Raw genomic sequence first — 62,249 nt, 5'->3', positions numbered from 1 at the left:
CGGAGCAGGGAGCCCGATGCGGGACTCGATCCCAGGACCCCGGGATCATGACCTGAGCCGAAGGCAGCCGATTAACCAACTGAGCCACTCAGGCGCCCCGTCCATAAAGTTTTATTGGAACACAGTCACGCTCACTAGTTTACATATTGTCTATGGCTGCTTCCACATTGCAGTGGAAGAGTGGAGTGGTTGCAATGGGGATTGCAGGGTCAGAAAAGCCTAAAATGTTTGCTATCAAGCCCTTCACACAAAAACCACGTAGCCCCTGTATTAGAGGGAGACAAAAAGAGGGAGACCATTTAGGAGGTTGCTTCGGTCATCTAGGTACCAGGGATAGGGGCTGGTTCTAGGTGCAGCTGCTCAGTACGGGGACGGAAGAAGTATCCGGGGGAAGGAATCGATAGAACTTTCTGATGGGTTAAATGTGGATGATAAGGGAGAGGTACATTTCAAAATGAATCCCAACATGTGATCTTGGATTGGGTTCTGGACCAGAGAAGGACATGACTGGGGCACTTGGCAAAATTTGAATAAAGTTTGTAGATTGGATAATAGTGTCATTAGTACTAATTTTCTCATCTTTTTTTTTTTTAAGTAAGCTCTATGCCCAACATGGGGCTTGAACTCACGACCCCTGAGATCAAGTGTAGCGTGCTCCAACGACTGAGCCAGCCAGAAAATCCATAATTCACTCCTCTTGATCACTGTATTGTACTTCTATCTGATGTAACATTTAGGAAATTAGGGACGAGTATATGGAAATTCTTTGTAACCTTTTCGCAACTCTTTCCAGGTCTGCAATTCTGTCCAAAGGTTGGACATTGCAGCCTCTGTCTTCACATCGTCTTCTCTGTGTGTCTGTCTCTCTGCCTTTGTCTCATTCCCCTCTGCCTCACTGTTTTTATTTTTGTACTCTTTTTTTTTTTTGAAGTATAGTTGACACACTATGTTACATTAGTTTCAGGTGTACAACACAGCGATTCTACAACTCAACACCTTATGCAATGGTTTGTGGTTGTTGTTGTCTTTAATTGAATTATGATTGACACACAATGTTCTGTCATCTCCACCTCACTCTTACAAAGATACTTACCCCTGGATTTAAGACCTACTCGGATCATCCAGGATGATCTCCTCATCGTAAGACCCTTAACTACATCTACAAAGATCCCTTTTTTTCTAGATAACATTCACAGGTTCTGGAAATTCGGATATGGATTTCTCTTTTCAGGTACCAACCTACCACACCAGCCTGGAGGAGGCCACAGCTGCTAGCCTTGGAAATCCAGTAAAATATGACATGAACTTGAAAAAGCAGGCTGCCTTTCAGAGATGTTCTTCATCCAGTTTCGCTACCGTGCCTCTCTGCAGAATAGGTCAGCAGCCTCCATGCTGCCACCCAAATGTGGCTTGGTAGGCAGCCTAGAATTATGACAAAACTCTCAGACTCCAGGGCCTTAGGACACAGGGAAAGCCAAACACAAAGGGACAGTGTACAGTAAATGTGTCTGCGGAGATGCGCCCTGAAAGTCTGAAGATTTGGGGAGGATGTGAGCGGATCATACCAAGACAGCCTCCTCCAGGCCATTGGTTTCACCAGGAAGAACCACAGCTACCCAAGCAGCCCACTGCCTTCCTCTACAGACAGAAAGTAAGCTGTGGTTCCTTGGGCCAGGTTTTTGTCACATGCTCCGGGAGTGTCAATGTCATAGTAGGGACAGGAGCCAAAGCGGGGCAGTGGAGACTGGAGTGGGAGGATGGGAATGTAAGGGGAATATAAATGCAGTCCCCCAGTCCCACAAGCATGTGATTCATCCACCCATAGGCAACTGGCTTGGCTCTACCACAGAGAGAAGCATTTTTATTTCTGCTACTGGGGAGTTTTAGAGTCTTTGGAAGAGAGTGAGTAGAAGGCACTGCCAGAATTCAAACGCCTGGTTTCTGACTCTCTGGTCCCCGCGCTTCCCACGATGGCTACTTGCCTGGCGCGAGCTCCTGAGGATGGCATAGAGCTTCTTCACCACCTCGTTCAGCTCTTATGGGTAAATAACGTATTGCCAGGAGATTATATAACAACTTCTATTTGTAGAACACTTTACAGTTCACAGAGCACTTTAACGCAGATGGCCTCAGGACTCTGGCAGTTGCCTGGGGAAGTTTCCTGGCATCCCACACCCAGGTTTTGCACGACAGGATATTGATTTAGAGCGTGGATGGTGCCTCATGCCCCACAGCGAAGACGGAAGGTGGGTTTTTTTCGGTATTTACACAGCTGTCTGACACTTCCAAAGCTACCCCAAATTGTGTTTTTGAAAATGGATGCCAGAGGCATCCTAGAGGGTCAGAGCCATGTTTTCATTTAGCACTATTCCAGAATTTATTCATATCTGGGCACTTAACTATGTATCGGAGATGCCAAGGAACAAGGACTCTAGAGGCTGTATTTGGTCCATTTCCGATCCTTGAGGAGGAGTTTAAACGTCATTTCCCTGCAAGCTTGGCAGAACCCTTGAGGCTGTCGTTTGCAAACCACTGGATGCAGTAACTGTGTGTGGGAAGCCTGCACACACCGTCCTCATGGATTATGGATGGTTTTGCAGACTCAGCAGAGCTTTTGGATCCATAGACGGCTTGATCAGAATCAGAGTCATGTACTGGCCTGCACCAGAAAAATGATTCCTACTGGATGGAAACTTCCCATAGGGAGGTCAGAGTGGAAGCAGTCACTGGTTTCTGCAGCAGCTCACAAGATCCCAGGTTTTCAAACTGGGAGGGATCTGAAAGACCAGGAATACCTCCTCTGGACTTCGTGATGATGAAACTTAGACAGAGAAAAGTGAAAGGAGGAATCCAAGAGACATCATCTAAGAACAATGCTCTTCCCACTGTGCCATACTCTTTGTTCCAGAAAACACGTAAGCCACATATTGTTTTGCAGATCAAAGAAACTGGCATTATTTAGGGTCATGCTCGTGGTCTGCCTGGCTTCCAGTGTGAACACGAGACCTTCATTTGCTATCACCAGCAGCTTTTGAATGAATTGCCTTGTGATGCCGTATGTCAAAGGTAATGTCACAGATAAGACCAAAGCATCTATAAACAGGACTTCATAGCATAGCCATTCCTCTGGCAGGAAACCAGAGCCGAGCTGCACCATTACCCTCCTTATCAGATTAGTGGCATCAAAAAAAAATATATATATATATATATATAGGGCGCCTGGGTGGCTCAGTTGGTTAAGCGACTGCCTTCGGCTCAGGTCATGATCCTGGAGTCCCTGGATCGAGTCCCGCATCGGGCTCCCTGCTCGGCGGGGAGTCTGCTTCTCCCTCTGACCCTCCCCCCTCTCATGTGCTCTCTGTCTCTCTCATTCTCTCTGTCTCAAATAAATAAATAAAATCTTTTAAAATATATATATATATATATTAAATACTTTTGTCCACCTGCTCCTGATGGCTCATCAGATGCAAATGGGTGACAGTAAGTCACTAGACAGTTGTTGCGTGGTGAAACACAGCAAAACCCAGGGTAAGAATGCCCCAAAGCACAACGTGAAACAAAACACTTTCCTGGCATGTTCAAGGAGGGTTTCCACTACTCACGTGCGTTTTTGTTTTTTTAATTCACCATGGAAAACCTTCCGTATCCTAAAAACAGAAATCCTGGCATTAAGCAGGACATTTCCTCTGCTCATGAATCCATCATGGCTAATTACTGCCTTCCCATTTCCTACTCTCTCTGCCTGGAATATCCTCCCCCACCCCTCCCATCTCTCAAGATTCAGCTTAAGTGGGCCCCTTCTCTGACACTGTTCCTTTTTAACACCACTCCATGCTGAGTTAGTGTCCTCTTTCTGTGCCCACCCCCAGCCCTGCCCAAACCCAATGCTTCCTCTCTCATTAAACTCATCACACCCAATTGTAGCAGTAGGATTACCTGTCTTTCCCACCATAGAGAGCACACTCCATAGGGGCAGAGAGCATTTTTCTTTTTTTCTTTTTTTAAAGATTTTATTTATTTATTTGACAGAGAGAGACACAGCGAGACAGGGAACACAAACAGGGGGAGTGGGAGAGGAAGAAGCAGGCTTCCCGCCAAGCAGGGAGCCTGATGTGGGGGCTCGATCCCAGGACCCCGGGATCACCACCTGAGCTGAAGGCAGACACTTAACGACTGAGCCACCCAGGTGCCCCAAAAGAGCATTTTTCATTTCAGCATTCTCTTTCACTGGAATGCTGCCAGGAACAGAGTAGGCTTTAATAAATGTCAGTAAAATGAATGAAATTTGAATTCTGCCTGCCTTTCAACCTCCCCCTCAATCTGGCCTCTGGGAACAGATCCTCAATGTGACCAACTTTCTCCTCTTCAAGCTGCCTCCTACTCTACTCATAAATGTCAATGCCTCCAACTCAAACACTATCAAGAACACCCCTGTGTGGCTCAGTTGGTTAAGCGACTGCCTTCATCTCAGGTCATGATCCTGGGGTCCTGGGGTCGAGCCCTGCATTGGGCTCCTTGCTCCGTGGGAAACCTGCTTCTCCCTCTCCCACTCCCCACTGCTTGTGTTCCCTCTCACGCTGTCTCTCTCTCTCTCTGTCAATTAAATAAATAAATAAAATCTAAAAAAAAAAAAAAAAAAAAGAACACCCTGTAGTTGAACTTGGGGTTTATTGCTCAATGCAACAGCGAATGCAGATGGTGGAACATCTCTGTAAGAAGTTGTTAAGAAGGACTTGTAGATTTGATTTGTGTTGGATGATTTGGATAAGGGTTCAGGCAAGTAGGGCATTGCTCTGGATTGGAGGTTGTCAGGAAATGCGAGTGATTCTATGATTGGGTATCAATAAATCTTATCCACAAGGTGGGAGGAATGAAGCAAAAGCAAAGCTAAAGCTGTGATTGGCAAAGAAGCTGCTTCCATATTAGCCAAATTAATAGGGCGATGTTTGGTTATTTTTGTGGTTTGGACAGTGTTCTTTTTTTTTTTTTTTAAGATTTTATTTATTTATTTCACAGAGAGAGACACAGCGCGAGAGGGAACATAAGCAGGGGGAGTGGGAGAGGGAGAAGCAGGCTTCCCGCTGAGCAGGGAGCCCGATGCGGGGCTCGATCCCAGGACTCTGGGACCATGACTTGAGCCGAAGGCAGACGCTTAACGACTGAGCCACCCAGGCGCCCCTGGACAATGTTCTTACTTCTGCCTGTATTCAGACATGAGTGATCATGTTTTTGTCTTGATTGATCATGGTCACAGAGTGGCCTTGTCTGATGTTGTTTTGTGCAATTGTTTATTTCAACAGAACCCCACGGTCTAACTGAAATCCCAGGCCAGCCCCCAGATGCCAGGGGCTGCCCCTGTCTTTCTCATAACTCATACCCATTCTTAACTTTCACCAAGCTCTTCCCCAGGATGCTCTCCTCCCTCCTCCAGCCAAACCCTACTTAAATTCAAATTGAACTCCACAAAATCCCATCTTCCCCTCCAGGCTTTCCTAAATACTTCTTTCTCCATTGCATTATCTTTTCTGAATGCATCTAAAAGTCTTGGCCAGCACACCACAATTTAGTATTCAACTGCCTTCTCTCTGGAATGGTTTGACTTGTTTCGCATGTATTTTTCTTCTCTGCTTGGCAGGTTGTAAACCTTTCTAGGGGCAGGGTCATTTCTTACATTTTGGCATCCCCCTAGAACTGAGAACCTTGCTGAGGTAAAACGAATGGCTGGTCTGAGGAAAGGGGGTGAGTCTGCTTCTGTGACACAGCTTGGAAAACACAGCTACAAGCCAGCAGGGGAGAAGCCAACGGCTTGCCTTTCACCCTTCTAACACTCTGACCTTATCTTTCCATCTTCCCATCAGGAAACCATGCTTTGAATTTTTCTTTTGGAGCATTCATTTCTTCTCAAGGGTTATTTTTGTACATGTCTTCTGTCCCTACCTGTCCGTGAGTTTAGGACCTACGGTTAATGTATTGTTGTCTCCTCTCACGCTTCCATATCGCCTGGGACAGAGTTTAGCAGATAGAAGGAAAGGCTCAGCAGTCCTCCATTAACCGCAGCTCCTGTCTGGCCCATCGCAGAAAGGAGGATACACCCGAACTGTCTCCTCCGGGGCCGAGCAGAGAGTCACCTATGAGAGTCGATGCCTTGGCCTCTGGCTTAAGTCAGGGCACAAGACCTCTTAGCCCAGTTGGCCTGCATGTCCTCCAGCTCATCAATTTTTTTTTTTTAAGATTTTATTTATTTATTTGACAGAGAGACAGGGAGTGAGGGAACACAAGCAGGGGGAGTGGGAGAGGGAGAAGCAGGCTTCCCGCCGAGCAGGGAGCCCGATGCGGGGCTCGATCCCAGGACCCTGGGATCATGACCTGAGCCGAAGGCAGACGCTTAACCACTGAGCCACCCAGGCGCCCCCCTCCAGCTCATCATTACGCCCTAGGCGGACACTCAGCAGGTTTGGGGAAACCTAGCTAAAAGCTGCAAGTTTCACCCACGCTGCGCAGAGAAGCTGAGATTCGGGGATGCTGGGGAAACAGAAGTACTCCACACCTATGGCAGAGCGGGCTGGCCGGAAGAGTTTGATTTCCACCGCAGGGAGGTGGCTAGCTTTCTACAAAGGGGCCTATCTCCAGAACCAGCCAATCCTAAAGCCCGAGATTAAAAGCCAGAGGAGGCGGAGCCGAAGCCTTGATTGGCACCGGGTCTCCTGGGGACCCGCGGAGGCCGGGCAGCGCGGACTCTGAAGAGGCTTCAAGTTGGGTGACCTAGCAGTGGCGGCCATCTTTATTTCTGGCAGATCAGCTAACGGGCACAATCTGGCCCAGCATGTAGGCGCTATCCCGTTTCCCTAGGGAGCCCATGAGCTCCTCCCCTCCCGTGCACCAGTCTTCGCGGGAGGGGCGGGGCCTCTCCGCGAGGGGTGGGGCCGGAGCCAGAAGCCAGATTGAAAGCGGTGTGGCTGTTTGGCGGGAAGTTGGCTTAGTTCCTCGGTCCCCGCCTTGTTTCTCCCCGGAGGCTTCACAATCTTCCCTCCACGATCTCGGCATAGGGCATAGTACCCCTTCGCACGGAGGACGCGATGGCTCCTAGGAAACGCCCAGAAACCCAGAAGACCCTCGAGGTGGCAGTGCGCCCCAAGAGCAAGAGGAGCAGAAGCCCCCGGGAGCTGGAGCCCGAGGCCAAGAAGCTCTGTGTGAAGGGCCCCGGTACTGCCTGCGCCTGCTGCTTTAATAATTCCGCCTTTTGGGGTTCTCACGCAGGAGGCTGGAGTGGGGGATGGGTGCTACTGGTTTCTCGAGGCTGCCCCAAGTTTCGGATGCCTCGGGCTGTGCATTTTTCTGCAGGTCCTTTGACATCACAGAGTTTGGGCTTAACCCCCCTCAGGTGACGGGAAGAGGCAGATGAGCTCCATTACATAAGACAACGGACCTTCCAATTCCTTGTTTGTACCAGGATTTTTACACACGAAGGACTGCTTAAAATAATCCTACCTTGCCTGGTGGTGTGTGTGCTGAATTTCGATAGCCATGGTTGCTAGCTGTGTGTCCTTGGTTTCCGCTGTAAGAACCCTCAATTTCCTTCCTTAGAAAACTCACTCTCTCAGGTTTATTGGGGCTTGAACCTGGGGCGATAAGGAGTGTGGGGGAACACAAAGACTGGAGCAGGGCGTTGTTGATGAAGTGCTTTTTGTCCATAAGAAGGGATGGGTTGTCAAGAGGCCAGATTCATAGAGACCAGGTCCTCAGATACATCTGTATTCCTATTCTAAGTGGATCTACCTCTCCAAAAGCAGCTTAATTTAGAGCCGTGCCAGACCCTCTGGATCCTGCTGGTTTCCAAAAGAACATATTGGACTTGGGGCCAATAACTGGTCACCTCTACATTATTTTAATACAGGATTTAAAGATAGGTCTTTCCCCAGTCACTTCTGTGCTATCCTAAAATCCTTTTATTGTGCATCGTATGTGATTTTAAAATTGCCACCCAACCCTAGTATGAGTTTTCCAACCCACTGGGAAGAGTTCTGCGTAAACTTTATTCCTCTGTGTCTCTTTGGCTCCCTGCTCAGAAACCCTGCAAGGGTCTGGTTTCATATGATTTCATATTTAGTTTCACCTCAGAATTACTATTTTGGGGAGTGTTTGGGGTAAGGGGCTGAATCCCTTCTCACTCTATTTCTTGTGCTGGGTGAGAGTGAGCAGACCACGGAAAGGCCTTAGGAGGTGATGGGAGAGACTGGCTATGCGGCATGAAAAAACAAGGCTTTCTTTCTGAGATTTCAGCAGGAAACTCTTCCGTGCGTGAGAAGAGAGAGGAAAACATGTGTCTGTTCTGCTTGGCAGGTTCTAGCAGAAGATTTGACTCAGGCTGCCTTTGGGCGGGGTTGGCTAGCCTGCAGGTCCGGCCATCATGCAGCATCGTCAGGGCCCTGCACCACCATAAGCTGGGCAATGCTGTCCGGCCATCACTACAGCAGGTGAGGCGTTTCCTGGCTGAAGTGCTCAAGGGGTTGCCCAGTACCTTTTCACTACTGGGATGTTCTCAAGTTAGATGCTGGGTTGGTTCAGTGGGTTGTCAGTGGTCAGATCACCTCTACCTTGGGCACTGACCTACTGGGCATTCAGCCAGGTGGAAGTCTTATGCTGTAAAGGTCTCATCTGGAATGCACTCTGCCCTCTTGCTTTCCAGGATGAGTTCATGCACACTGCAAATATTTTCAAGCACAGAGCCAGGCAGTTAGTTTTCCTTTGGTGGGAGGACTTGGCCCTAGAGCTCGTCTATGGAGGAGGCAGAGATTGGCAATTTACCCAGGACTTTGGGTGTTAATGCAACTTAATTCTTTTTTTTTCTCTGTGTCAGGGTCTCCAGCAGGCCTTTCTGCACTCTCTGGCTTCTTACCGGATATTCCAAAAGGCTGCCCCCTTTGACAGGAGGGCCACATCCTTGGCATGGCACCCAACTCACCCCAGCACCCTGGCTGTGGGTTCCAAAGGGGGAGATATCATGCTCTGGAACTTTGGCATAAAGGACAAACCTACCTTCATTAAAGGGGTGAGCAGTTCCCTGTGCCAGTCAATAGTGCTGAAGAAGTGTTTGTTGAAGGAATGAAAAGTTATCCAGGAACGAGGAGATGATTGGGATCAGAAGGAACTGGGTATTTTCAAACAAGTCAATGGTAATGCTACTCAAATCTTCCTTGAGTGCCAGCCCTTAAAACATGAGAAGGTATAAAATATTGATCACCCTCTTGTAAGTTATCACAAAGGACAGAATCTGAGCCCCTTCTTAACTCTTGGCCTCGTCTTCTCCTACTGTCTTTCCTCGGTTCCTAGGCTTTAGCCACACTAGCTATTTCTATTCCTAAAACGGGGTCTTTGCACTTGCTGTTCTCTTTGACTGGGGTACTCTTTCCCATGGTTTTCTCATGGCTGACTCCCTCTTACCATTCAGGTCTTGGCTTAATATACTTCTTCAAACAGCTTTCACTGACCACTCTGTCTAAAGTAGCCTCTACTTCACTCATTCACTCCCTCTCTTCTTACCCTGCTTCCCCCCCCCCCCCCCCGAACAAGGTTTATCAGTACCTGAAATGTTTTACTTATTTGTATGTCTCTGCCCATACAAATGTCTTTGGAAAGTAAGCTCCATGATAAGAGGGACCTTGTCTTTCTGGTTCACCACCATATCCCCAGTGCCTAGAACAATGTTTGGCCTAGAGTAGCTGCTTTATGTTTGTTGAACGAATGAGGGCCTTGAAGTGTAACTGGGTAGATGGGATGTATACATACAAGATAATTGGCAGTACCGATGGTAAATGCTACAGAACGTGAGAGAAGGAAGAACCTCCTGTGAGTTAGAGTCAACAGAGAAGGCTCATGGGTGAGTGGGGAATGAGGAAGAACAATAATTAGGTAAATGGAGAGAAAAAGGAAAGGCAGAGTATGTTCAGGGCAAAGATTGGCATAGTGTTTTTTAGGGATGGTTAGTATTTATCATTAATTGCTGAGGGGTGAAGGTGCTGGCCTCTCCACCAAAGAGAAGACCCTTAGTTTGCCCAGTGGGGGGCTGACAGTGGAGGGCTGTACTGTAATAAGTGACGCTCTGGGTTTAGAACAGAAGCCACAAACTCACATGCTTAAGGAAGCCAAACAGGAAAAAGAATGATAGGGGATGGGGTCAGTGGTAAACTGGAGATGGCTGACATGTAGGAATCTAGGTCCCATGATGGTATCAGATCTGATTTGTTCAAATGAAGCCTGAAGCCCTAAGTTTTTTTACATGAAATGTTCTGATTTTTAAAGATGTTGATGAAATACACCTAAAATGTACCCTCTTAACGATTTTTAAGTGTGCAGTTCAGCGGCCTTAAGTACATTGGAGTTCTTGTATAGCCAGTCTCCAGAATTCTATCTTGCAAAAGTAAAACTCTGCACCCACTAAACACTAACTCCCCATTCTTCCATCTCCCTATCCTTGGCGACCACCATTTTACTTTCTGTTTTGATGATTTTGACGCTCTCATGAGTATCTTGCATAAGTGGAATCACAATATTTATCCTTTGGCTTATTTCACTTTGCATAACATCCTCTAGGTTCATCCGTGTTGTAGCAGGTGTCAGAATTTCCTTTTTAAGGCTGAATAATACTCCACTTGATGCATTTACCACATTTTGCTTCTCCATTCATCTGCTGATGAACACTTGGGTTGCTTCCACCTCTTGGCTATTGTGAACAATGCTGCTGTGGATGTTGGTATGCAAATTATCTCTTCAAATCCCCGCTTTCAGTTCTTTGGGGCGTATACCCAGAAATGGAACAGAAGAGATAGATGAGGCCAAGGGCGAACCCAGGATGGGTTTTCTTAAGTGTTTCCTCAAAGCAGCCCATCATAAAAGGCCAGGTTAGACAGGCTTGGGATGAGATGGGTGTTCAAGAAAACAGGTGCTTTGAAGCCAGAAGAAGGGCAGCCAGAGGAATGCTGTGGACAGAGCTCAGCTTCCTGCCCAGCTGGTGAGACAGGTGACCACCAGAAGGGGCAGTTTTTATTGAAGTCAAAACCCAGAGCTCAGACAGGAAGAGATTTGTTTTTTTGTTTTTTTGGGTTTTTTCCCCCCTCAGAATCTAGGACAGGGGAATAGAGAAATTTAAGAAGTAGCCTAAGGGTGTCCTAGGGGAAGAGCCTCCTGACCAAAAGGGAAATGACATCTGCTTTAAGCTTGTGCCAGGCTGAGGCTGCTTTGGTTTATACCACTCTTCAGTATAATGTGCCTTTAAGTGACATTTCTTCACACCGTCTCGGAGATTGGTCTGAGCATCTGCACGTTGAGACTAGCAAGAGGCTAGATTGGAGCAGAAGAAGGGTGTAGTGGTCTGGAGAGCTCTCTGTTTTTACTTCCAGATACTGACAGAAAGTTGATTTGAGAACAGGGACTGAAGGCGCAACAATGCCTCATTTTGCTACTACATTTTTTTTTTAATTAAAAAAAATTTTTTTGGGTGCCTGGGTGGCTCAGTTGGTTAAGCGACTGCCTTCGGCTCGGGTCATGATCCTGGAGTCCCGGGATCGAGTCCCGCATTGGGCTCCCTGCTCAGTAGGGAGTCTCCTTCTCCCTCTGACCCTCCCCCCTCTCATGTGCTCTCTCTCTGTCTCTCATTCTCTCTCTCAAATAAATAAATAAAATCTTTAAAAAAAAATTTTTTTTTATTTTTTAAGTAGGCTTCACACCCAACGTGGGGCCTGAACTCACGACCTCGAAATCAAGAGTCACATGCTCCTCTGACTGAGCTAGCCAGGCGCCCCTCATTTTGTTACTTCTTTAGTCCTCTGACCTTGGCTCTGATCTTTACAAGGAAACATGTATGACATTTTCATAATGAAGATAACTTGGTTTTACTCTTATTGTAAAATGATCCATGCTTATGAGAATTTCAAATAATACAGAGAAAAGCATAAAGAATAAAAAGTACTTGAAATCTCCATTTGAGGCATCTTTCTCTGTGTGTATACACTATGATACACACCCAAACTTCTGCCTAGATTATTACATAAGTATTCTACCCTACAATCTGTTGTATTTTACTTATTATATCAGATATTCTGGTTTAAAATCATATACCAGATGACCACTAAAAATATCCTGTAATTCGCTTTTGTTTTTTGTAATGCCTTTGGTATCAGTGTAATGCAGGCCTCATAAAAAGAGTTAGGAGGTATTCCTACCTCTTGTATTTTCTGGAATTATTTGTGTAGAATTGATACTATCTCTTCCTTAAAAAAAATTTTTTTTTAAAGATTTTATTTATTTGACACAGAGAGAGAGATAGAGAGCACAAGCAGGGGGAGTGGCAGGCAGAGGGAGAGGGAGAAGCAGGCTCTCCGCTGAGCAGGGAGCCCGATGCGGGGCTCGATCCAGGACTCTGGGATCGTGACCTGAGCCAAAGGCAGCCGTTTAACTGACTGAGCCACCCAGGCGCCCCTCTTCCTTAAAATCTTTGTAGTATTTTTAGGATTGGAGTTTTCTTTGTTGGGGAGTTAACTATATATTCAATATCTTTCATAGCTGTGGGGCAGTTTAGGTTCTCTGTTTCTTGTGAATGAGCTTGGTAGTTTGTTTTTCAAGAAACTTGTCCATTTTACCTAAATTGTTGAATTTAGTGACATGAATTTGTTCATGGCATTTCCTTACTATCCTGTTAATGTCTACATGATCTTAGTGATACCTCCCCTCACATTCTTTTTTTTTTTTTAAGATTTTATTTCTTTATTCATAAGAGACAGAGAGAGAGAGAGGCAGAGGGAGAAGCAGGCTGATGTGGGACTTGATCCCAGGACCCTGGGTTCATGACCTGAGCCAAAGGCAGACGCTTAACCATCTGAGCCACCCAGGCGCCCCCTCACATTCTTGATATGAGTTATTTGTGTCTTTTTTTTCAGCCCCAAAGTTTCCTCATACCCCTTTGTAATCCACTTCTCCCTACCTCTGAAAATCGTTGATCTGCTTTCTAACCCTATTGGTTAATATGCATTTTTATATAAATGACATAGTATAATATATACTTTGTTTTTCTGGCTTTCACTCAGTATAATTATTTGAAATTCATCTACATTTATACATGTATCAGTAGGGTGTTTTGTTTTTTTTTAAGATGTTATTTATTCATTTGACAGAGAGAGACAGAGAGAGACAGTGAGACAGGAAACATGAGCAGGGGGAGTGGGAGAGGGAGAAGCAGGCTTCCCACAGAGCAGGGAGCCCGATGCGGGGCTCGATCCCAAGACCCTGGGATCATGACCTGGGCCGAAGGCAGACGCTTAACAACTGAGGCACCCAGGCGCCCCTATCAGTAGTGTTTTTTTTTTTTCTTTCTCAGTAGTGTTCCATTATATCAATGCACCACAATTTATCCATTCACCTGCAGAAGGATATTTGGATTTTTTCCAAATAAAAATAAAGCTATTATGAACATTTATGTACAAGCTTTGTGTAGGTATATGTTTTCATTTTTCTTGAATAAGTACCTAGTTGTGGAGCCAAAGGCAGACGCTTAACTGACTGAGCCACCCAGGCACCCCTAGAGTTCCTTTTGGTAACATTTTCCTTCTGCCTGAAGAATTTCCTTTAACATTTCTTATAATGTAGGTTGGCTGCTGATACATTTTTTTTTCTTTTGTTTGTCTTTTTTAGGGGAAAAGATACTTTTGCTAGGTATAGAATTCTAGGTTCACAGGCTTCTGTTTTTGTTTTCTTGCTTTTACTACTTTAGAGATGATTTCTTTCTTTTTTTTAAGATTTTATTTATTTATTTGACAGGGAGAGAGAGAGAGAGATCACAAGTAGGCAGACAGGCAGGCAGAGGGAGAGGGAGAAGCAGGCTCCCTGCTGAGCATGGAGCCGGACACGGGGCTCGATCTCAGGGTGCTGGGATCATGGCCCGAGCCAAAGGCAGACGCTTAACCGACTGAGCCACTCAGGTGCCCTTAGAGATGATTTCTGATGCAGTCTTCTCTCATTCTTATGTTCCTCTTTACATGATTTTTCTTTTCTTTTTTTCTTCTGGCTACTTTAAAAATGATTGTGATTTGTCTACTCTATTTCTCTATATGTTTCTGCTCTTTGGGGTTCATTTTACCTCTTGGATTGATGGGTTTGTCATCAAATTTGGAAAATTTTAGGCCATAAATATTCAATAGTTTCTCCCCCCCCCCTTTATTTTCTGGGACTCCAATTATATATATGTTAGGCTACTAGGTGTTTTCCTACAGGTCATTGATAAAGTTCATTTTTTAATCCCCCCCCATTTTATTTTGCATAGCTTCTATTGCTGTCTCTCTTTCACTGATCTTCTGCATTATCTAATCTGTATTAGATGTATTTTTTTTCAGATACTGTATATCATCTCAGAAGTTTGACTTGGGCCTTTTTAAGTAGCTTCCATTTCTTTTTTCATGTTCACTGCTTCCTCTACTTTCTTGACCATATAGAGTGTGTTCATAATAGTTGTTTTAATGTTTTGCTAATTCTATCATCTGTGTCACTTCTGGGGGTGTTTCTATTCATTTAGTTTTCTTTGGTTATGAGTTCTATTTTCCTCCTTCTTTGCATGCCTGGTAATTTCTCATTGGATGCCAGACATTGTGAATTTTACATTGTTGGATGTTGGATTGTGTTTTATTCTTTTAAATATTGTTGGGCTTTGTTCTGAGATGCAGTTACTTATAATCAGTTTGATACTTTGAAGCCTTGTTTTTAAGCTTTGTTAATATAGTTACTATATTAGTTTCCTATTGCCTCTATAACAAATTACCACAGACTTGGTATCTTAAAACAACACAATTTTATTCTCTTACAGTTCTGGAGATCTGGAGATCAGAACTCTGAAATCATTTTTTTCTGGATTAAGGTCAAGGTGTGGGCAGGGCTGGTTCTTTCTCAAGGTTCTGAGGGGAGAATCTGTTTCCTTGTTTTTTTTCAGCTTCTTGTAACCATCTGAATTCCTGGGCAATGGCTGCTTCTTCTATCTTCAAAGTGCATCACCCCGATTTTCTACTTCTTTTTTTTTTTTTTTTAAGATTTTATTTATTTATTTGACAGAGAGAGACACAGGAGAGAGGGAACACAAGCAGGGGGATTGGGAGAGGGAGAAGCCAAGCAGGCTTCCTGCTGAGCAGGGAGCCCGATGCGGGGCTCGATCCCAGGACCCTGGGATCATGACCTGAGCCGAAGGCAGACGCTTAACGACTGAGCCACCCAGGCGCCCCTCCTGTGTTCCTCTTATAAAGACCATTTTGATTTTGATTGTATCTATCCCACCCAGATAATCCAGGATAATCTTCCCATCTCAAGATCCTTAACCACATATGCAAAGTCCCTTTGGTCATCTAGCGTATTATTCACAAGGTCCAAGGATTAGGGCATGGACATCTTGGGGACCATTATTCAGTCTACCCCAGTTAGCATGGGTTTAAGGCAGCCTATAAATATAAGCTGTCCTCACCCTGAGGCAATACCCTTCTGAGGACTCGATGTTTTGTATATTAAGTCTTTCTGAGACTACACACTTTTCTGAGGATTTCTCCCCTGCTTATTTACGGTGTTTCTCCCTGCCCCCTCCCCGAGTCTTGGGTAGTTTCCTCAGACACATTTATACATTAATACTTCCCTCAAAGACTTGAGGGGACCCTTGTGAAACTCTCCAGAATGCTCCTTCTGTGTGTCTCTCTCCTCCCCAGCATTTTGCCCACCAATTCTTGCTATGTTGGCTTTCCTAACACTCTGTCTCCTCAGCTCAGTGAGATTGCTAGGCTGTGTGGTTCCTCCCTGTCTTGCAACCTGAGGACTCTCTCCACGCAGTTAAGCTGGGGCAATGGCAAAGCTATCTCCTTTCTTTCCTTCCTGTCTGGTGCTGCCTGTTGTCCAATGTCTGAGAACCTAGTTCATGTAGCTTGTCCATTTTTTTAGTTGTTTAACGCAGGAGAATATGATACTCCATCACGGTTGGAAGCAGAAATCCACACTTATTAATTTTAATAGTTTGTCTGAGGATTTAAAATTTTTCCCTACACGATCTTGTCATCTACAAATAATGAGAGTTTGATTTCTCTCCTTACTATTCTTATACTTCTTTTTTGCCTTATTCCATTGGCAAGACCTCTAGTACATTGTTGAATATTAAATATAGCAGACATGCTTGTCTTGTTCTTGATCATAGAAGGCTTTTATATTTGATCATTAAGTATGATTTCTTCTACTTTTTATTGTTGTAAAATACACCTAACATAAAATTTACCATTTTAACCATTTTTAAGGGTTTTTTGTTGTTGTTTAGTAATTTCTACACTCAATAAGGGGTTTGAACTCACAACCCCAAGATCAAGAGTTGCATGCTCTTCCAACTAAGCCAGCCAGGCATCCCCCCATATTAGCCATTTTAAGTGTACACAATTAAGTACATTTGCACTGTTGTGCGACTATCACCACCAACCATCTGCAAAACTTTTTCATCTTCCTAAAATAACTCTGTACCCATTAAACAATGACTTTCTATTACCTTCCCCTAGATCTACTGATCTGCCTTCTGTCTCTATGAATTTGACTATTCTAAGTACCTCATATAAATGGAATCACATGATATTTGTCCTTTTGGGTCTGACTTCTTTCATTTAGCCTAATGTTTTCGAGTTTCATCCATGCTGTAGCTTGTATGAGTATTTCATTCCTTTTTATAGCTGAATAATAGTCTAATCATATGGATATGACACATTTTATTTATCCACTCATCTGTTAATGGACATTTGGGTTTTTTCCACCTTTTGCTATTATGAATACAATGGCTGTGAATATTCAAGTACAAGTTTTTGTTTGAACACCTGTTTTCACTTCTCTTGGGTATATATATGGGAGCTTGTTTGTGTTTTAAAACTTGTCTGTTTTTGAATATTCTTTATCAGACTGTGGAAGTTCCCCTTTTATTTCTAAATAAAATAAATTACCAGAAGTTCCTATCATGAATGATAATCGAATTTCATCAAATACTTTTTTGTATCTCTTGAGATCAGCTGATCTTTCCCCTTTATTCTGCTAATGTGATGTTACACTGAGATTTAAAAAAAAAAAAAGATTTTATTTATTTGAGAGTGAGCACGAGCAGTGGGGAGGGGCAGAGGGAGAGGGAGAAGCAGACTCCCCACTGAGCAGGGAGCCCAACATGGGGCTCGATCCCAGGACGCTGGGATCATGACCTGAGCTGAAGGCACACGCTTAATCAACAGCCACCCAGGCGCCCCTACACTGAGTGATTTTTGTATGTTTGTTTTAGTTTATTATATTCGAATTTTTCATTTAAATTTTCTCCCCCCCCCTTTTTAACCTTTCCAATTATATCTCCAGCAAGTAATATTACTTCTTAAAAATCGTGGTAAAACCACATAACATTTATCATTGAACCATTTTTAAGTGTATGGTAGTGTTAACTATATTCATATTACTGTATAGCAGAACTGTAGAACTTTTTCATCATGTAAAACTGAAACTGTGTACCCACTGAATAAGTTCCTCATTTTCCCCTTCCCTCAGCCCTTGGCAACCACAATTATAACTTTCTGTTTCTGTGAGTTTGAACTACTTTAGATACCCCTAAGTTTTGATTGTCTTATTGTGGTTACATAGGAGCATGTTCTTGTAGGAAATACAGTAGAGTATTTGAGAGTGATGAGACATCATGTTGGCAATTTATTATCAAATGGTTCCAGAAAGCAGGGTTTTTTTCAGAAAAGCATTTTTTTTTCCAGAAAACCAGTTCTTTGTGCAATTTTTGCAACTTTGCTAAGAGTTTAAGATAGTTGGAAAACAAAGTTAAGAAAAAGACTGATATTATTTCTTCCTTAAATGTTTAGTATATTCAGCAGTGAAGCTACCAGGATCTGGAATTTACCGTGCAAGAAAGTTTTTAGTTGTGAATACAATGTCTTTAATAGACATCAGACTATTCTGATTTTCTCTTTCATCTTCTGTCAGTTTGGCAAATTTGTATTTTTCTAAGGAATTTACCCATTTTATCTAAGTTTTCAAATTTACTGGCATAAGATTGCTTATTATATCCTCTTATAATTGTTTAAAATGTGTAGGATTTATATTGATGTGTCTTTTTTGATCTATTACATTGATTATTTGTGACTTCCGTTTGGTCAGTCTCACCAGGGATTTATTGATTTTATTAGTCTTTTCATTTAACACCCAACTTTTTTTTTTTTTTTAAAGTAGACTCCATGCCCAATGTGGGGCTTGAACTCACAACCCTGAGATCAAGAGTTATGTGCTCTACTGACTGAGCCAGCCAGGCATCCCCCAACTTTTGTTTGTTAATTCTCTCACAGTATATATTTGTTTTCTGTTTCATTCATTTCTGTTCTTTCTTTCTCCTACTTTTTTTTTTTTTTAAGATTTTATTTATTTATTTTAGAGAGGGAGGGAGAGAGAGAGAGAGCAGGGAGAGGAGCAGAAGGAGAGGGACAAGCAGACTCCATGCTGAGTGCAGAGTCTGATTTGGAGCTCGATCCCATGACCCCGAGATCATGACCCCAGACGAAATCAAGAGTCAGATGCTTAACTGACTGAGCCACCCAGGCACCCCTCTCCTACTTTCTTCTGTTACTTTCACAACTTCTTGAGATGGATGTTTTGAGTCATTGATTTTTAGCCTTCTTTTATTATGGATGCTTTTAGGAATATTTGTGTACAAGTTTTCATATGAACATACATATTCATTTCTTTTGGGTATATGTCTAGGAGTGGAATTGCTGGGACGTATGGTAACTTTATGTTTAAGTTTTTGTGGAACTGCCAAACCATTTTCCAGAGTGACTACTCCATCTCACATTCCCACCAGCAATGTAGGAGGGCTTCAACTTCTCCATATCCTTAACAACACTTGTATTCTTTTCCAGCTTTATTGAGATATAATTGACAAATAAAAATTGCACATATTTAAAGCATACAGTGTGAGTTTTAACATGTGTACATTGCAAATGATTACCACAGTCAAGCTAATTAACGTTCATCACTTCACATATTATCTTGTGTGCTCTGGAACACTTAAGATCAACTCTCTTAGTAAATTTCAAATATACAATATAGTATTAACTATGGTCACCATGCTGTACATTAGCTCTCTGGAACTTATTCATCCTGCATAATTGACACTTTGTACCCTTTCACCCACATCTCCCCATCTCCTCCATCCCCAAGCCCCTGACAACCACCATTCTGCTCTCAGCTTTTATGAATTCCACGTCTGTAGATCCACATATAAGTGAAATCACGCTGTATTTGTCTTTCTGTGTCTGACTTATTTCACTTAGCATAACATCCTCCTGGTTCATCCTGGTTGTCACAAATGGCAGGATTTCCTTCTTTTTAAAGGCTCACTAATATTCCATCATATATACATACTACATTTTCTTTATCCCTTCATCTGTCAACAGACACTGAGATGGTTTTCCTACCTTGGCTATTGTGAATAGCTACAGTGAACCCAGGAGGGAAGATAACACGTGAAAAGCTCATTTCCTTGGGCTATATACCCACAAGTGGGATTAATGGATCATGTGGTATATTTTCCAAAGAACCTCCACACTGTTTTCCACAATGCCTCTACCAATTTACATTCCCATCAACAGAGTACAAGAGTACCTTTTTCTCCACACCCTTGCTAACACCTGTTACCTTTTGTTTTGATAACAGCCATTCCAACAAGTGTAAGGTGATAGCTCATTGTGGTTTTGATTTGCATTTCCATGATGTCAGGATTAATGATGCTGAGCACCTTTTCATATACCTGTTGGCCATTTGTATGTCTTATTTGGAGAAATGTCGATTGAGGTCCTTTGACCAGTTTTAATTAGGTTATTTGGGGGGTTTTTTGTTTGTTTTTTTGCTATTGAGTTCTTCATATACTTTTGATACTAACTTCTTATCAGATCTAGTTTGCAAATATTTTCTCCCATTTCAGGGGTTGTCTTGTCACCACTTGTTATTGTCCATCTTTTTTCTTATCACATCCAAGTGGGTGTGAAGTAGTATCTCATGATGACTAATGATGTTGAGCATCTTCTCATGTGTTTGTTGCCATTTGCATGTCTTCAGAAAAATGTCTGTTCAAATCCTTTGTCCATTTTTAAATTAGGTCTAGTTTTTAAAAAAGACTTTATATATTTGAGAGTTGGGGGGAGGATGATTGGGGGAAGGGCAGAAGGAGAGGGAGAAGCAGACTCCCCAGTGAGCAGGGAACCCAATGCAGGGCTCCATCCCAAGAGCCCAGGATCATGACCTGAGCCAAAGGCAGACGCTTAACCGACTGAGCCACCCAGGCGCCCCAGGTCTTATTTTTTTTTAATGTATATTAATCACAATTATTTTAAAGCCTGTATCTAATAGCTCTAATATCTGGATCTCCTGTGTCTTTCAAATGTTATTTTTTTCCTCTTAGTTTTTGGTTATTTGGCCTTATCTTCTGATATGCTGGGTGATTTTAGATATAATGCCAAATATTGCATATGAAAACTTGTAGAGATAATTTGAAGTTTTGAGTGGTGGTATTTTTCTCCAGAGACAATTCTTTTTCCTTCTGATAGGCAGGTAGGATGGAATCAGATCATCTTACTCCAATGAGATTGAAATGATTTGAATCTGGGGGCAAGGGTTGGGTGGACCATGGGCACTGGTTAGAATGATTTGTACAGGGGACGGAACATGCCGGTGAGCATGTTGAGTGAGCTAAGTGGACGCTAGGTCTGTGAGGCTGGGATAGCGGCAGCATAAGAGGTAGAGAAGGAGCTCTGGAAGCTGTCAAGTTCTTAAAACTGTGCCTGATACATCATAAGCACTTAACGAGGTTATGTTATTGATGTTATCGTGATTGTTTTCATCATCCTTGTCTGGGATGTCTCGAAAAAATAGGAAGGAGCTCAGATCTGACTCCTGCCCTCCTAATCCAGGCCCTGTTCCAAGCTGAAGCTCTTCTAAAGAGCACCAGGCAATAATAAGTAAGCTGTGGTGCATCCATGTAATGGAACACTCAGCAGTAAAATGGAATGAGCGATGGGTACACACAGAAACCTGGCTGCATCTCAGGGGCATTATGCTGAGTGAGATGAAAGAAGCCAGCTGCAAAAGGATGCCTACTGTAGGATTCACTCCTATGACAGTCTGTTAAAGGCAAGGCCATAGCATAATGATGGAGAACAGAGCCACGGTGGCCGGTGGCCCAGGGGGGTTACAAGGTGGGGAGGGGGTGTGACTATGACAGGAGAGCACAAGGGAGTTTTTTGAGGGGACGGACCTGTTCTGCATCCAGATTTGGGTGGTGGTTATTCAAACCTCTACTGTGTGTTCAAATTCATAGAACCGTATTCTAAAAACAACCAAATGTACCGTCTGTTAATTTTTTAACAACTCAATTAAAACTCAAGTCTTAAGTAAGAAAGAGCGTCATGGAGCGCATCGCCGTGTCAGGGCCTCTGGGCTGGCCTGGCCGCACGCGCTGCCTGCCCGGCTCTCTGGTCAGCGGGGCCTGTGCACCCAGGCCTCCTCCTCCACCTGAGCTGGCATCACTCACTGGCTTTTCTCTTCCTTGTGTTAGATCGGAGCTGGAGGGAGCATCACTGGGCTGAAGTTTAACCCTCTTGATACCAACCAGTTTTTCACCTCCTCAATGGAGGGAACAACTAGGCTGCAAGACTTTAAAGGCAACACTCTCCGAGTTTTTACCAGCTCAGGCACCTGCAAGTGAGTAGCCTCACTAGGAGGGAAAGGGCTTCTGGGCTCTCGGTGTAGTTCTGGTGAGAGCGTCCAGATCTCATGTGTGTCCCCCATACCTGGTACAGGGGAGAACTGCAAGGTGGCAGCCATGTCCTACGCTTCCCTCTGAGATTTTCCGTAGCCACTCTTCCTGCGTTCCGGGTTACTGCTTCAGGGAGGGGTTCTAGAACCTCCGCTCTTCTCAGCGAGGGAAGGGCTTCGGCTCTTCTGTAAGGCGTTCCTGGGTTAGACTAGACCTTGTTTCTCACTAGTCAACATGGCATTGGCCTGGAAAGCCACTTAAAGGTTGGAGCAGGAACTAGGAATTTAAGATTTCATTCCCTACGTCACTGGGGTGTGATGACGCGACCAGTTCCTTGATGGAAGCTGAAAGGGATAGAGTCCTGTCCGCAGAGCACATGGGACACCCCAAGAGCAAGTGGCTGGAGAAATGACAAAATGCTCGGCACTTGGATTTCCGGCCAGAGACATGACTCTTACTGTTCTCTGAAGAATCCAGGGTGTGTGTGAGGGGAGTCTAACTAGCACTGGACATTATCCTGGGCGGCCCCACAGAGGTCAGGGCAGGAGACGGGATAGACTCAGTTCCATGTTATTTGTCCACAAGAAACCCTCCCTCTGAAAGACATTTGTAGGGGATTTGTAGGCACTGTAGCAAGGATTTGAGTGTTTGAGAGAAAAAAGTATGAACCTGAGCTCTCCTGGCCGGGTTTTAGGATCCCTGAAGCAATCCCAACCCCATCCCTTCGTCCTCAAGTAGTCTGAGAGACAAAAGAGCAAGACAGAGCTCCCAAAGTTGTGTATGCTTTTTTCCCTAAATGTTCAGAAGGGGGCAGAAGTTCCTTTCTCACCAGCTCTGCGGAACAGAGCTGGGCAGCCCGTTTGGTTTGTCATCTCCTTTGGCCCAAAGGGTAGAGAGGGAAGGGAGAGAGCAATAAACGAGTCCTCCTCAGAACCCAGGGCTCTAGGGGGCAGGCTAGCCTGGGGACTTGCCTTATGGCTCTGAGCTGTGGCTGCTTCAGGGACTCTGACTAGCTGACTAACTGGACACATTTCTGAGCTCCGTCACCTCCATCCTCTCTGTCGGACAGTAGACAAGTCCGTGGGCTCCTCGCTGGGAGTCTGTGGCGAGACAGTTACTCCTTCAGCAAATACTGGTGGGATGTCTAACTGTACACTAGACACTGGAGCTACAACAGTGACTGAATGGACCTTGCCTCTGTCCCCAAGAATCTTACAGCACAGTTTCTCCCTCCAGCTTCTGGTTTTGCAGCCTGGATGTGTCTGCCAGAAGCCGAATGGTGGTCACGGGAGACAATGTGGGGCACGTGATCCTGCTCAACATGGATGGCAGGGAGGTGCGTTCTCTGGAGCCCAGGTCCTCCCTTTCTCTCCCTAACCAACCCCCCACCCATTCCGGCCTCCCTGCGCCCCACCTGAACCGAGCCCTTCTCTGCAGCTTTGGAATCTGAGAATGCACAAAAAGAAAGTGACCCATGTGGCCCTGAACCCATGCTGTGATTGGTTCCTGGCCACAGCCTCTGTAGACCAAACAGTGAAAATCTGGGACCTGCGCCAGGTTAGAGGGAAATCCAGCTTCCTCCATTCGCTGCCGCATAGCCATCCTGTCAACGCAGGTGTGATATACCAGACCTCATCCTTCCTGCAGACCCTGCCTGTCCAACCACTTCCAGAGTTTTCCCTCAATCTTTAGAAGCTGCTAGGTTAAATCTCTACCCTGAGAGCATCAGCCAAGTGGATGTCTTGGAACCTTTCTGATTTTAGCTGCCTCCAACAGCTGCTAAGTTTCTAGAATTTTTTTTTTAAAGATTTAATTTTTTTTAGAGAAAGCACAAGCAGGGGGAGGGCCAAAGGGAGAGGGACAAACAGACTTCCCACTGAGCAAGGACGCTGAGATCACAACCTGAGCCGAAATCAAGAGTTGGCAGCTATCCTGACTGAGCCATCCAGGTGCCCCAAGTTTCTAGGATGTTTTTGTTCACAGTCCAGATTCACCTCCTCCCTTCCACCCCTGCCTAGAGAGGAGTGGGAGAGAGGGGTGCCCCTGCAGGAGAAGGCCTATGACAGCCAGGATAACAAGGGCCTGGGGCTCCTTCAGCTCTGGGGCTTTTCACTTGCCAGCTTGTTTCAGTCCTGATGGAGCCCAGCTCCTGACCACTGACCAGAAGAGTGAGCTCCGGGTTTACTCGGCCTCCCAGTGGGACTGCCCCCCAAGCCTGATCCCACACCCTCACCGCCACTTCCAGCACCTGACGCCCATCAAGGTAAGTGATGGAGGCAGGGAGCTGTGATCACGGGGACGGGCTGGGTCTGCCCGAGGTAGGGAGAGGGCAGATCTGGAAATGCCTAATGCCAGATCTCATCCTGTACCTACACGAAGCCATCTCTTCTCTCCCGGCACTCTCTGCAACTTCTGTCCCCCTTCTGCAGTCCCACTGCACTGCCGTTTCCTTGGTCTCCCGTAAGCTCTTCCTGGTTCGTTGGGCCCAGCCCACTTCCCTGCTGTTCTGCCCTCACCTCCAGTTATCTGCGTGTGCTGCTGGTCCCCCAGCTGACTCAGCCCCCAAGACTAACAGTCTTTAAGTCTTCTGATTCCTTCCTGCACACGCCCCAGGCAGCCTCAACTCTGCCCGTTCCTCTGCTCTCCTGGTTTCTGTTCTTTTTCTAACACCGCAGCCCCTCTCCAGACCTCCGGGTTTCATGCCGGTATTTCTTTCATCAACATAGCATAGTGGTGGGGGCACCAGCTTCGGGTAGACTGACACCCCCGGTTAGAGTTCGTGGGTAAGCTGCTTGAATTTTGGATCTCAGTTTCCTCATCTCTAAAAAGCGAGTAACAGTATCTGACGGACAGGGTTGTGGGAAGAATCTGTATACTTAAAGCACTTGTCTAGTGCCTGGGACGTACAATGTCAGCAGTGATCATTTAATATTAGAGTATCTCCCGCATACCTCAGATCAAATCCAGGCTCTTAAGAACAAGGGTTCTTCACCGGTTGGTTCCCATTGATCTATGTGTCATCTCTCACTTTGTATCCAGCGAGGACAATTTCCAGCTTCCCAGGTGGGACTTGTGACTTATTTCCAAGCCATGGCACATACCACTCTGTCCTTCCTGCTAACCATGTTTTTCCTCCTTCAACACTTCTTGCAATTTCTTAGGAAAACCCCATCTGATTCTGTCATTCTGACTAACTGCCAGATTTGTTTTGGAACATAGGGGAACATAGGTTTCCTTCCTTTTCTTGGTCACTAGCCATTTTCTGCTCAACTCTTCATCATTCATGTTGATGGAGGAGGGACAGTAGTGGGATTACTTCAGAACTTATGTCCTTCTTGGTTTTTGCTTGGTTGTAGGCTTTGGTTAATGTCTGGGTCAAGCTGATGTTAAAACATTTATCAGTTGGTATGATCTCAGGAAATACAAAAGACAGAAAAGGCCTGAAGATGTCCCAAGGTCCAGAGACGCCAATTTGGGGTTAAAAATTTGGGATGGTAGAGGCACATGCAGTTGAAAGCTGTTCTTGTAGTTTCATGTGGGTTTTATCTCCATTATTAAATTGCTGGCAATTGTATTAACATTTGTGAGTGGCAAAGAATACTTTTGATGTCCCTCTTGATAGTACTCCGCATTTACTCTCATGACAACTCTCCATCTCCTAGGCAACCTGGCATCCTCGGTACAACCTCGTTGTCGTGGGCCGATACCCAGATCCTAATTTCAAAAGCTGTACCCCCCATGAATTAAGGACGATCGATGTGTTTGATGGAAACTCAGGGAAGATGATGTATCAGCTCTATGATCCAGAATCTTCTGGTATCATTTCGGTGAGGTTTGGGCCCTCAAATGATGAGGGGAGGAAGCAGGGCTTCAACCTACCTTACCTGACCAGAAATTAATCCTCATGTGCCCTTCTCCCAATACCTCACCTCCTCCTGATGCTTATGCCCTTGTCTCTGCAGCTCAATGAGTTCAATCCCATGGGGGACACGCTGGCCTCTGTGATGGGTGAGTGAAGCAGGTTGTATCTCAGATTGGCCAAGCCCTACCCTACCCCCCAGGTTGAGTGCAGGCTCCCCTCAGCTTAGCCCTGCCAGTCACCCCAGGGTAGGAGTCAGTAAAGATTTACAGGATACAGTGGACTCTTTGGCCTAGGCCCTCCATGCCTCTTGCTTTGTCTTGGTCATGACGATGCCTGGCTGCTGTCTGGTTTCCTGGTATTTCCTGACCAAGTCCTGGGTTCCCTGGGCCAGCCCCAAGTTCTCAGAGACTGATCATGGAAGGTGCAAGTCAGACTGGTCTCACTCCTCCTAGGTTATCACATTCTCATTTGGAGCCAGGAGGAAGCTGGGATGCGGACATGAGAGACATTAATGAAGGTGCGGGCCAAGCCAGAGCTTGGAGCCGCCTGAGAACAAATCCTCTGGGAAGAGGCGGCTGTGTGTTAAAGGGCCAAAGGTATCCAAGTCTTAGGGTCGGAGCAGGGACACTGTGGCATGGGACACTGTGGGACTGGGACACTAGCATGTTACTGCTCTGGACTTAGCTCCAGAAACTTCTCCAGGGTTGGTGCCCCAGGTGCCCCAAGGGTCCCTGCTATATCTAGCCTGGAGCCAAGCTTCTCCTGGAGCCAAGGTACTTTTCTATTCTTTGATGAGCAGTGACAGAGGGATCAGGCCGTGGTTTTTGGTTTGTGCTCACTATTGACTTGGCTAATAAAACCATACCCAACTGAGCTTCTGAGTGGATCTTCCAGCACTGACCTGGTCAAAGGGCTCCTTGGGGCCCCCCAAAGAAGAAAAAGCACAGAAACAGCACTAAGAGTCTAGAACATTCATTCTCTGGAAGCTGCCTTAGCCCTATTCTGGCCACAGTCACAAGCTGTCCAGCTCACACCCTGCAGTGGCCTCTGGTCCGTGGAGACCCCAGCCTAGCTGAGCGGGACAGTAGTGTCATGACTGTACCACAACTCACGCCCCCTCCCCCCTCCCCCGCCCCCTCCCCGGTACAAACCCCCTCCTGACCTGCTCCATCTGCAGCGTGACAGAGAGGCCTGAAGCATTAGGTCTGACTCTAATGGTGGCTTCAGGGGGACAAAGGAAAACTTGGCTGGCTGGCCTCTGGGCGATCCGGTTCCTTAGCAGCCAGTGTCTGTACCTCCAATGTTGGGCAGTTTTTCCCACTAAAATAAGCACTGAGAGGCAAGACCGTGTCCTCTGAACTATTTGCCAAAAACCCCGGGCTGGAAGAGAGAGCAAGGCTTGATCAAGCACTAACTCCTTCAGTTTTTCAGGTCCTGAGTGAAACTTGAATACTTGTCTACACTTCTGGTCCTTAGTAAGCACGGTGGAGGCAAATCTTGTCTGGAGGAAGCCAAAGTCCAACACAGTACTTGGTGAACAGGGAGGCACATGAATGCTGAATGACAGGTGCCATGGGCAAAGCTGAGTCCCACTTGTTCATCTAGGTTGGGGTCATCCGAGGGAGGCCATCCCAGGGTCTCCTGTCCATGGGCTGGGGAGCAGCAACAATCAGGAGCAAGGGCCCAGCCCACCTCCCCTAGGAGGCAGAGGGAAGGGGGCTGAGTGGTTGTCAGGCATGATCTTCCCCGTCTGCGACGTGGCGGTAGCCAGGAGGCTGGGCCTGCATCCGGAAAAGGACGGTGAGGAGCAGCACTATGAGGAGGAAGAGGATGGAGCCACATACAGCCAAGGCCACAATCACCTCTGGGTGGGGGAGAGGGAGAAAAAGGGCCTATCAGTGTTCATCCGACAAATATTTGACTATCTACCGTACACCAGGTGCTCTTACAATGGAGACATACATGGGTTAGTGACAAATGCTATAAAGAGACTCAAAGCAGGGGCGCCTGGGTGGCTCAGCCGGTAAGCGTCTGCCCTCGGCTCAGGTCATGATCCCAGGGTCCTGGGATCGAGTCCCATATCGGGCTCCCTGCTCAGCGGGGAGTCTGCTTCTCCCTCTCCTACTCCCCCTGCTTGTGTTCCCTCTCTTGCTGTCTCTTTCTCTGTCAAAAAATAAATAAAAAATTAAAAAACAAAAACAAAAACAAAAAACAAAGCAAAGCAAAGAGAAAAGGATGGAAAGGTAGGTCAGTCAGGGAAAGGATCACTGAGGAAATGACATTTTGACCAGAGACCTGAGTCACTGAGACACTTGGATCTGAGAGAACAGGGTCTTGGGGCAAGGGCGGAGAGGGTGGGTAGACAGGAAGCAAGTACAAATGGCCCTGATGTGGGAAGAAGTCTGGCATATTCTAGGATCAGCTATGAAATCAGTATCACTATAGCAGAGTAAGTGAGGAGCAAATAGATCAGAGCAGAGGATCAGACAAGAAGCACCTGGAAAGCCATGGAGAAGAACGTGGATTTTGTTCTCACTGTCATGGGAAGCCACTGGAAGATTCTGAGAAGAGTAGTGATGTGAACTGATTTTTATACATATATATACTAAAATTTTTATTTATTTGACAGAGAGAGGAGAGAGGTAGGCAGAGGGAGAAGCAGACTCCCTACTGAGCAGGGAGCCCGATGTGGGGCTCAATCCCAGGACCCCGGGATCATGACCTGAGCCGAAGGCAGACATTTAACCGACTGAGCCACCCAAGCACCCCAAGAGGATGTATTTTAAAGGTCAAGCTGATAGCATCTGCCAGTGGACTGGATATGGGGTCTGCGAAAGATGGTATTCAAGAGGACTCAGGGTCACACTATGCAAGTAGGTGACTAATGTGGCATTCGCTAAGATGGGCAAGCCTGAGGGAAGGGTAGATTTAGGGGTAAGAGTGTTTGGTTTCAGACATATCAACTTGGAGAGATCTCAAGTTAGCAGCTGGATATGTGAGTCTGTAGCTCAGAGAACAGGTCATGAATCTGAGTCATAAAAGGATAGAACTTTGCATAGAGGTAGTATGTGAAGCCACGAGGTTGGCTGGGATCACCTTGGGAGTGGGCACAGATGGGGAAGGGCCAGGATAAGACCTGGGCCATCCACTGTTTAGTGGGGAGAAAAAGCCAGTAAGAAAGCTAAGTATAAGTCAGAAGAAACACCAGAGAAGCCAAGAAAGTGTCTAAAGAAGGAAAGGTCTATTATATCGTGCCCTTAAGAGATGAGAGAAGCTAAGAATTGGTCAGGCTTTGACAAGAGGCAGCCACTGGTCCTTGAGGAAAGTGGCTTCACTGGAGGAGGTGACACAAGGCTGTCTAGCATGAGTGACAGAACAAGCAAAACCAGAGTCTAGGCAAAGGATTCCACTTTCACAGGGATCAGGGACAGAGCGGTGGCTGGAGGAAGATGGGGCCCTGACAGGTCTTCCTTACACTTTCAAGATGGGACTGACCCAGTAGACAGGGAACACTGAGGCCCCACAAGTCCCTGCGGAAGTGAGAAGAGATGGACCCGGAGTGTCCGTGGAGAGCTTGGCCCTCGGTAGTGGCTCACACCAGCAAGCGAGCTGCAAGATCTGCTGGTGGGAGGATGAGCCCCTGCTCTCCTGGACAGCACCGTTTTCTCAGGGATACGAGAAGGGAGGCCATTGCCTGAGAATGAGGAGGGAGGACGTGAGCGGTGGTCTCAGGGTGGGGAAGTGAGCTGTCTGGGGAAATGAGTAAGGGGGTTAGAGGTGCAGCCGCTCTCTGGAGACCTGTGGGTAGGAACTGAAAGTTGTTCTGGGATGCTCCTCACAGAGGCAGGCAGCAGCTCACCTGTGTCCGCGGGGCCGCTCGCCAACTGGCACTCCTGCTGCCAGTCCTTGGGCACGATGCGCTCTGTGAGGTGAAGGAAGTCCTGCAGTGGGCAGCGGTGAGCACAGCCGGGCAGGGCCAGGGGCCAGGGAGCCTTGTTACTCTCATTCCGAAAGTACATCTCCACTGAGAAATTCCTGAGGGTTGACAGGAGATGAGATGGAAGCTGCTCTGCAGACCTGTAACTGAGCCCTTGGGCTGCCCACAGCCACCACACGAGGGCCCCTCCAGAGGGCAGACCCGTGGCTACACTCACCCGTTATCTTCCTGGTACAGTTCAAATATGTGGCAGGAGGCGTAGGGGGCCTGTTCCCCATTGTAGACGTCCAGTGCCATCTGCAGAGCGACCAGGGTGGTATCGTGCTGTAAGAGAGGGGAGCTCCCCGTCAGCACCGCGTACCCACCCCAGCCCCCACACCCAGGCGCTGAAGAGAGGAAATCCAGCTCCCTGCTTGACATCGGCACGCTGGGGACTATGGGAGCTTACCGCAGAGTAAACCAGCAGCTTAGGGAGCTGGGAAGAGGTAGCCATCAGGGTCAGATTCTTCCGTATCTGAGCCAGCAGGACTCCTGAAGGAGAAGAGTCCCCAGGGTCAGTGGCGCCAGCTACCCCCGTCTTCTGACCAGACCTATCTGTGGCCCTTCACCCTCTGCTAGTCCTGGGTCTGATCACCTGCACAGGGAACTCTTCTTAGGGGCATGGGAACCACGCGGGAAACTCTCCAGCACCCCTGTTCTCTAAGATCGTTCACATTTACAGAGGGAAGCAAGATAAAATGAGACATCCATATTTCAACACAGATCTAGAGACCTGCCCATTTATAAATGAGCTGCAAGGCCCTGCCCGTAACTGAACAATTACTCCAGTCTGGAACAAATAAAAACTTCATTTGCTTCAGAACACACAAGACGGCGGCTGCGCATTGGGAGCTCTGCCACATGCAGGCTCGGGAAGGTGTGACAGCCGGCCCTCCCTTGGGTGCTCGGATCAAGAAACTGGCATCTGTATTACTCTCAGCCTTCTTGCAAAGTGGCCCCTGGTGGCTCTCTGGAGGTAGGTATTCATTTAAGGAGACAGAGGATCTTCTGACATGGGTGACGCTTAAGAATATGAATGGTAGGAAAGAAGCACACAAACTTGACAGTGGTCATTCTACAGTGACAGAGGAGCTAAGCATTTGGAGCAATGGGGAGACCTCAGTGGCTAACGGGGGAGGTCTGGTTTTAAGGGGCAGAGAGCACCAGAGCTGGAGAAGTAAGTGTGTGAGAAGATTTTTAATGCTGCAGGGTCCTGAGGAGGGGAGTGACGCACTGCTCTTGTCACTCACCCCCCTGAAGCCGGGCCTTCTCTGTCTGCTCGTAGATCCCGAAGAGGAAGCGGAAGCTGAAGTCCTTTAGCTGGCTCAGACGCTGCATGGTTCGGGGTGAGGCCCAGAGCGGCAGGACCAGCCCGTGTGTTTGCTGTGTATCGCAGTGGGCAGGTTAGCTCCCCAGGCCTAGGCCAGAGCCTCTCCAGGGACAGCTCTCCTCCCCAGCGGGAAGGTGCCTGTGTGTGTGTCAGGGAGGGAGAGGAGAGGAGACGTGAGGCTGAGGGACTGGAACCAGGAGACATGGCGGACAGGACACAGGAAAGGAAGCTCAGGCACGAAAAGCTTGACTCAGCAGAACAGAGTCGGATACCAGGAGAGTTCTGGGTGGAGAGGGGCAAGAACTGCTGACATGTAATAAACCATTTCCCACTCTGAGGTTCTTTTTCACCCATGAGGGAAATTCCTTTGTTTCACAAGAAGCGGCTTGCCTGGACCTCCCCAGGGGGAGTGGTATCCAGGCACTGTATGCTACTTGTCCTGCTCACCTGGGCCTGTGGAGGTGCGAGGGAAGAAAGGCCATACCGGGGACCCTAAGTGGGCTCACCTCACAGAAGAGTGTGTCATAGACATTCCAGACAGTCTCCAGTGTCACGTCTGTAAGCCCTGTCTCGTTGGCCACCATATCCAGAAATTGCTATGAAAAATGGATCAAGGGGATGAGTACTGCCCTGGGAGAAAGGACCAGTGTGCTGACCTCCACCTCAACCCCACTCACTGCATTCTGAATACTCTCATTCTGATACTCTGGTGTCTGTCGGGTCTCGTTCTGCAGCTGCTCGTAACGGGGACATGGGCCCAACGGGAACTTCAGCAGCTGCAGACCAAAGTGGGGAAACAGAGGCAGGGAAGGAGTTGGGGATCGATAGGCTCATGGCCAGAGTCATCCCTCTCACCGCCTCCAGGGAAGGGCTGGCCAGTCTTACCCTATCCTCAGCGATGGGCACCGTGTGGACGGGGATAGGTTGCCAAGAGATATTTGGGTTGAAACGCTGCATCCCGTTGGGAGGGAAGAGTCCAGCCAGGTTGGCCTCAGCACTCATGAGAGTACGGTCAAAGTCTGTGCTTCGCACGTAAACCTGCAGAGGACAATACCAGTCTCACCTGTGGGGGTGGGGTGGGCGAGTTTTGGCCCCTCGGTGGGGCCGTAGCGGAAGCACCTGTTCTTGATGGTTACCCAGCAAACTGTGGCCCTCTCCCCTTCTCTGACCTTCCTTGTCCCTCTACTCAGCAAAGGCCCAAACACTCAGCTAGGGGCTAGCTGTCACCACTCTGTGAAGAACTCCTGTGGGAATGGCTCTAGTTCAAATGCCTTCCCAGTCCCAAGGGCTTAGTCACTAAGGTTGTCAGTTCTGTCTCTCTGTCTGGTTTTCTAACAACGCCTATCTCCCTATCAACATCAGGGTCCTTGAGGGCAGAAACTGTCTCCAACCACACATACCCCTTTATGAAGTGGCTTAGAGATCAGGGAGAGGAAAGAAGGAACAGAGATAATTGCTTGTGCAAAGGGAGGAGGAAGCAGTGGGGCAGGGCAAGACCAGGATAGAGCTGGACCTCAAGGGAACAATAACATCGAGAGACTCTTGAGATGCCTGTGGCCCACAGTGGTAACCAGAGGAACAGCGATCCCCATCCTTGGGTAGAGGGCCTCAAGGAGCTGCAACACTTGCCAATCTTCCCTGACACGCCTTCTCTACATGTGATCCCTGCTCTTTATCTCTTGGCCCTGGGCGGTTTATCATCTGTCACCCCCACTACATTCTAAGCTCCATAAAGACCGAGATCATACCTGTGTGGTGCACCATTACATGCCAAGTGCTAGCACAGCGCTTTGCCCTTAGTAGGTACTCAATAAGCATCTTGGATGGAAAATCCAGGTTATTTCAAAGAATCAGAAAAGACTTTGCCAGGCCCTTAAGTCTGAGCTTGGATGCTTGATCTGTTTTGCCCTTTCAAGTCAAGGAGGGGCAACTTGGTCTCTAGAACTGTTCTACACAGCTCTTGGATGTCTTGTCCTGTAGGTGTAACCAAAAATGCGTGGAAGGAGGCCAGAGTGCCCCAGGCTCCCTGAGGGCAGAGGGTGAGAACAGCAGGTTCCATTTCCCTTGTCTCTTGAGCTCCCAGCCTTACCTCTTGCCGGTGGTAAGAGGTGTTGAGAAAGCCGTGGTAGCGCTGCCGCAGAGCCTGGCCCAGCTCCCAGTGCTGCTGCATCCCCTCCTGTGGGCAAACCCAAGAGTTAACAGGGAAGGGACAGCTCGCAAGTCCCACAGGGCTTAGGCACTGTTGCTTTCCAAATTTACCCTGGCTGGAAGTAGGAGTGGGTTAATCTGATCACAGAAGTCATTTATTAAGTGGCCCATTGTGTATGGCACCTGTCCTGGGCACAGAGGAAAGTAAGGTTAAGAAATCTGGTCAGGGCGCCTGGGTGGCTCAGTTGGTTAAGCGACTGCCTTCGGCTCAGGTCATGATCCTGGAGTCCCGGGATCGAGTCCCGCATCGGGCTCCCTGCTCAGCAGGGAGTCTGCTTCTCCCTCTGACCCTCCTCCCTCTCATGCTCTCTGTCTCTCATTCTCTCTCTCGCAAATAAATAAAATCTTAAAAAAAAAAAAAAAAGAAATCTGGTCAAAGTCAGCACCTACAAGGGAAATGACAGTTTGGTGGGGCCCCCAAGTTCTGTAGCCTGCTCTCGAGGTCACTCATTCTACAGCACCCCCGGAGTGGGGGCTGGCTTCCCACCCACCTTGGTTAGCTGACCAAACCCCTGAGGCCACTCGTCTTCCTGATAGGGGTCCTTGGGATACGTCTTCACTGGCGAACGGTCTCCATGTCGGTACAGCTGAGGAAAGAAAATGGTTTGCCTACAGGTCAGAAGGTTCCTCGATGGGGACACAGAGCCCACCTCTGCCCCCTGTAGGGGAGGGAAGCCCTACTCCTGTGAAGCCTTAACTCTGCCCACTGCAAAAGACCCCCAACTCAGAAGTCAGTAACTTTGAACAGGTGCCAGAGATTCTAATTTGGCCAACCAATGCCACTGGAGACCACAGGCGAAGCCAAAGATACAGGTGGGAAAGAAAAAGAGAAAGGAAAGCAATGCAGGTGATGGGGGAAATAGAGGGAAAATCACCAAAGGCTTAAGGGTGAAGGGTGCGTCTCTTGACCGTTCTGTAACAGCCCTGTCCCAGGACAGACTCACCCGACCTATGCCCTGATATGGAAGTACTTACACCCTGCCTGCTCGCCGAAAATAACTCGGGCTCCACCCCAGTTCCGAACCGGACCCCCACCCTCCAGGCCGGTCGTCTCCTCCTAAACCGGCTTCAGCTCCTTGAAAGACCCCGACCCCAGCACAAGCCCCGCCCCTCCCTCCAACAGCGGGCCTGTGCCCTTCCAGCTCTGGCGAGCCCTTGGGCCACCGCGTCTCTCATTACCAACGTAACGAAGCGCAGACTCCGGGCCTGGGTGGGGGGCATCACTATCAGGTTCACGCCAAGAAGGAGATGGAGAAGAGCCGCCCCGCTCCACGCAAACTGTCTGCCCGCCATCACCGTTAGAGACTATGCTGCAAAAAGGCTGGAACCCGCTGCGTGGCACCTCCAGCTGCCGCCCGGACGCACCGGTAAGGACACACGCCGGAAGTGCCTTCGCCGCCATCTTGCTAAAGGATGGGCCGATGGTGGGAGAAGGAGGAATTTGGGAGGGAATGCGTGTAGGAGGCTCGTGATGCGGCCGGGCGGAGGAGCGTGGGAGTGTAGCGCAACCTCGCGCGGCAGAAGATGCTGAAGACCTCGTCATGGTAAAGAGAACCCCGAGCTCGGGTTGGCCTCTGCCGCGGAGATCCAGTAACAAGGTGGCGCCTGCTGTGGGCCGGACATTGGATGGGAGAGCGAGCGCCCCCTCGGGCCGGGGTGCCGCCGGGCCTGAGCTCAGAGCCAGAGCCGCTGCCGAATTGAGGCGAGGGTTGGGAAGTGTAGGGCGTCCTACTGCCTTCTGGTGGAATTTGAGCCTTGACTCTGGCTCTGTTCCCCGGCAGAGGCTCCGTTTGGTGTAGGGCACAGCGTGTCAACAGTTCTTTGGACTCCCCGAGCTCTTGAGGTTAGTCCCAGTGTAGCCTACAGCTCGAGTCTTTGAGCAAAGCTCCAGGAGACCTCTCACTTTCCCTTCCAGTCCGTTCCCTGCCCTCTCATCCTTCCACTTCCGAGTTTTGGATGTCTTGCAAGGTGTCATGCTTCCTCCGAAACGAGTGGGTTGCACCGTATGTTCAGACTTTGCGAAACCAAAGCAGTGAATCCACAGGGGAGGAATTTCAGACCAGTGGGGAGATCTGTAGGGATAAGGGGAAGGAATATATCATAAAGTGGGAGTAAGTGGAGTTTCCACAGAATCAGAGGCGCTCTAGGCATTGGCCGTAAGGATCCAGGTGCAGCCAATTTAGCTTCATGACTTTGTGGCTGAGCTTGGTGTGACTCAGAGCTCCAGGATCACAGGCCCTTGGGGTGCTTTGAATCAGATCTGCCCACTGGAAGTAAAATCACTTCAGGTGGTTGGAGAAATAAAACCTGATGAGAACTATATGGGATCCAATTAGAACTATTCGGATCCAATTATTTATATATACCTTATTATATATACCTTACAGAGTTGTAATGGAGGAGTGAATAGAAATTGAGAGCTGAAGGATGGGTAGTCAAATAGCTCTTAATCTTCTTACTTAGTCACAAGGGCCTTTATGAATCAGATGAAAATTTACTCCCCTGTCTTCCGGAAAAATGTCCACACACACAAATGGAATTTTGCACATAATCTCAAGAGGTTCATGAAGAACGTCAGTAGTTTTCATAAGTCAGCATCTCTGAATCCCCAATCTAACCTAGTCCCCTTACCTTAAAGGATAAGGAAACAAAGCCAGAGAGGAACTTGTCCAGGGTCACAGAGTTTAGGAGAAGGGATTTAACTCAAATTTTCTGATTCCCAATTAGTCTTTGTAATGTGCCACTTCTTGCAGGCTACTCAAACTGCATTGCTAACCCATATTGGGTGGCCCCCAAATACTTTCAATAGAGATTCTGACAAAGGAAACCTTTTCACATTGGTGGGGTTGAATGGGGCACAGCTAACAGGCAAAATTCTGCATATTAGTGGGAGTTCTTGAGTGTTTCTTTTAATATATCCCTTACTCTTCTTGCACTGTAGCCAGACCTTTGTGATTTCAGAATGTAAATCTTGGGCTCACTAAATTTTGGCGAGTAGAACAAATTCATCTTTTGCTTTTCTTCCCACTTGCTAAAGTATGTCTGTACCCTTTGTGCCTGCAAGTATCCTATGTAGGAGGGATTGATGGAGCAGATATTATTTCATTTCTGTAGGGAAAAACAAATCCAGGAAGAGTGAAGATTGTACCACAAGTACATGGTAGAACCAAGAGCTAAGCCCTGGTTTCTTGACCCCCAGCTTCTACATATTTTTTACCAGATGATTCTGTGGTCTGCATACCTTGGTTCCTAACTACAGATGCAAAAAACTAGGCATGTAAATAGATAGATAGGTAGATACAGGGGCCTACCCCAGACCAAATAAATCAGAATCTCTGAAAATGAGGCCAGGTTTGGAAACCACTGTTCCACCCTGTGTTGTCAGAAGCAAACCTAAATCCAGGTGAGTTAACCACTTTTTCCATCTGTGGAGGCAGTTTTGTGTAATGGAGTGAGGTATTTTTTTGTTTGTTTGATTTTGAGTTTGAGCTTTTGAGTCAGTTATACCTGTATTCAAATTTGATATTTGCCCACTTGCTAGTAACTATCTCCTAGGGTTATATATGAGGATAAATAAAATAACACATGCAAAGATAAATCTGTGTAGTAATAAAAGTTACTTTTCTCCTTTTTGCCTGGTATATCATCTCTGAACTCATAGGCCTGGGAAGCAGAAATTCCTGGGTTCTTCTCTATCTTGTGATTGGAGGTTGGGCAGAAGTTGTTTGAGTGCCCTGCAAGATGACCCCCACACTCTGCATTTTTCCAGAATGGTGAAGGAGGGAGCAAGAACCAATTTCCCCAGTGTGTCCCTCCAGACCGTACCTTGTGGCCTGCTTCATGGGATTTCAAGTGCTTTCAAGGGAATTATCAAGTTGTACATGTGACTGGGAACTGGTGAATGCTCCTCTGTTTTTGCTTCAAGATTCCCCTTGCTTCAAGTAAAAGCCTCTGGAGGTTTAGGGGTCACAAATGTGACCTGGAAGATCCCCAAAGGTTCTAGGATCCCCTAGGAGCCAAAGAAACCTAGGAAAAGCCCTATGGCACTGGGAGGCTTTGCACCTAACACTTGTGGGCTGGTGGGACCATTCTGTGGGGGTGGGTCTGGCAAAGTGAGACATGTGACCCCAGCTGCTGATCATCTGACTACTTGCTCTGGTTTGGGAGAGAAGTCCCAGTGGTTGGCCTGCAGAAACTCTGTGGAGATAGTGCCAACAGGTTTTGGTCTTCTTCCGTTTTCCTCTCCTTTCCCTTTTCATGGTGGGGGAGGTTCCTGAACCCCTGTAACCTGAAGGGGTAGCTCCGGCAGTAAAGCACAGTCAGTGCTTCCTCCTTCTCTACCTGAGATAAAGTGAACTGACTCCCTGGCTTGGAGGGGACGGTGCCCTGACCTGTTTGTTGAGCAACTGGTGCTAGCCTGGGTCAAGGGGCTCCAGATGGGGCTCGTGTGTGCTCGCGAGTCCTGGGCTACAGGGAGACTAGGGTGTCAGGAGAGGGAGCTGAGGATCAGGAGTAGATGAGAGAGGTGTTTTCCAGCTCCCAGATGATAGGTCATCAAGCCCCAGACCATGTTACAGCCCATGTTCCTTGTAACCAGGTGTTGCGGTGACATCTCTGGCTATACTTCTGGGGGTGGGGAAAGGTGGAGGAGGAACTGGATGGATGGTGTAGGTGCTGGGACAGGATGGTTGCAATTTCCCAGGGGTTGGAGTCCCTGGTGTCTACTTTCCCAGAACAGCTGGGGCCTTGTGAAAATCAGGAAAGGAACACATGCAAGAGGAATGGAGAGCCTTGTGCTCGTGACTCAGAGATGCTCAGACAAGGGTGGTGGCCTTATGAGGCGATGATCTTGTGATAAGAGGGAACAAGAGCTAAAACTGGAGGCAGAACTTTGAGATGGGGGGTGTCAGAGGGGCTTTTCTGAAATGTGAAAGTGAATACATGGGCAGATTTTGCAACACCACGCAGCCTGCTGTCTTCTCAAGTCTCTGCTCTCCAACCCCGCCTGTTCCCCCGCCCCACCCTGTGCTTCCTCCCATCTCTCACCAAGCTCCTTCTCTGTTTCTGCTTTCCCTGTCCTTCTCCCATCCTGTTCCTCCACACCCTCTGTCCACTCTTTCCCTTTTCCCTCTTCCCTGGTGCCCTGTTCATCTGGTTCAATCCCTCTGGCTGCCTGCCCTGGCCCTCTGTCCTTCTGTCCTTTAATGTGGGGCCCATGGGAACTGGAGTTCACAGCAAAACAGGAAGAGCCTGGGAGCAGGAAACTGGGAGCAGGGCAGGGGGTGAACAACCAGCAGTAACCTCAGTTCCTCGCCTCCCACATCTGGACCGAAGCATCCCCAGGGTGCTCTGTCTCTCCCACTGCAGCCCACCAGCCCTAGCTTCTCCCATCTTAGTGCTTCACTGGTCTCCCTGACCTGAGAGGCAACCAGACGAGTATTCCTGGACTCGGACACAGGAGAAAGAGCGAGCACAGGGACTAGAGTGAGGACATCTGGATGCTGATCCCAGCTTGGTCACTAACTGTGTATGGTCTTGGAAAGGGCCCTCCCATGAGCTCAGTGCTCTCTGTGAAATGGTGCTCCTCTTATTTACCCTCCCTCCTTCTTGGGGCTGCTTTAAGGACCAAAAGAGATAGTGAGGGGTTTGTATATGGAAACAAGCACTGGAAGGTTAACAGTGTACAGATTCGAGGTGATGGGAAGACCTATAGATGAAAGGATTGAGAGAGGAATGATAACTGCTACCATTTCTTCAACACTTACTATGTGCCACACATTGAGCTATGTAATATGTGGTTTCCTTCTCATGACAACCTTATGTGGCAAAAACCATTATTAATATCATCCCTATTTTAAAGGTAGGGAAACAGGTTCAGAGACATTATGTAACTCATTTAACCAAGATCATAGTTACTAAGAGGCAGAGGCAAAGCCAGGCCCAGAGCTCAGGTGCTAAATCAACATGATGAGATTAAATGAACTAGAGTTAACAGGTGTAGAGGAGGATCATACTATTTTTCTTGTTCACCTATTCATTTAACAAACAGGAACATAGTACCTACTCTGTTGCCTGCTCTGTGCTAGGCCCTGTTCCCTGGGCTACAGGGGAGATAAAATCAATAAAACATGGTATCTCCCTTCAGGGATGGATCTCACGTTCCAGGGAACAGGGCAGGACAGCTATGGCTATAAGTTGTGGTAGATGCTGGATAGAACCTACCATCACATCAGATGGAACGGTTCCCAGATGTGAGAACCTGCATACCTTCCCAGGTCCATCCTGGGCTGGCACCTGGGTCACCTGTCATCTCCGCCCCCACCCCCATCCCAGGCCTGCCATTGCTCACATCTCGGTGGCCCCCTGCAGGGTACTGCCACTCAGAGACTCCCTGGAAGGATAAGCACCTGCCTCTCCATCCCTGGAGTTATACTAGTTTGGCTGAGGCCTGGGGCTAGTGGGGGGAGCTTTTTGGCCCCTTCCCAGAGGCAGGGGAGGAGGAGGGAGGCTGGGAAAGCAGGCTGGGGCTCAGTGTCGCAATTCCGGCCAGTGCCGGGACCTTTGCTCTACGAGGTGTCTATGGAGCGGAGGGAACACCGATTCTGGAGGCTGCCGGGATTGGGGTAGGGGTGCTGGGGAGACAGTCCTGTAAGAGCAGCTAAGAGCCACCGCGGTGAGAGGAAGGGGAGAGACGTGGAACTGGGCTGGTTTACAGGGAAATGCGACTATCATGGTTGGGGGCCAGGCGGGGGGGGGGCGGGGGGGGGGGTAGGGGTGAGGCTGGGCTGAGGGGGCGGGTGGGCGGGCTGGGGAGGAGTCAACATGGTGGGGAAGCTGCCCCGTGGGTGTGGGGGGCGGCGGCCAGGGCTCTGGTCAGTTGTCTCCGCTCTGCCGAGCAGGAAGGAGAAGTGGCCCGACCCCTTGGCAGTCGTTCCCCGCAGCCTTTCCCCACATTACTTCCCTGGGGCTCCGGTCCCTTACTTGCTCAGCTCCGGCTCGGCTCCGCCAGCGTGAGGCCTCCAGACAGGGGATTGCACCGTCCTCCCCTCCCAGCAAGGGGGCTCCAGAGACTGCCCCAGCCAGGCAGTCTGGTGGCCTGGGGGATTCGGTGGGTCTGCTCCTCAGCACTGGCCTGGGGCTCTGTGTGTGAGTCTGGGATGGGGGGGTGGGTACCCTGTAGATCTTAGAAAGGGATCTCTGGGGAGAAGTGAAGGATGATGGTGATGGCAGCCCAGGTAGCAACAGGATTCTGTTTAGGTCCCAGAATAATTCCTGAGGGGTTCTGGGGGGAGGGGGTCCTGGCTGTGAAATGGAGCGACTCCTGGAGGCAGGAGGTTTGTTCTGGGACCCTGGAAAGTGACAGCAGTGAAGTTATCTAACAAAGAGTCTTACTGGGTGAGTGAGCCTCAATCCCCTGCCCTAGTCCTGGCCAACTTTGGCTGTCCCCAGTGCTGGAGGCGGGGATAAGGGGCTCTGACAGAAGCTGGGCATATGTGCCCAAACACTCTGTGATGGCCTGGAGGGATCCCCTGGGGGAGAAAAGGTGGCAAGGTGGCCATCTCAGCCAACAGCTAAGACTTTGGTCTCAGAGAGACCAGAGTTGGAATCTTGGCTCTATCATTGCCTGTGTGGCTATAGGCAATTCACTTAATCTCTTTGAACCTCAGTTTCCTCATCTACAAAATGGGCTTAAGAATAGTCATGATATCATAGGCATATCAAGAGGAAGGCATATAAAGCCTTAGCACAGGCTGATATATACATATACAGCAAGTAAATGTTAGCGGGTGTATTAGTACTTATACGATCAGGAGGAGAAGGTTGCTGAGGCCAGAAAGGAGCCCAGTTCTGAAGACTGTAACATGGGTCATTCCCGCAGGACAGCCTCCTTGGTAATGTCCAGGGCTCCAGGAAGAGATGTCCTTGTGGCTGGAGGCCCCTGTGCCTGATGCTTCTCCCGGTAAGCTTCTTCACTCCAGCCCTCTCCTCTGCGCTCAGGTCCCAGCTCCTCTCCTCCCTCAGGAATCAGCCTCCTTCACTACTTGCCTTCTGCCATGCCCTGGAGAGCAGTCCAGAGTCGTTTTCAGTATTGCCTGCCTCCTTCTGCCCAGACTACCTCCACGCTGGGTCTGGTGCTGGTCCTTCTCAATGTGGGCTTGCTGCTGGGGAGAGTTGGCTTGTCTAGTGCTTACCAGCACTGGCTTTGAAGAGTTCTGTCTGACCTCTGAAGTGGATACACGTCAGCCCCTCAAGGGGACAAAGGTTAACATCCTCATCTAAGGTATTGAGGTGCAGGGGACTGCAAGTGACTAGCCCTAGAGCCCACACAAACTCCAGGGTCCTGCTGCCCTCTAGGGGTAGAGATAAATTTGCAGTTTCCCAGAAGGATGCTGAGGCAGTGGACGGGAGGGACCTGAGACCCCCTTGTGCCTCTCTTTCGGGGCTCAGACTCTGCAGTGGAGCTGTGGGAGCCAAATGCACAAGATGCCGGCAGCCAGGCGCTGGGAGGCAACACTGGCGTCCTCAGGGAGGAAGCCAGCACTCCCCAATCTGCTGGGGGCTCTCTGGGGGCAGGGCTGGAGGCAGCAGAGCCCGCAGTCCTGCTCCCTGGGGTGGATACCCCTCCAGAGTCTACAGGTGAGGAGCTGTTGGATTTGGAGGAGGTAGGGGCCCCCTGGATCTGGGAGGGGTACCTTAGGGCTGTTTACCTTATAAGATCATGGTTAAATCCAAAGGCTTTGGATTCTACTAGATCTGGGTGATCTGAATGTGAAATGTCTCTGCCTTGGGCCTTTCTGAGCCTCAGTTTCCTTATCTGTAAAATGGAAATAATAACGGGACCTATCTGTTACGGTTGTGAGGATCAATGCATATAAAGGGCTCAGGCAGTACCTAGGATGGAATAGCACTTGGCACATGAGAGCTACTTTCTCATAACAGACTAGACAGCATACAGTGAAGGGGATGAAGGTCACTGAGTACTCAGGGCATGCTTTCTCCTTGGAGAAGAACATGAAGGCTCTCCCCTGTATCCAGAGCTGCGTCCACAAAAGCGGAAAAAGGGGCCAGCCCCCAAAATGCTGGGGAACGAGCTGTGCAGTGTGTGTGGGGACAAGGCCTCCGGTTTCCACTACAACGTGCTGAGCTGTGAGGGCTGCAAGGGCTTCTTCCGCCGCAGCGTCATCAAAGGGGCACGCTATGTCTGCCACAGCGGGGGCCACTGCCCCATGGACACCTACATGCGCCGCAAATGTCAGGAGTGTCGTCTTCGGAAGTGCCGCCAGGCCGGCATGCGGGAGGAGTGTGAGTGTCTGGGGACAGGAGTTGGGGGGAGAGGCTGGGGGGAAAGGGGCACCGGGGTGTGAGAGCAGACAGGCAGCTGAGCCTACGGGGTCTTCCTACACAGTCCCCAAGTATGGGTTAAAATCTCTTCCTTGACTTTACCCGATGCTCTCTGCTTTTCTAGAGCCTCAAACTACCCCTCTGCCCCACCCTTGCTTCTTGTCTCCCTCGCTTCTCCCCTCTGCACGTCCAACCCTGTCCTTAGGTGTCTTGTCCGAAGAGCAGATCCGCCTGAAGAAACTGAAGCGGCAAGAGGAGGAACAGGCTCAGGCCACGTCCATGACCCCAAGGGTGTCCTCACCTCCCCAAGTCCTGCCCCAGCTCAGCCCCGAGCAGTGGGGCATGATCGAGAAGCTGGTGGCCGCCCAGCAACAGTGCAACCAACGCTCTTTCTCTGACCGGCTTCGAGTCACGGTAACCGAGGGAACTGGGGTGAGGTGGCTGCGCCCAGAGCGCCCAGCGACTTCTGGATAGCTGACTCAGTGTTGGTTGTTTTTTCCGCCCTTGCCCTGCTGCGTAGCCTTGGCCCATGGCACCCGATCCCCAGAGCCGGGAGGCCCGTCAGCAGCGCTTTGCCCACTTCACCGAGCTAGCCATCGTCTCTGTGCAGGAGATTGTTGATTTTGCCAAACAGCTGCCTGGCTTCCTGCAGCTCAGCCGGGAGGACCAGATCGCCCTGCTGAAAACCTCTGCGATCGAGGTGGCTGGCAAGGCCGAGGGTGAAGGGAGCACCAGGGTGGGACTGTCTCCGGCAGGGGCTTCCAGGCAGCCACGTGGGGAGCCAAGGTGCCCCATGCCAAGACCAGCCTTCTGAGTCCCTGTTTGAGGTCTGCTCCTTATGTGCAGGTGATGCTTCTGGAGACATCTCGGAGGTACAACCCCGGGAGTGAGAGTATCACCTTCCTCAAGGATTTCAGTTATAACCGGGAAGACTTTGCCAAAGCAGGTAAGAACTGAGATCAAAAAAGGATCAGGTTGGATGGAAAGACACTTTTTGTCATCAGGCTCATAGGGACTACAGAGACACAGGCCCAGGGTTTGGGTGGCTGTATGGGGAAGGCTCCACTTGTTTTTCCAAGATAGAAAGCTGGGGTGGTGATAGGCCTCTCTCGCTGTTCCAAAGAGACCCCTGTCCTCTGTTGCATTTGGCCAGTGGTTTTCAGTGTTTCAGGGAACCTGAGGGGCTCCATAGAAGTGTCACCTTAGAGGAGGAACAGAGAGGCACAGGACTGTCTTTCATCCTCTCTAGCCAAACAAGAAACTCCATTTAATATTGTGCTTCTGCATAATGTTTTGCTTGAAGAAATGATTTCACAGCTAGAAAAAGAAAAAGCTTGAAAACCGTTGCACGGAGCCTTTTAGTATTTACTGATGAACTTGACTGTGCTCTTTAAGGATTGTGTGGACTGATTTTGCCCCCTACTCTTTTTCAGTTGCTTTTTCTGAAAAGCTAAAAACATGCTGAAACATGGCAATTTTAGGGCAGTTTTAGGATAAGAGTAAACACTCCCATCCCCATGCTGTACCTGGAGTGTTTTCTCCAAGAATTAGTTCACAGTGCTGCTCTTTGCTACTTGCTTGCGGGCTAAGCAATGTTGGTTTCCTCATATTCAATTGTTGGTAATGTTTGTGTTATGGGAGTGGGGGTGGGAGAGAATGGAAGGCTGAGAGGGTTTTGGAGAGACTAGAACTTCGGCTCAACAGGAGACCGAGTAGTTGAACATCTGAGGGAGTAGGTCTGTGAAATAGGGCTGAGGCTATGACTCCATTCTCGGGGTTGGTAGGTCCTGGTTTCCAGGGCAGAGCTCATAATCTTCTCTGGTTTCTGGTGACACAGAGCAGCTCATGTGCCTCTTGTTCCAACACAGGCCCCCCCAGTGAACTTTCTAGGAAGGCCTCCCTTAAACTCTAGGGCATGGCCGAGCTCTGTGGGCATCTCCTGCCTTCTGTAGGGCCCCGTGAGCTGCTGGAGTGTGTAGGCACCTAATGGGGCAATTTGATGACTTTCTCCAGCTTTCAAAGCCCAGCCCTGCTCCCTTTATCTGCCTGGTCCCCAAATGCTTATTATCCCCGTCCTTCCAAAGCATGGCCGCCGCCTCCTTCCGAACACCCTCCTTTCTGAACCCTTTGCCATTCTCATGTCTACGGTGTTGCTTCAGCACTTGTGGACTCGTGCCATCTGAATCAGCACCTATTTATCGATTTCATTGACGTAAGCAGTTTTGATGCCATCATGATTGCCTTTCTTTTTGTCAGTGAGGTCTTGGGGAGGAGGGGCAGGGCCTCTCTTTTGTTCGGTCTCTGTCCATCTCTGCATCCGCTACCGTGTGCTGCATGCGGCGGACAACTCCGGATGTGGATCAATAGCAGCGGAGGCGCGTGTTCAGCGAGCATGAGCGGCCCTGGTAGGGCGCACGGCCCAACTCCAGAACCTCCCCATCCTCTCTGTACAAAGGGGCCGTTCAGCACATTTTGAGGCTCAACACTCCACCAAGAAAGGCTTTATAAAATGGCACTTATCCATTAAATGTCTCAACTGTCTCAACACACACTTGATAAACATCAGGGTGAAAGTACAGGAAGTGACTAATCAGGAAGCCTCGAATGGAAAAGTTAGCAGATGGCTGCTAAAAGAAATCTGAGAAAGCCTAGGGGACAGGGTGGGGTGGGGAGCCTTTGTAATGGGAGAAGTGTTCTTTAGATGTCATGACTGTAGGTCATGGTTTGTTGAACTTTACCCTCCTCGGCAAGAAAACTGGTTCTATGTTCTACGTTTACTCATTCATTTATTCATTCATTTACTAATTTAACAAATACTTATATAGTAGTTTACCATTCTAAGAACCCATTATGAGGTAGGTACTATTATTATCTCCATTTTACAGATGGAAAAACCAAGGCCCAGAGAGCTTAAATAACTTACCCAAGGTCACACAGCCTAATAAATGGTCGAGCCAGGACTCAAACCCAGGCAGTGTGATGTCACAGTCCATGCCCTCAACCACGTTGCTATGTTCCTGCTGGGACGTGAAACATGAAATGTATCTCTGGTATTCAAATAAGTAAGGCCAATTGCCAGTGAAAAAGTTTTCTTTGTAAACAAAAACAAGCATTGCCTCTATTTCTAGTCGTGTGGGGCCCTGGAGAATTCCAGGAATAGCAGGTATTATCATTGAATCCAGCACCTCCTGTGGGCCAAGCACAGCACTACATGCTTTGCCTGCTTTGTGATTTCACCATCACCACAGTCTTTTAAGTTCAGATAGGACTCCCAGCTCACAGAGGAGGCTTAGAAAAGTTAAGAAACTTGCCTAATGTTGCCCAGCAGAGCCCTGAAGACTTCTTAGCGAGTTCCTAACAGTTCTAAGTTGAGGAGTTGGAGGAGAGAAGGAAGTTCCTGCTGCCCGTGCTACATGTCCCAGCCTCCCTTCTTCCTCCCCAGGGCTGCAGGTGGAGTTCATCAACCCCATCTTCGAGTTCTCCAGAGCCATGAATGAGCTGCAACTCAATGATGCCGAGTTTGCTTTGCTCATTGCCATCAGCATCTTCTCTGCAGGTGCGAGGAGGTGCAGGCGGGAAAAGGGGCAAGAGATTTGCACCAAAGGGGGCTGCAGGCCCCATAGGGCAGGAATTGTGCAAGTGGAAGCCCTTGCTGTGCTACTTTGGGGAGGGGCTGGGTGGGGCATGTCCATATATTTGGGGTTATGATTTGGGGTATGGAACTAAGACCTTGGCCAGACCTGCTCCTCAGCTCTGTTGGTGACCTATAGACCGGCCCAACGTGCAAGACCAGCTCCAGGTAGAGAGGCTGCAACACACATATGTGGAGGCCCTGCATGCCTATGTCTCCATCCACCACCCTCATGTGAGTCTCCCCCTGCGTTTCCCCCCTTTTCCTCCTCCCCACAGACTCATCCCCTGACACCTACTTTCCCTTCAAGAATCCTTCCCTGACTACATCTTGCACAGACAATTCACTACCTTTCCCACAATTCCCCTACCCTTGCCCTCTTCCCTGGGGAGAGACAGAAACTGTACTTGTCTCTCTCCTTCCCCCAGGACCGACTGATGTTCCCACGAATGCTCATGAAACTGGTGAGCCTCCGGACACTGAGCAGTGTCCATTCAGAGCAAGTGTTTGCACTGCGCCTGCAGGACAAAAAGCTTCCCCCGCTGCTCTCTGAGATCTGGGATGTGCACGAATGACGGCTCTTCCACCCACCCCCCATCCCCCATATCTTCTGTTTTCTGGGCTGGAAGGCTGAGGCGCCTGGCTGCTTTCTAGAGGTGAAGCAGACTGAGAAGGGCAAACATTCCTGGGAGCCGGGCAAAGGAGATCCTCATGTGGCATTAAAGGAGAGTCAAAGGGTTGGGAGTTTGTGGCTGCTGGGCAGTGGAGGGTCCTGCTAAAACTGTGCTCCATTTGAAGACTGTACTGCCCCAACCAAATGGATGGGCCTGGGGGCCACTTTGCACAAGGTTCTCCAGCGCCCTGCCCGTCCTGCCTCCACCACTTCCTGTTTTCCCCACAGGGCCCCGAGAGAAATTCTCCACTGTCACTCTGCGGCTTGGCCATAAATGCCTCGGGGCTGCCTCACTGATAGGTCTGGCGCTGTTTGTACAGAAAGACCAAAAGGAAGATAGAATGAGAGAAACCATTTCTCTTAGGGGTGGGGGCACGGCCACGGAGGAGGAAACCGTCCTTTAGGATCTGCCTCCAGACGCAGAAGAGGGAGACAAGTCACAAGTGACAGCCTTGGCAGTGAGAGGGGACCTCCTTTTACTAGTCCTATGAGGGTAAATGAAATGCTGAGGCTTAGATACCCCTTTCCCGTTTAATGATCCAGGTGGGATCAGGTTGTCTTTCTGAAGGGGAGTGTGGGTGAATTTTCAGAACCTAACACCTCAGTCGTGCATCTGTCTTCGTGCGCGCCCCCATAATGCCTCGGGTTTGTGTTGGTACCTAAAAAAAAAAAAAAGGGCACAACAGTCGGTGCTCTAGAGCCCCAGGCCCTGTGGGACGGGAAGACAATTGCCCTGAGGCCGGGGGGAGGCTGCCCCGTTGTGGGTTGGGCCTGTCAGAAGGGCTGGACTCCATTTCCCAGAGGACACCGCGGCGCCGTTCACGCCCCCTTCACTCTGCGCGCTCCCGTGTAGGTGAGACTGCGGCCGGGCCTTCCGGCCTCGGTCCCCCCCGCCGCCCCTGAATTGGTAGGCTCCACCTCCGGGAGAGCCGGCTTTGCAGCCCAGGCTGCTGGGCACTTCCAAGCCGCTAGCGGGGGGAGGGAGGGTGAGGTGTGGGGGCCGCTCAGAAAGTCTCAGGAGCAGTTTTATCTTGAGAAGTCGCTTCCAGATCATTACACATCTCGTCGAAATGGGCTCTATTACCATGTCAAATTAAAATTTCTTTGTGCAACCTAAACAAAAGGTATTCCTTTGGGTCCTCCCCGTGGCACGCTTGGCGCTGGGCTGGCCCAGCGCTCCCCATCGCCTTCCCACTCCCACACGGATAGGTGTGTGCGTAGCCGCCTTTCTCCCGAGGTTGGCTCCACCCTTCAGCGCTCGGCTTGGTGCAGCCCTGTACCACCCCTCCCCACCGTGGTGCGTGGTACAGCCCCCGGCCCCCTCATCCTCCCCCTCCCTCACCGGCTCCGAGTGGTACGCGCCCCCCGGTGCAGACACGGAACTGGCGCGCACTCGCCGCGGCGCTGGCGCCGGCGAGCTTCCGACGCTCAGCTGCTGGGGTCCGTCTGGCTGGGCCTGGCCGGTTCCCCAAGGCTCGGGAGGTAGGAAGGTCAAGCCACTGGGGGTCCTGGAAGGGTTTGGGACGGGGTTCCCCGGGGGGAACGGGCTTCGAGAGGAAACGGGGGCTCTAGGGGGAAGCGGCCTCTGAAGAGGCCCTAAAGGAGTGTGGGGAGGGGGCACGGGGTCTGGAGGGGAAGCGGGGCGGTCCGTAGGGAAGGGGAAGGGGCTAGAAGTGAGGGCGCTCGGAGCCGCCGAAGAGGTGCGGGCTGCCGGACTGGGCTCAGCTCACCGCGGCTAGGCTCGATTCCTGCCGGGCTGGCGGGTGGCGCTGGTTCGGGGCGTGGGCGGGGGAGAACTGTCCAGCAGGTGAGGGGGCGGGCAGAGCTGTCTTGCTGGGGACCGAGCCGGGATAAGCACCTGCCGCGCGCGCGCACCTGAGTGTGCACCTTGTATTTGATCACGGTTTGGAGATCATGTTTGGTTTTTTTTTGAAAAAGAAAAAAATTGTTTTTGGTGTTTCAAAACAGGCTTTTTGGAGAGTCGAGATACCATTTCATCTTTCCTGCAACTGCTTCCCTCCCCATCCTCGTGCATCTCTAAATTGTTCCTCTTCCTGTCCTCCCCTCTTCTCCAACCCTGCCAATTGCTTGCCTCATTGCTCTCGTTCTCCCCCACGCTGACCGGTCTGTGCTGATGCGCTTGCAAGGTCACTGCCTGGGTAGGAGGGGAGAGAGTCTTCTGTTGTGCTCACGTCAGCAAATATGTCATCTCGCTCTCCGGTTCCTGTGGTTTTACTATGACATTCTGCCCCCAAACGAAGGACTAATCCAAATCGTTGCTAAACGTGGCCATTTGTAGGCTGAAAAGACATAGAGAACTTAAAGGTCTGTGGATTCTAAATCTGCGTCTGGATGGAGTGGATGAGGAAGCAGATAGGTATGCGTTTTGAGCTTGATGGCTTTGGAATATAGGAGCTGAGAACCAGGGACTCCCGATTAGTAAACATGGTTGAAGCAAAAGGCAGAGTCTGAGTCTGGGTTGATATGAAGACAGGATATGAGTTATAGGTGATGTTAGTCTTTCTGGGGAGGGGAGAGAATGTGGAGAAAAGCCTATCTCTACAATCTGAATAACCGGAGGTAGTGGCTGTTGATGAGGTATGAAGTGTGGCTAAAAATCTATCCTATCATTAGTTCTGGAACAGTCACAGGATCTCAGGGTCCTTGTGGTTCTGGAGGGAGATGAACATGGTGGAGCATGATAATGACTTGAGTTTTAGCAAATGATTCTCAGTGGCAGGGCTGAGATCCCATCAAGGCTAGAGCTCTGATGCCCTAATAATATATTAATAGAAGATACTTCAGGTGTGATTGTTGAGATTTTGGCAGGAAAGGGCTCTTGGTTTTCAGTATAAACATAGATTTCAAGTCTTAGCCTTGAGCTCTGGCCCTGTAAATTCTGTTTTAGGATACATTGGCTCTCACCCTAAGCATTTTCCATATAATTAAAGAAGTATGCTTTTTTACCCATGTCCCTTTTCATTTCTCTATTTCCCTCCCCTTCTTACTCTGCTTGGGAGGACCAGAGATCAACTTTATAACAGTGCCCCACCTTCTGCAGTTTGCTCATGATTCCATGGCACTGGAGAGAACCAAAGGACTTTTGGGGTGGTAGTAGTACCTAGAAATGAGTATATGGCATGCATGGAAACTTGGTTTTGGTTGCATGGAAAGAAGATATCTCTCAAAATCCAGAACTAGAACAGAGTATAAACTAAAAATAGATGGGGGAGAAGATAACCTAATAATTAGCAGGTGCTGTCAGTGGAAGAGGTGTCTCTAGATTCAAGGAGAATGAATTGTTATGGCCCTGGCCGACTCTGGAGTAGCAGCTGCTGGCACTGTGCGGTCACCAAGCAGGGGAGGGGCCGTGGCTATGCTATAAATAGTCCTGGGCGCCACAGTCGCTATGGAGACAATACCAAATCCTATTACCTGCAGGTCCTCTATTGGGAGCAAGAGAAGGGAGGGAGCAGTATTTTGAGGATTCGAGAGTATTGCAAAGCAGTCTATGTATTATTAAGGAGAGAAGAAGAAAGATAGAACTTCTCATTATCTAAATCAAATAGAACCTTAAGCACACAGGGATTATGCATGTCTGGGTATGGGAGTGCACGCCACAGCAGAGAAGGGAGTGACGTGTGTGTATGTAATGTAATGGGAATATCTGTGTGTATAGCGAAGGAGGTCTTAGTGTGACCATGTGTGGAGTACAGAGGTAGAATCCTCTACGCACTGAAAATAGCCTTGTAGTGGAGTGAAACATTTTACTTAGAGAAGAGTATGGAGACCCAACAGGACTTAAATTATAATTAAGACCACGTAAGCTTTTCCTACTTTTTGGACTATGGTTTAGAAATTCCTCTGAGCGCCTCTCCCTGTCCTTGCAGAAATTGTTATTTCTGCGTCTAATTCTTAATTTGTGTAAGAGGTACAAGGACAAAGTCTCATCTGTGTGTATTGTATCACTGATTCCAGTCCTAGAACAGAGGAGGAAGACTATGATTCAGCACCAAGGGCAGAGCTAGTGGCGGTAGCCAGTGGGCCCCTTTCTTGCTTGAAGAGGGAAGAAAAAAATGGTTTAGACGAAGCAATTGGGGCATAGGTATTCTTCATCTGAGAGTGCACAGGGTAGAGTAGCCCGCCGTTACTGTCTGAGCGCATGAAGTATACAGTTTTTATGGTAGTTTCACATGAAGCTGAATGCAGAATGTTGAAACAGAAAATAATTAGGTTTTCATCTAGGGGTAGGAGTACAGATTAGTGCTGATTAGAGTCTGGTTTGATCCTGATCCACCCTGGAGCTGTCCTTAAAGTGACTTAGTTTTTGTTATTCTAATGACTGAGTCCAGATGAGACTAACTGGGTCTGTTTTTTCAGAAACAGAGCACCCAGAGTGAGGCTGGAAATGGGCTGCTTTGGAGGGATGGGGGAGGTGAGCCATTATGTATCCTACTTCTTGATATTTGGCTCTGTGATTTCATAAGCCTAGACCAAGCTCTGGGCTAGGAAGTGTCATGTTCTCCCATCGTCAGGACTACGACAGAAGCCCAGCCGACCTCTGACCCTGGCTGGAATAAAGCTGAGGGGGATGAGTCCCTTGGGCACAGCAGTGGATTTTATCAGTACTTTTTTCCTATTGGACTTGAATTTTCAGATAACATCAGAATTTCTCCTGGGAACATTGACTCCTTGTGTGGTGCCTTGAAGTTTCTCTGAAATGAACTGATAAATTGGAACCATGGTGCAAAAGAAGAAGCTCTGTCCTCGGTTACTTGATTATCTGGTGATCGTAGGGGCCAGGTAACCAAGAAGAGCCTGGTTTTTGTCTTGTCATTTGCGATAACCACGACGTGTGTCGTTATCCCCTTGCCAACAGCCACATCGTTCTGCATATCTCACTCTTCCCCCGTTATTACCTACATACCCCCTGTTAGTAATTCTTTAGCTAATACACCCTTAAAAGTGCTAATCATCTTAAGGTCTTAGTAATAATTCTGTTGCTGCAATTTTCCTTGCATTTCAAGACAGGTATCTTCATGACAATACAGATCTCATTCAGCCTGCCAGCTAAGTGCTGCAAGCCGCACCCATGTTTTCCAAGGTCATGCAGTTAGGTTACTTTATCCAAAATGGCATTTTGAGCTTTATTTCTGGACTGCGGTTGACATCTGAGACGGCATCCTATCCCTTCAGGTTGCTGAACTTGTCTTTATGTTCTTCAGGCACCCGAGCAGTGATAGTGTGGCCCAGACTCCTGAATTACTGCGGCGATACCCACTGGAGGACCATGCCGAGTTCCCCCTGCCCCCAGACGTAGTGTTCTTCTGCCAGCCCGAGGGCTGTCTGAGTGTGCGGCAGCGGCGCATGAGCTTGCGGGATGACACGTCTTTTGTCTTCACCCTCACTGACAAGGACACTGGAGTCACTCGTTATGGCATCTGTGTTAACTTCTACCGCTCCTTCCAGAAGCGTATGCCTAAGGAAAAGGGGGAAGGTGGGGCAGGGTCCCGTGGGAAGGAAGGACCCCGTGCCACTTGTGCCTCAGAAGAGGTTGGCACTGAGACCTCAGAGAGTGGCTCATCCCTGCAGCCCCCCAATGCTGACGCCGCCCCCGATGTCAGTCAGTCTCCTCGGGGCAAACCCCGGGCTAAGGCAGGGAGCCGTTCCCGCAATAGTACTCTGACATCCCTGTGTGTGCTCAGCCACTATCCCTTCTTCTCCACCTTCCGAGAATGTCTGTACACCCTCAAACGTCTGGTGGACTGCTGCAGTGAGCGGCTGCTGGGCAAGAAACTGGGCATCCCTAGAGGCATACAAAGGTACGGTTTGCTGCTGACACTCAGGAGAGAGGGAAGCAGTTAGAGATGAGATGTAACTGGTCTGTGAGGGGTGGGAAGTTTCCTCTGAAGCCTGAGGGCCTTCGTATATCTAGAAGGAAGTGTTGTCTTAGATCCTGTTGTACATTTAAGAATAAACTTTTGTAAAAAAAAAAAAATCGTTAAAAAAATAGCCTGAGGCCCTTCATCCACCTATTTAAGCATATATTAGTCCTTCCTAAGGGAAAGACTGCTGCAGAGTTAGACTTCCTAACGTAATAATGTTTGGAGTTTGCTGTTTCATGGCAGGCAGGAATCTAAGTCCTGCTATGTACACGTTTTTACGTTTGTTCTCACTCTTGTATATACCCTCTGGTCCCAGCTGAGCCCAAAGAGTGGGCTTTTCCAGTTGTTATCATTTTTACCATATGGTTACCGTATTGTATTGCAGTGGGGTATGAGCTCTTGGTGCTTATGTGTCTGTTTCCCGCTCTCTGCTCCTCAGGGACACTATGTGGCGCATCTTTACTGGATCGTTGCTAGTGGAGGAGAAGTCAAGTGCCCTTCTGCATGACCTTCGAGAAATTGAGGCCTGGATCTATCGATTGCTGCGCTCCCCAGTGCCCGTCTCTGGGCAGAAGCGAGTAGACATTGAGGTCCTACCCCAGGAGCTCCAACAAGCTCTGACCTTTGCTCTTCCAGACCCTTCTCGATTCACCCTAGTGGATTTCCCACTGCACCTTCCCTTGGAACTTCTGGGTGTGGATGCCTGTCTTCAGGTGCTAACCTGCATCCTGTTAGAGCACAAGGTGAGAGAGCCAGCTTTCTAGACCTTTAAGGACAGGGCCTACATCTTTTTCAACTTTTTGTCCCTAGGAGGTAACATGATGCCAGGTATACAGCAGGTACTCCGTAGGTGTGGGTTGAATTGAGGTACTCTCAGTAGCATGTATTCAGAGGGTTTGCTGCTCAGTTGAGTTATCCTTAACTAGACTGACCTAATTCTCTGAAAATATCAGTAGTTCTATTCCAGTGGGTGGTCCTGGAATTGGGAGAACAAGAACCAGGAAGGTAAGGCATGGGGCAGAGATCACTGTGGAAGCTATGCTCGTGGAGCCCTAGGGCGTGGTGAAATGGAAATGAAGTTGCAGCGCTGGAAACTGTTTTCTCATCCACCTTATTTATGCTGTTGAATGACCCTTGTGGTATGACTTGCGGCAGGTGGTGCTACAGTCCCGAGACTACAATGCCCTCTCCATGTCTGTGATGGCATTTGTGGCGATGATCTACCCACTGGAGTATATGTTTCCTGTAATCCCACTGCTGCCCACCTGCATGGCATCAGCAGAACAGGTGAGTTTCAGGTGCTTTCTGGCTTTGTCACCTCTGTCTTCCAGCTCTGTCCAGCTCTGAGGGAGAATGATCGATAGCAAGAAGTTGTAAATCAGTACTCGTCTTCAATCCCTTATTATAACTTATTTGTCTGTAAAACATGACCTAACTTGAACTGATTTGATGGCAAAACCTATGTTATTTATGGTTTTTACTTTCAAAGTAAATGTTGGGGCGCCTGGGTGGCTCAGTCGGTTAAGCGTCTGCCTTCGGCTCGGGTCATGATCCCAGGGTCCTGGGATCGAGCCCTGCATCGGGCTCCCTGCTCAGCGGAGAGCCTGCTTCTCCCTTTCCCTCTGCCTGCCGCTCTGCCTACTTGTGCTGTCTCTCTGTCAAATAAATAAATTAAAAAAAAAATCTTAAAAAGGAAAAAGAAGAATATACATTGTTACCATTCTAAAATCTGAAAAATTGTGAATGCTGAAACACATCTACCCTCAAGAGTTTTGGAAAAGAGATTGTGGACCTGCATTTCCTTATCTGAAAAGATCCTGATTCTTTAAGTGATCAGAATAGGTTTAGTTTTTGTTTCTTACCCTCTTTTCTTTCCACAGCTGCTGTTGGCTCCAACTCCGTACATCATCGGGGTCCCTGCTAGCTTCTTCCTCTACAAACTGGACTTCCGAATGCCCGATGATGCCTGGCTGGTGGATCTGGACAGCAATAGAGTGAGGCTCTTGGCTGAGGGACTGTAGGGTCTAGAATAAGATTTCTTTGTCTAGTGTTTTCTTTTTCTAGATTATTCCCAGGAAGGTCCTCAGTTAGGTGATTTCTCTCGTGTGACTCATTGAAACAATTTTTTTAAATGCTAGGCTTTTACTTTATTGGCTTAATAGTCCCTTGGTTAGGGCTCAAAGGAGGGTAAGATTCAGTTTTGCCAGAATGAAGTGCTGCCCTGCATCTAGGAGCAGTAGGGCAGTCGTGATTGTGGGAACACTACACACAGTATAGCTCACCTGATGGTTTTCCTGGGGTGTGGTTTCTAGTAAGAAAGTGTCTTTCAGTGCAGACTTAAAATGTATATTAATATTCTGTGGCGTGAATACATTCAAACTTCAGCAGGAACCCTTATATGTGTTCATTGTAAAACTTTAAAAATACAAATAAGTGTAAAGAAATAAAAACCACAGTCCTATCACGTAGAGATAGTCACCAGTAACATTGAGGTGTATTTCTTTTTAGGTGTGTATGTGCATATTTTATACATACGTGTATATACGTAATGTATGTGCTCACATATAGGTGAAAATGTTGTGTATACAACTTACTCTTTTTGTTACTTTATGTAAGAGTAACTCCTGAGCAATTAATTCTAAGCTCATGCCTTTTGTCTTTTTCCTGGTGCAGGTGATTGCCCCCACCAATGCAGAAGTGCTCCCAACCCTGCCAGAACCGGAATCCTTAGAGCTGAAAAAGCATTTGAAGCAGGTGGGTGAAGAGTGACGAAAAGGAAGGGAGCAGTGGTTACTCTAGGTCGGCCATAGGCTGAGGTGTCGTAAGAGCCACTTTCCTTTCAGACGTCAATGGAATAGATTTTCTTAGCTACGAAGAGGTGTGTCCCATTTCTGGGTGTCAGGATGAATCTCAAAAAGGGCTTTTATTTACTTATTTTTTTTTTAAGATTTATTTAGTTTTAAGAGAGCACATGGGGAGAGGGAGGGGCACAGGGAGAGAATCTCAAGCAGGCTTCCCACTGAGCATGGAGCCCAACGCGGGGCTGGAGCCCACTACCTTGAGATCATGACCTGAGCCGAAACGAAGAGTCGGACATTCAACCGACCGAGCCACCCAGGCTCCCCTCATGCCTACCATTCTTTATGGCCTTAGAGCATTCTGTCAGTCTCGTAAGGAGGGAGCTAGTCATTTGGACAATCTGACTCCTTTTATATTTTCCTCTTGAATTGATCTCTAGGTCCCTATAGAATGCTTTCTTCAAAAATTCCTCTCTTTGGGGCGCCTGGGTGGCTCAGTCGTTAAGCGTCTGCCTTCAGCTCAGGTCATGGTCCCAGGGTCCCGGGATCGAGCCCCGCATTGGGCTCCCTGCTTGGCAGGAAGCCTGCTTCTCCCTCTCCCACTCTCTCTGCTTGTGTTCCCTCTCTCGCTGTCTCTCTCTCTGTCAAATAAATACGATCTTTAAAAAAAAATTCCTCTCTTTGAGTAATCCTTTAAATACATTTTTCATTGATTGATTTTCTTCCTCTTCTGCATGCTGAACACAGTACCTGAAGGTAAAATACGATAGGGTCCTATTCCTTCGCCCTTTTGTGTGTGTTATGTAGGACCACCAGTAGATGGCTCCATATTTTTTTATAGGAATCCTTGTTCTCATCTGAAGGGTCTTCAGGAATCTCCGTGTTGTCTTTGTTGCTCAGCGGTACCTCTAGATCTCTGTTTGGGTTTAACTGGGCCATTCTGTAGCATCCCTCTCCCTCTCACTTGCTTCATCCCTGCTGATGTAATATGGTGTCTTGTTACTGCAGAGACTGGTGAGGATTGCAAGTTGAGAAAGTTCTCTGCCTGCCTTTTCTGTGTTTTCATTCTTGATGATTGCTTTCGTATGACTAATGAGACGGAGAGTTTGATATGTAGAATTGTACTTTACATGTTTATAGGAGTTAAGATCCCTGGGCTCATTAATCCTGTATTCTTACCTCTGCTACTTGGAGTGTGATTCATGGACCAGCAGCATTACCATTGCCTGAGGTTGTTAAAAGTGCAGGATCACCCCAGATATATTGAACCAGAATCTGCATTTTAACAACATTCCCAGGTGACTCCTCTGCTCATTAATATTTAAGAAGCACTGCTGGTCTAGACCAGTGGTTTTCAAACTGCCCCAAGGAGCCTCTGAGGGGCTGATTTAGGCTGGGAACACTGAACATGTGAGGTTCTGGGTTCCTTATGTCCTTCAGAAAAGCTTTACTTTTAAGTGTTTCAGTTGTTTATATTTTCATATAGATTTCAACTGAAACAACATTTCATGGCTAAAATAAATTTGAAAACTATTGCCCTGGGTTCCAGATTTGATCAAGTTGCCTTGAGCTAGGTTGGCTTAAACTGAAAGGCTATATAATTCAGATTATCTTCTAAAGGTTAAAGTATTTGGATTCTTATGTCAAAGGCTCTTTCCTAAGAGATGAGATTGACCAGCTGCCCAGGAATCTGCATTCCATAGGGGATTTCTTGTTGTTCCACAGGCCCTTGCCAGCATGAGTCTCAACACCCAGCCCATCCTCAATCTGGAGAAATTCCATGAAGGCCAGGAGATCCCCCTTCTCTTGGGAAGACCTTCTAACGACCTGCAGTCCACACCTTCCACTGAATTCAACCCACTCATCTATGGCAATGATGTGGATTCTGTGGATGTTGCAACCAGGTACGACCACCATGACTGGATAATCACGAGCTCTTAAACTGGGTTCTGCTCTCTCAGTAGTTGCATTTGCCACCTTGGTAAAAGCAAAGAGAAGAACTAGTTCCTCATACTCTCAGGCCTCTTAGACCTCGAGTGAAGAAAGAGATTGATGATTGTTTAAGATCCCTCTCCCTTGGATGTTGGAAGCCTCTGAAGTGATGGCTTGGGGAGGTGGTCTGAGACCTTGGATTGCAGCAGTCCTTACAGTGCAGGGTGTGGGACTCGGATTATCTCACCATCCCCTTTGTCCCCAGAGTGGCCATGGTCCGTTTCTTCAACTCCCCCAACGTGCTGCAGGGCTTTCAGATGCACACACGTACCCTGCGTCTCTTCCCTCGGCCTGTGGTAGCTTTTCAAGCTGGCTCCTTTCTAGCCTCACGTCCCCGGCAGACTCCTTTTGCTGAGAAGCTGGCCAGGACTCAGGCTGTGGAGTACTTTGGAGAATGGATCCTTAACCCCACCAACTATGCCTTCCAGCGAATTCACAACAGTGAGTGCACCTGCCCTCTGCTCTGCCCTGCCCCCTGCTCTGCCCTGCCCCACCTTCTGCCTTTGTCGCCTGATGGCTCTTCCCTTTGCCTTTGCCTTTTCTCATCTTTGACCTGCCCCTTCCATTCCTATTTCGCTTTAGACTTTTTCCTATCTTTCTTTTATGTTCCGCTTGTTTTTTTTCTCCTTGTTGCTAACTGTTCTTTCTTCTCTTTGGGTAGACATGTTTGATCCAGCCCTGATTGGTGACAAGCCAAAGTGGTATGCTCATCAGCTGCAGCCTATCCATTATCGAGTCTACGATAGCAATTCCCAGCTGGCTGAGGCACTGAGTGTGCCCCCAGAGCACGACTCTGACTCGGACCCCACTGATGACAGGTGAGCAGCAAAACCGCTTTTTAAGGTAAAAAGGCTGTCACTAGCCCTTATTGAGCACAGTGGCAAAGCACATAGGACTTAGACGTTAGTTAGTCTTTGAAGCCTTGGTTATATTTTGGTTGATTGTTTTGTGTTAGCTTACTTATTTTATCTTGTTCCTTGGCCTTGATTAAAGAGTGCACCTCTTTTTTTTTTTGTAAGTTTTTTTTTAAAGACTCCTTTTTTGAGAGAGAGAGAGAGAGAAAGAGCACACGGAGGAGCGGAGGGAGAGGGAGAGAAGCAGACTCTGCTGAGCACAGAGCCCGATGTGGGGCTCGATCCCCCAACCCTGAAATCATGACCTGAGTCAAAATCAGGAGTCGGATACTTAACCGACTGAGCCACCCAGGTGCCCCCCCCCTTTTTTTAAGTTTTTAATTTTAATTCCAGTGTAGTTAGCATACAGCCTTATATTAGTCTCAGGCGTACAATACAGTGATTTAGCAATTCTACACATTAGTCAGTGTTTATCGTGATAAACGTACTCTTTAATCCCCATTACCTATTTCACTCCCCACCCTCCTCCTCTCTGGTAGCCATCAGCTTGTTCTATATTGTTAAGAGTTTCTTTCTTGGTTTGTCTTTTTTTTTTTTTTTTTTTTCCCTTTGTTCAATTGTTTTGTTTCTTAAATTCTGCATATGGGTGAAATCATATGGTATTTATCTTTCCCTGACCTATTTCACTTAGTATTATACTCTGGCTCCAACCATGTTGTTGCAGATGGCGAGATTTCATTCTTTTTTATGGCTGAGTAATATTCCTGTATGTGTGTGTGTGTGTGTGTGTGTGTGTGTGTGTGTATATGAGAGTCCTTCCTTTTTTATTTTTCCTACTGCTGATCGCTGATTCCTTTCCCTGCCCCTTTCTTCCGTTCTATTTTTATTTTTGTTTTTATTTTTGTGCTCTTCGCTCTGCAGCGGCAGTGACAGCATGGATTATGATGACTCAAGCTCTTCTTACTCCTCTCTTGGTGACTTTGTCAGTGAAATGATGAAATGTGGCATCGATGGTGACACCCCCAGTAAGTGTACTTGGGGGATTGGCCACTCTGGGCAGGGTTTGGGGCTCTGGGGCCGTGTGGTCTGTACCTGCCACCTGGGGTTTTGGCAGGTGTGGATCCACTGACACACGCAGCCCTGGGGGATGCTAGTGAGGTGGAGATTGATGAGCTGCAGAACCAGAAGGAATCAGAGGAGCCGGGCCCAGACAGCGAACACCCTCAGGAGAACCCGCCTCTGCGCTCTAGCTCCAGTACCACCACTGGCAGTAGCCCCAGCATGGTCATCCATGGAGCTACTCCTGTACGTGAGGGCTTGGAAGGATGGACAAGGGTGGGATGTGGGCCATGCTTCCCTTAGAAAGTCGAGGCTGAAGCTGTTAATTTGCCTCTTCACATTCTTCCTGTCTTCGTCGCCATAGGTCTCCCAGCTTAGAGCCTAGGGGACACAGTTTTGACCCCAGAAGGAACTCATCGGGCTTTGTTCAGGGCTTAGCTAAGATCCCCCTTGCATAGTTTGTGGGCACAGAGAACAGGGGTGTCACAGAGATCTTTTCTCCCACATTCCCTTGGGATAGGAGATGGGAACTTGATAGGCCTGGCTTGGCCCTGCTAAACTGAGAATACAGGAAAGTATCACTGGGCACCGGGTGACCAGTTTCTATTTAATGTGGCCTTTAGGAACCTGCCGACTCAACAGGGGTGGACGATAGGGCAGCAGGAGGTGTCTCCAAGCCCCTCCCTACCGTGCCTCCCAGCACTGGCAAATCGAACGCAGACAGGCGCCAGACAGAAATTGGAGAGGGGTCCGTGCGCCGGCGAACCTATGACAATCCATACTTCGAGCCCCAGTATGGCCTTCCCCCTGAGGAAGATGATGATGAACAGGGGGAAAGTTACACTCCCCGATTCAGCCAACATGTCAATGGCAGTCGGTGAGAGCCTGGGGACTCCTCCTAGATGGGTGACTCAAGGACCTCACTACAGTGGACCCTGGGTGAGGGTTAATCAGAACGTTGGAGATGTCTGAATGCTCTGGTGGCCCGCCATCCCAAGGTGGTGCTTTGATCTAGACATAGAAGTTGCGGGAAGGGAGCTGCGACGGCAGTGTAGCGTCAGGCCCACACTCCCAAGACTAGGTACCCCTGCCTGGGGCTCATAGGTGCCACTGTGCATTCAAGGGCTCAAAAGCTGCTGCGGCCCAACAGCTTGAAACTGGCAAGCGACTCAGACGCAGAGTCAGACTCTCGAGCGAGCTCACCCACCTCCACCGTCTCCAACAACAGCACCGAGGGCTTCGGGGGCATCATGTCTTTTGCCAGTAAGTGCCTTTAGCTCTCCTGCCTCTGTCCCATTTTCTCTGCAGTAGGGCCTGGCCACGGTGGATGCTGCTTAGTACTTGAGATGTAGGGCTGGATTGGTGTTAATCGAGCCCCAATCCAGGTTGTTTGGGTGACAGTGAATAAAGTATTTTCATGGGTAAAGGACAGGCACAGATTAGTCTCTATCTTTATCCCCAGAGGTTTCAGTCTATCTCAGGTAAGATAGCTGGTCAACTGAGAAAGAGTCATTGTATTGAACGTCATATGTTTTGTGGAAATAAAGTGGTCAAATTTGATTTGGGTTCTGTAGCTAATACCTTCTTTGCCTGGTGAAGGACTTTTTCGTGAACACACTTTGAAATCTACATGAGGTTGACTTTTGTGCCTAGAGAATATTTCCAGAAATGAGGGGTGGTGTCAGTCAAAGATTGAGGACAGACCAGGGACCAGATAATTATGATTGTGAGTTTTTTCAGAAGCCAGGTAGGGACAGCACCAACTTCTGACCAAAAGTGCATTAACTGTCAGCTTTCCTGCTGAGTTAGCAGTTGATGAGAGACTCGGCTATTACCAGGGGAGGTGGTCAGAGAAAGTTGTTACTGGGTTTTGAGCCATCCTGGCAGTTGCCCTATATTATAGACTTGGTCCTTTCTATGGTAGATCAGAGGTACTGGGATTATGTTTGAAAAGGAGGAGGATGGAGATGATGGTACAGTCATCAGCTTTGATTCCTTATGCTCCTAACTGCTCGCTCTCCCACCCTCCCCTTGACAGGCAGCCTATATCGGAACCACAGTACAAGCTTCAGTCTTTCAAACCTCACACTGCCCACCAAAAGTGCCCGAGAGAAGACCACACCCTTCCCCAGTCTGAAAGGTAACTACAGCCCTCCTTCCGCCGAACCAGGATTCTCCGGGAGCTATTTCAGGCCTCTGGGTGTTTGTCAGGAGCCCTGTTGTGATGACTCATTTGATCTGGCTGTGGCCCCTCATACCGCTTCTCATGGCTTTCATTGCACATGATGGGCTCTGACTGGTTTTCAGACGGAAACGATCTTCGTAGCTGAAGGGAAGGCCCTGTTACGTCATTTAGGATAAGAGCAACTGTGAGATTACTGCCGCTTCTGGGGGGATCCATAATTAATACAGGGATCATCAGCTGCCACCAGTCATCTGCCGGGTTCCTACTGCATGAACAGAGGAGGAACTCCATCCCAGGGAGCTGGCCTGCTGGGGGTGGTTGCGAGAGCCTGGCGGTGTTCATAGAGCCAAGAAGCCTCTTACTTTGGCTTCATGTTGATGGGCCCTGTGGGTGGGCCAGGTAGTATTTGGTTGGCTTCTAAGAGCAGTTAAGACCTTATTTGATTTTCATTTGTGATCTCGGAGCGTCTGAAGGGCTCTTCAGAATTTATTCTATTGACATTTGTTTTCTCTAGCTATTGTGCTGAAATATTTAATTACAGTAGAAAGCATAGTGAGAAGCAGCTCTGTATATATTTTAACTGACTTCTCTCCTCAGTGCTTAAAAACTTCAGGAATCA

At 48.4% G+C, this 62,249-nt stretch overlaps 4 protein-coding genes across 12 annotated transcripts in view; 3 read left to right on the top strand and 1 right to left on the bottom strand.

Moving 5' to 3' along the window:
• Window positions 1-6,931: 6,931 nt before the first annotated feature.
• On the top strand, window positions 6,932-26,570 carry DDB2 (damage specific DNA binding protein 2). Of its 2 annotated transcripts, XM_044919447.1 has the most exons (10): window positions 6,932-7,203; window positions 8,341-8,474; window positions 8,858-9,049; window positions 21,635-21,780; window positions 23,072-23,171; window positions 23,273-23,450; window positions 23,956-24,098; window positions 25,498-25,662; window positions 25,798-25,843; window positions 26,150-26,570. In XM_044919447.1, exons 1-10 carry the CDS (start codon window positions 7,077-7,079, stop codon window positions 26,197-26,199), a joined length of 1,281 nt encoding a protein of 426 aa, XP_044775382.1. In that variant the 5' UTR covers window positions 6,932-7,076; the 3' UTR covers window positions 26,200-26,570. The 2 variants fall into 2 exon arrangements, with proteins under 2 accessions (XP_044775382.1, XP_044775383.1); XM_044919448.1 differs by lacking the exons at window positions 21,635-21,780; window positions 23,072-23,171; window positions 23,273-23,450; window positions 23,956-24,098 and having other exon boundaries at window positions 7,023-7,203.
• A 283-nt stretch (window positions 26,571-26,853) lies between these two features.
• On the bottom strand, window positions 26,854-34,540 carry ACP2 (acid phosphatase 2, lysosomal). 3 transcript variants are annotated; one of them, XM_021684799.2, is made up of 11 exons: window positions 34,391-34,540; window positions 33,703-33,798; window positions 33,093-33,179; window positions 31,889-32,041; window positions 31,681-31,779; window positions 31,510-31,599; window positions 30,924-31,056; window positions 30,083-30,165; window positions 29,852-29,958; window positions 29,557-29,732; window positions 26,854-27,561 (listed from the first exon to the last, which is right to left on the bottom strand). In XM_021684799.2, exons 1-11 carry the CDS (start codon window positions 34,502-34,504, stop codon window positions 27,428-27,430), a joined length of 1,272 nt encoding a protein of 423 aa, XP_021540474.1. In that variant the 5' UTR covers window positions 34,505-34,540; the 3' UTR covers window positions 26,854-27,427. The 3 variants fall into 3 exon arrangements, with proteins under 3 accessions (XP_021540474.1, XP_044775779.1, XP_044775780.1); XM_044919844.1 differs by lacking the exon at window positions 33,703-33,798 and having other exon boundaries at window positions 34,391-34,514; XM_044919845.1 differs by lacking the exons at window positions 31,510-31,599; window positions 31,681-31,779 and having other exon boundaries at window positions 34,391-34,514.
• A 6,588-nt stretch (window positions 34,541-41,128) lies between these two features.
• Window positions 41,129-46,853, top strand: NR1H3 (nuclear receptor subfamily 1 group H member 3). 2 transcript variants are annotated; one of them, XM_021684800.1, is made up of 9 exons: window positions 41,129-41,171; window positions 41,660-41,848; window positions 42,248-42,514; window positions 42,759-42,967; window positions 43,074-43,253; window positions 43,400-43,499; window positions 45,996-46,109; window positions 46,324-46,418; window positions 46,613-46,853. In XM_021684800.1, exons 1-9 carry the CDS (start codon window positions 41,129-41,131, stop codon window positions 46,757-46,759), a joined length of 1,344 nt encoding a protein of 447 aa, XP_021540475.1. In that variant the 3' UTR covers window positions 46,760-46,853. The 2 variants fall into 2 exon arrangements, with proteins under 2 accessions (XP_021540475.1, XP_021540476.1); XM_021684801.2 differs by lacking the exon at window positions 43,074-43,253 and having other exon boundaries at window positions 46,613-46,781.
• Window positions 46,854-48,321: 1,468 nt separating this feature from the next.
• Window positions 48,322-62,249, top strand: part of MADD (MAP kinase activating death domain) — a 39,702-nt gene continuing 25,774 nt past the window's right edge. For all 5 annotated transcript variants that reach the window (XM_021685422.1, XM_044919734.1, XM_021685421.1 and 2 more), the window contains exons 1-15: window positions 48,322-48,339; window positions 51,515-51,660; window positions 52,083-52,679; window positions 53,182-53,485; window positions 53,898-54,029; window positions 54,623-54,736; window positions 55,416-55,496; window positions 57,266-57,444; window positions 57,738-57,973; window positions 58,194-58,350; window positions 59,308-59,411; window positions 59,501-59,691; window positions 60,069-60,322; window positions 60,569-60,708; window positions 61,484-61,585. In XM_021685422.1, the coding sequence (XP_021541097.1) occupies window positions 51,599-51,660; window positions 52,083-52,679; window positions 53,182-53,485; window positions 53,898-54,029; window positions 54,623-54,736; window positions 55,416-55,496; window positions 57,266-57,444; window positions 57,738-57,973; window positions 58,194-58,350; window positions 59,308-59,411; window positions 59,501-59,691; window positions 60,069-60,322; window positions 60,569-60,708; window positions 61,484-61,585 (2,653 nt within the window). In that variant the 5' untranslated portion in view covers window positions 48,322-48,339; window positions 51,515-51,598. The remainder of the gene's footprint in view (window positions 48,340-51,514; window positions 51,661-52,082; window positions 52,680-53,181; window positions 53,486-53,897; window positions 54,030-54,622; window positions 54,737-55,415; window positions 55,497-57,265; window positions 57,445-57,737; window positions 57,974-58,193; window positions 58,351-59,307; window positions 59,412-59,500; window positions 59,692-60,068; window positions 60,323-60,568; window positions 60,709-61,483; window positions 61,586-62,249) is intronic.

The sequence above is a fragment of the Neomonachus schauinslandi genome, chromosome 11 (assembly GCF_002201575.2).
Source record: "Neomonachus schauinslandi chromosome 11, ASM220157v2, whole genome shotgun sequence".
In the NCBI taxonomy this organism is placed as follows: domain Eukaryota; kingdom Metazoa; phylum Chordata; class Mammalia; order Carnivora; family Phocidae; genus Neomonachus; species Neomonachus schauinslandi.
The sequence above is the reverse complement of the archived record's forward strand: the minus strand, read 5'-3'. Positions and strand labels throughout refer to the sequence as shown.

Excerpts from the sequence above, each read along its gene's own strand:
- NR1H3 (XM_021684800.1), top strand. The coding sequence starts at position 41,129 with ATGTCCTTGTGGCTGGAGGCCCCTGTGCCTGATGCTTCTCCCG. Across the intron at positions 41,172-41,659 it reads TGTGCCTGATGCTTCTCCCG|ACTCTGCAGTGGAGCTGTGG; the intron begins GTAAGCTTCTTC and ends TTCGGGGCTCAG. Across the intron at positions 43,254-43,399 it reads TGAAAACCTCTGCGATCGAG|GTGATGCTTCTGGAGACATC; the intron begins GTGGCTGGCAAG and ends CCTTATGTGCAG.
- ACP2 (XM_021684799.2), bottom strand. The coding sequence starts at position 34,504 with ATGGCGGGCAGACAGTTTGCGTGGAGCGGGGCGGCTCTTCTCCATCTC. Across the intron at positions 33,799-34,390 it reads GTCTGCGCTTCGTTACGTTG|CTGTACCGACATGGAGACCG; the intron begins GTAATGAGAGAC and ends TTCTTTCCTCAG. Across the intron at positions 29,733-29,851 it reads CTGTACCAGGAAGATAACGG|GAATTTCTCAGTGGAGATGT; the intron begins GTGAGTGTAGCC and ends GTCAACCCTCAG.
- DDB2 (XM_044919447.1), top strand. The coding sequence starts at position 7,077 with ATGGCTCCTAGGAAACGCCCAGAAACCCAGAAGACCCTCGAGGTGGCA. Across the intron at positions 8,475-8,857 it reads TCCGGCCATCACTACAGCAG|GGTCTCCAGCAGGCCTTTCT; the intron begins GTGAGGCGTTTC and ends TCTCTGTGTCAG. Across the intron at positions 23,451-23,955 it reads TAGCCATCCTGTCAACGCAG|CTTGTTTCAGTCCTGATGGA; the intron begins GTGTGATATACC and ends TTCACTTGCCAG.